Consider the following 57022-nt stretch of genomic DNA (forward strand, 5'->3'; position numbering starts at 1 on the left):
TGTCTTCTGGTAACTTTCAGTTTCACAGTGAGAGAAATTATTCATGGGATAATCATCTGAACAAATCCCTGCATGTATCACAGAACTGGGCTAAACCAGAGTTTGTGTTACATACAGTACATAACTAGCAGGGTATTCTCATTCCAGGAGGCTTTACGTGGGTGTTTAATTTATTTTACTGTTACGAAAGATACTGACAAAATCTTATTTTGAAAATTAGCTTTTCATTCCTAAGGAATTATATATAGACAGGAGATTTCAAACACATACACCACGCTTTTAAAGTATACAATGCTGTACTGTGGCTCCTGTTTGAAAAGAACAGACTGCAATCATTTAAAGTTCCTTTTAATCACCACGACCAGCTAAATCCAGCAACTAGCAATTATTCAACTTAATGCCTGAGTCACACTCCTATGCATACAATAGCTATAAGCATATAGCTAATTCATTGTGCATTCATTAAGAAGTATTATTATTTTTACCTATCTTAACAATGGCCATTGATCCAAGTAAACCATGTTGTGTATTTTAATTACTATAGCTATTTAAAAAATTCTCTCTCAATCTCTCTCTCTCTCTCTCTCTCTCTGTATATACTATAGAGAGGAGGTTTCTGCTGATCTTCTCATGTGTGCTATTCATGTCTAAAAGTGATCTGTATTTACCTATGTATAGATTGCTACAGCCACCAGTATCACTGACAGCTAAATGTATTCACTCTAAATATTTTGACGGTGCAACCCATATCTACAATGTAGTCCTGGCCTCTATTTACCCTACATGGAATTCATTTGTCCTAGCCTAGAGGACAGAGTCAAGGAGTGTTTGTTGGGCACATTTATCCATCTTGCTCAGGTCAATTGTAGTAAACTCTTTCAGCAATAAAGGACGATTTGGGTGTGCACTGTATGCTATACAGTAAAACCAGTGAGCCATTTCAACACTAATCTAAGCACAGTTGTTCATATGTGAGACTATAGATAAGTAGTATGGATCACGTTTGTAGGAATACGGTATCTCTTCGTACGCTAACCAGTCTTGTTGAATATTCCTACAGCTGATTTAATAGGATGTGAGGTTGCGTGCTTCTTAATGACTCACTTGGTTGTCCCTCGGTTCATTAAAAGCACATTATCATTTCAGGGATGATCCTTCAATCCCACGCTCTCTGGACTAGCACACACTTCTGAGCGCTGGGCTAGATAAAGTCCAAATTAAGCTTATGAAGCAATCATGTTCCTCAGTTAGACACACAATACATAGTTCTAAAAGAACTCGAGCATTCAGACAACTGTGTATCAAAGTGGAAAAACAATTCAGGTCAGTTCAGATGAAAACTCTAGCGGAGGCCACTTGCTTGTTGAAAGGAAGGGAAAAAGTTCAATGCATTGGTACAACTCACTCTCACAATCTTCACTGTGACTGTGAGTTAATCTTTTTATGTATGATAATGCAGCTTTATATCTGCATTGTGCCGGAGGACAACCCCATGATCAGTGAACTATGCCCTGGTAACCCTAGTCTGAGCTTGTGACTGTCTCTAAGGGCAGGATATATGCCACGCATCTTTTTGCTGTCACTATCGCTTTTTAATACTTTGTATTAACTTGATATCTTTACCCTTTCCTCGTGCCTCTTAATTTGCCTGCAGGACTGAGGTAATATTTGACTGTCGCCCCCTGTCGAGGATCATATGATGCTCTTGTGTTGCTTTGTAATGTTTTGCACATGGCCACAGGGCGGGGGTCCAAACTTTCAGTTGAATGGTGTTTTTGTTTGACACAGATCTTCCAGAGGAGAACAAGCGTGCACACGGCTGCTTCAAACAAGGCTGTCAAGATGTCCCCAGGAGGCCCCGAGCCAGCACACCCCACCAGGCAGCTGCTGCCTGCCAGGCGCCCATCTACAAATAATCTACTGGGGGAGGAGGTGTCAGTCTCTTCTGCTGTGAGCTATAGTCTATATCCAATCCTGGATAAGAAAAGGGAAGGATCCAGTCCCTTCCTATCAGAACTAAAGAGTACTAACACTAATACTATTACTAAATCTAATGGTAATGCTAATCCAATACTAATACTAATGCTAATGCTTATACCAATAATAATGCTAATGCTAAAACATAATACTAATACTAATCCTATGATAATAACACTAATGCAAACACAATAGTGCTATTGATAACATCTATAAAAATGATAGTGTCCATATTACCTTATTTTACACTGTCAAAGTGGATTTGAATGAGTTGCATAATTTTACCACTGCTATATTAACTCCACAATATTGTCACTGAGATTATGTATGTGTTATATTAATTTGCTCTGTTGTGCAAAGCTAGCAGTATTTATGGTACCGTTGAGTTCCATTAATGCATTAATTTCAGTTTCGTGTACAACTATTGTTCTGTTGTTGTTGTGACACAATACAAATTTGAGACAAGTGTAGGCTGAGTTTGCATTTAAGCTTTCATTCTGTTTCATAATCAGTACTTGAGTTTCTAGAAGCCCACTTCAGTGCCATGCATGATGAAGATGAGTGGCATGCTTTTAAAGAATATTATATTTCACAAGGGATCATATTCTATCATTCGACTTCTTTTGTTTTTATTATAAAACAACTACCAGGATGTGACAGTGCATAGATCAGGTGACACATCAAGCTTCATTAGGAATGATTGCGATAGCTACAGGGTCTGTCAGGAATTTTCAGTGTTTTGATCACATCATGTCTTTACCCCTGGTTCATCTCAATTTCCTGTAAAAAAAAAAAACTGGCCTGACCATCTTGTAAATAACATCATGTAAAAAAACTCATGAAATAAAAACACGTTTTTGGTCTTACTTTACATAAAATGAAAATTGCTTATAGACAACTTCTTGATCAAGATAGGTCTACCGGAATTAATTTATGTAAACAGCATTGGGATACTGTCCATGCTGCCAAGTCAAAACAACATCTCACACCGCTGGCTGCCAACATGCATTATGTAAACTCTGAGGTGACAAGGCAGATTCAGAGAGGTGCCCATTGGTGACCACGGCTGTCGTGGCCAACTTGGCATATCCAAGCACAGACACTGCAGAGTGGATCTAATAAGTGACTCCTTTACTTTTGCTACAGGAAGAGACTCTGTCTTCTCATGAACACGCAGACCTGCTCATTTGATGGGAGATTGCAAATATCCATCCATCATTCCATTATCCAAACCGCTTATCCTGCTATCAGGGTCACGGGGATGCTGGAGCCTATCCCAGCAGTCATTGGGCAGCAGGCGGGGAGACACCCTGTTCAGGCTGCCAGGCCATCACAGGGCCAACACACACACACACACACACACACACACACACACACACACACACACACACACACACACACATTCACACCTTGAGACAATTTAGTACGGCCGATTCACCTGACCCACATCTTTGGACTGTGGAGGAAACCGGAGCACCCAGCGGAAACCCATGCAGACACCGGGAGAACATGCAAACTCCACACAGACTGCAAATATGTCAGCTTGAATTGCCTCATGCCACTCACTATTGGTTGTTTATGATGTGGCTGATTAAGGAACATAGATGTTTACCATTGGTAGGACACAGTGTTCTACCTAGTGCGATAGTCTTGCATTTACTGACATGAAATATAACATGAAAGTTGGCGGTGGAATTTTACTGCACGAGTTATTCGTGGATTTTTAGCACCAGCGCTGGCACCATGTTAAGCCTCAGGTCCAATAGTGTCTTGCACCGTCATCACTGGTACTTCAAAGCTACGACTGTCAGAAAACATCAGCATTCATCTTCAACCTGTCAAGTAAGTCATGAGAAAAACTACAGTGTGGGTATATATTTTATTGTCATTTGGCCTAGAATGACAATCTACCTCCTACAACCATCTTAATGATAGATAGACAGACAGACAGACAGACAGACAGATAGACAGATAGATAGATAGATAGATAAGATAAAGTCAGTTGTTATAAGGTATATATTGCATGTGTGAGTTTCATAAATAGGGACGACTGAACTGTATCAGATTCAGAAAGTTTTACAACTTTCTCCATGACGTAAGAGGGTCATAAGGAGTAGTGAGGGAAAAGAACATGAAGAGAAGTCACTTTCCGCAAAGATCAGATTTTGTTTAATGGCCCAGTCGGGGGGAAAACATGTTAGTGCATAACACCCGAGGGGACGTATCCTACGCAACCATTTCATTTTTATAAGGCATAGATAACAGACACGGGGTAAAATTAGCTTTTTGACTTACCAAACACATGTTGGTTACAACTTTGAGTAATGTTCAATCCTGTTCACCCTATTTGCTTTCCACTGAGTGCATTGCATATGGCATTGTTTCTACTGTTTGCAGTTTACATATGCCCCCCCACACACACACACACACAAACAAACACCCCCCACTCCCCAATACAGACATAAATTAACTAAAAAAAACAGAAGCCACCCGGTAAATTATGATCAGAGAACAGCGCTTGAACAGCGGGTACAGAGCCCTCTCAAGTCACCTCCGTGGGAGCTGCAGCGCCGCTGGTCCAGGGAAGCCCCACCTCCACTACCACCTTTTATGTTAATTTCAACGTGATCCTGCGGCGTGTTGACGAGCGGCGCTGCTCTCTCATTCTATGGGTTCGCCGACAACTGGCAGCCCGCTCCTTGACCGCCCTCACGTCGCCGAGGCTTCGCCAGAACCGCATGGAAAGCCAACGAGGGGAGACGGAGGGAGGCAGGTACGATGTGACGGATCCGACGGATCGTGTCGGCTTTGAACACGCGCTGGTCCGACCGGACATTTGGAAGCGAGCGAAGACCGGAGAGTAGAAACTCACCTTGCATCCAGCCATGGGAGGTCAGATCACAAGAAATACCTTTTACGGTAAGGACCATATTTGACATTTGGATTGTTTTTCTTTTTCTTGGGGGGGGGGCAATTATGATGATGGGATTATGGTGAACACAATGACATTTACGGCGCGTGCGGACTACCTTAGAATAATGATAGGAAATTAAAAAAAACGCTCACTAATGTGAACTGTTACAGCGTGTAGCGTTTAAACTATCAACGGCGATCTTCTCTCTCTCTCTTATTTCCCTCGTTTATTTTGTTTGGGACTATCCTATTAGCAGCACTTAATAGTGTAAAGATCCTATTCCGCTCTCCTCTCTACAAAGCTTACATTTACACCATGCTTACTTGGCAAAGGCAAGGTAGGGTAATTAATAAGTGAATATGAATTGTCCTATTAATTTTGATGATCTCTCCTGAGATAACAACCTGGGAAAAATGTATTTAAGATTCAAAAACCTAAAATTTGAACTCGTGTTATGGATTAACTACATTCGTGAAGTCTTGTTTGTTAAGTTGGTTAGCACTAGTGGTCAGGAATTAAGATATTCAAATGAAAGTCAATAAGACTGGTACTACTACTTTACTGAATGCACTGAACCCAACTCAATAGCAAAATCACACAACTGTTAGCGGTTTATGCATGCAAGTGCAAAATGTAGGCCTTTCTATCATCTCAGTTCAATGTGTGTCCTTGTAATTGTAGTACGATCATAACAGAACAGTACATTTAAAGTGCACAGTAATGTGCTGGGAACCTTGAAAAGTCACAAGCTACATTAACGGCTATTGGAAGTGCTAACCCCTCATCGCATGAGGGCCCCTACTGAGGCCTCTTAGTAAGACCAGGCGTGAGGATGAAACACAGAGGAGTTAGAGAGGTGGCCAGGTGACACTGGCCAGGGCCTGTCTTTGTCTTGTCAGTGTTTGTCCTCTCCATTTAATGACAGCGGTGGCAGTCACAATGTGTGCGGTGGTGCGCTAAGTAATTTTATACTTCCTTAACCTGCCCATCTGACGTTTGTTGCAGTAGCTCTCTTTGTCATGGCAGGGCTCTGCTCAATGTCGAGCTTTGACACTCCGTCAGGTTGCACAACTCTGCAGGAATATAGCCAGCTACTGTGTCGCCCGCCAGCAGCCGAGATGCTAACCTGTAGTGCGGCGGTCATGTAACTCCAATTGTGGTGTTATTACATCTCTACTTATGACTGATTTTGGAAGACATTTGATGTCACAACAGTAACAGGTGATGTCAGTACTGTGAAAAAGATGTAGTGTTTAGATTCCATGTTGAAGCATGCTGGCCGTTGCACTATTCGTCTTCTCATTTTCTTTGTGCCGTTTCAGACCCTGTGTGAAACACTGTATTCGGTCCTCTGCTTGGTCATTGGTTGACTACAATACACCACTGTTGTGTTTTCTTGAAGACATCACGTAAAACATGACATCATGAACACAGTATGGTTGAAGGATTTGTTATGACTTCATCTAAGCCAGTTGTGCATAGAACGTCATTCAACATTGTTCTATGGAGTTGGAGAGCATGTGAATGGTTAAATAACGGGCTGTATTTTTCCTAACCCCAGAACACTTGGCAAAGATCCTCTGAAAGTGTTTTGACAATAGGGAAATGGCACTGCGGAAGTACATGACTGAGATGGCTAATAGAGAATGTCTTTTTTTTTTCTCATCCAGTTTCACCTCATTACATTCTGATGTTCTTACAACCATAGATAGACGTCATGTTCTTGGCACATTATCTTTGTCATAAAACAGACATTGTGGCATTTGCAAAACATTCTGTGGTTTGGTCTTAGGAATATGATGGTTTGGTCTTGGGAATATGATGGTTTGTGACTGACTAATCCAAACCGTCCTGATAGATCTCTCTCTACATTGGAGAGCTCTTGACCCTCCAACAGCATCAATAAGAAGAACGAAAAAATAACTTCACTCACTTGAACACACACACACACACACACACACACACACACACACACACACACACACACATATGCACAGTACCAGTTCAGTGTTCCAAATTGCCAACATTTAAGTGCTTTTCGAGAGGTTTAATTACATCTCAACTTTTCTCCTTTGGTAATCGGTTATTAAAAGGAAGGCTCAGAGATTAGATTTTGATTCACTTTGTGAGTGAGAGGTTAATACAGCATACTCCTGTTTTGACTCTTCCCCTGAACAGCGAAGTACTACCCAAAACAGGATTGTGCTTTGGACTCTGAGTGATTCATTGTTTTTACATTCTGCTGAAGCATACAGGCCATTTTGTCATTTGACCACTTTAAAAAGGTATTTACAGTGAATCAATTTACTTTTTTGTGTACATTTGGTTAAACAGTAAAACAAATGGCAGCCTTGATGCAGACTGAGTTAAGGAAGATGTTAAGAGAAACTTTTAACAAGTATGGCTAGGTACATGAATTGGACCTGGGCCCTTCAGTTAGGGACCACCTACCACTTGTCTTTCTTTTTTTCTGTCGGAATAAAGCGTTCATAATTGCTTGAGCACATCTTCCAAGTCTCAAACAAAAAGCTGGCTCCAAAAAACAAAAAAAAAAAGAAGAAAAAAGTGGACAATATTCCCTTTAGCAGATCAGTTAAGCCAAAGAGTAGCAGTTGACTATTTTCCATTTTGTCACAGAAAATAGGTAAAGGCATGAAAACACATTGTGAGACATTGTCAAACGATTTGAAGTAGGTAACTTTTATTTTGATAGTTCTCCTGAGTAAGTTTTGTCCAGAACTGCATTTTGAGGTTGGGTTATTTTGTCACTCAGTGTTTTTTTCTTAATTCCAATGAGGCATAAAGATTAATCTACTGTTTCTTACAGTATCCATTCTCGTTCAAAAATATAAGCAATGATAAAGGCTCAATCGGTCCAATTAAATGATAGCCTCATCAAGGTTACTGATAATGGATGCTAGAGATCCCGGAGCATGATCGTTATATCTAAGTGCTCCTTTCACCATTTATACATGTAAGGAATCTGATTGGCCACTCCTAACTATATAAGATCCATTATGCTTTACAGCATTTTGGTGGCACGGTGGCACAATGGTTAGCACTGTTGCCTCACAGCAAGAACCTGAGTTCGAACCCTGGGGTTGTCCAATCTTGGGAGGTCATCCCAGGTCATCCCCTGTGTGGAGTTTGCATTTTCTCCCCGTGTCTGCGATGGGTTTTCTACAGCTGCTCCAGTTTCCCCCACCATCAAAAAAACATGGATGTTAGGGTTAATGCTTCTGTCTGTGTCCCTGACCAAGGCAATGGAAAGAAGAACTGGAGTTGGTCTCTGGGTGCTGCACGGCGGCTGCCCCTGCTCCTAGCTACACAGCTAGGATGGATTAAATACAGAGCGTAATTTCCCTACAGGGATTAATAAAGTATCTCAAAAAAAATTTTTTGACTAAGCATTCATGCACTATCAATCACATGTTTTGACTCTATGTTGACGTATGAAAACAGGACCTGAGAAGTACAGTAGCGAATGGCATTCAGACAGTGGCTTATGGGATAGTACACTAACAGGTGCGCTATGCGAGAAGGAATGTAATGGCAGGTCAGATCTTTACATCAGAACTGTATCGTTTAAAACTAAGGCCACTGTGGTACAGAAAATCCTCCATCTTGTAGTCATTGAATAAGTTGTAGGTTTTTGAAATAGTATCTCCATTGAGTTCCCCGTCTCCTGTACCTCAGTGTATTGCTCTGTAACTTGTGTTTAGCTCGCCATCTTAAATATCAACTGGACAAAGCGAAGGATAATTCTTTCATCCATAACCACCTTTGTTCTTCCACCTAGATTCTCTGGCAGGGCCTTTTCCCACCACATCCCACCGGTGCCACCACAAGCCCAAGCGCTGTCCGCCCATTCAACATGGTGGCAGCTTATCCTCCTTCCCACTCCTCTTCCACCCCCATACCAAGGGCTCTCAGATTGTCATGGACATGGCCCAGAGGACCGTCAAGAGACAAGCCAGCTTCTGCAATGCCATCACCTTCAGCAACAGACCCATTGCCATGTATGAGCAAGTTCGACTGAAGGTATGCCCAGGGCACTAGGAAATCCCCAAACCATTAGCGTGGGAAGAATAATTAAAATTCCTTCATGCCCGCTCTTTTTACTTTTTCTTTCTGTTTCCACGCTTTCTCTTTCATTATATCTTTCTCTATCTTCCCCTCCCTTTGTTTTGTTTTTTTTCCTCTTTCTCTATCTTCCCCTCCCTTTGTTTTTTTCTTTTTCTCTATCTTCCTCTCCCTTTGTTTTGTTTTTTTTTTCCTCTCTCTCTCTCATTTCACCATACTTTTATGTTGACCAAAACAACAGTTTGGAATGAGTTTCCACTTTACCTATCAGGTCATCTAGGTCTTGACAAGTGAGAAAGAAGGGCAAGCATTGCCATGTGAGGAATACTGTTATCTTGCACAGTAAATGCATGCAATGTAAATAGAGGCTCCAAATAAGACAAAAATAGCAAATCTGTGGATGATAAACAAACCAGGTTGCACAATCTAAGTTGTTGTCTACTAGAAAAATGTTGTCAGCATAGGGTCTACACCAGTGCTTTTCAAACCAGTCCTCAGAGAACTACAGCACTACTGGTTTTCTGCTCTGCCAGGAACTAAACCTGATCCAACTGCCCATTTCCCATCATCTTTGCTGGGAAATCATGTGACATGGCGAGGACGACTGATTCACATTCTCAGCAAGCTGTATACAAGTAACATGACTTCAAAATATTGTGCAGTGCAAAATTTAGTTTTGCACAACAGCGACAGCATCCACAGTGATAGTGGTTTAATTTAGGATGAAGGTTAGGTAGTGGTTGCCATACAGTGGTTTGGCTGTCTTAGTCTAAACATCTGGTGTCCAATGGAGACTCTCACGTCAGCCTCGGAGTAGGAACACATAACAACATTCACGCCTCACGTGTCTGGTGACACCACAGATACATCACTTTTCGTTTCACTCAGAATCAAGTGATTGATGTTTTTGTTCAAGACACTACATTTTGTATGACATGTAATTTTTGGGCGGCACAGTGGCACAGTGGTTAGCATGGTCACCTCACTGCAAGAAGGTCCTGGGTTCAAGCCCCGGGGTAGTCCAACCTTGAGGGTCGTCCCGGGTTGTCCTCTGTGTGCAGTTTGCATGTTCTCCCTGTGTCTGCGTGGGTTTCCTCCGGGTGCTCCGGTTTCCTCCCACAGGCCAAAGACATGTGGGTCAGGTGAATCAGCCATACTAAATTGCCCCTAGGTGTGAATGTATGAGTGTGCATGTCAGCCCTGTGTGATGGCCTGGCAGCCTGTCCAGGGTGTCTCCCCGCCTGCTGGCCAATGACTGCTGGGATAGGCTCCAGCATCCCCGTGACCCTGAGAGTAGGATAAGTGGTTCGGATAATGGATGGACGGATGTTAATCTTTAGTGCATGCATGTTTGTATTTCATCAGCAACAATTGTTTTAGAATGTTTAAAACTCAGTTTTTGCTGGTTGGGGTCTTTAATGAGGCTTACCTGTTATGCTGGGTTTCAGGAATATCTGACACCAAGGGCTATCATTACTAACTACCTGGTATTAAGAGACAACTACCAATGTGTTTTTCATGTTTTTTTGTTTTTTTTCTTAAATTCTCCAGATCACTAAAAAACAGTGCTGCTGGAGTGGTGCCCTGCGCCTCGGGTTTACATCCAAGGACCCCTCCAGGATCAATCCAGACAACCTGCCCAAGTATGCCTGCCCTGACCTGGTCTCTCAGAGTGGGTTCTGGGCCAAGGCCTTGCCCGAGGAGCTCTCCAACGAGGGTAATGTCATCTCTTTCTGGGTGGACAAGAAAGGACGAGTCTTCTACCGAATCAATGACTCTAGTCCCATGCTGTTCTTTAGCGGGGTTCATGTTTCTGAGCCCCTCTGGGCTCTAATAGATGTCTACGGCCTCACTCGAGGGGTCCAGCTATTAGGTGAGTCCCACATTCGTCATACACCAGGTTTTATTTTATTATGCTTTAGGGGATTCTGTCTGACAAATGTTGATTCTACTAACAGTAATTGGCCTTGGGTTTATTTTTTTTATTCATTTTTTTAGGTTTGTTGAATTGGGTAATTTTACTTAAAGGCTTTTCAGTTGGAAATGTTCTGTATCTGATGAATTGGAAGTGTTGAGGATTAAAAGGTGCCGTTACATACAGCAAGTCTAGTTTTACCGCAATCCACCAAAATAGCCCAATGGAAAAAAAGATTGTGGGAGATTTGAGAGACTGTGTAGTTAACCCAGTCATTGTTATCAAAGGAAGTTCCCTAAAGGGGAATTTAAAAATGCCTGAAATCTTTTCTTAGGAGTTCACCATCCATTTTGATGAGCCATGAAATCCAAGAAATAACTTTAATGAAGAACAGAGTTGCTGCCTATTAAGGGTGAACGTCAACTGTACTACAACGTGTTTGAAGTGGTTTAAGATTTAAAAACAAAATTCTTTCAACCAAATCATAGCTGACAAGTGAAATTGTACCAAAAGTTTGGACTGTAAACAGTCCAAAATTGAAAAATTAAGAAATTAGAGGTATTATGTATACCTCAGCACTTCAGTCAATATCAAGCTATTTCCAAGAATTATATTCCCCTGCTTCAAGGAATGGGAGCTGTCATTGCCTTTAATATAAATAGAAGAGGCTCCCATATTGTGATGATAGTGCCATTAAACCTCATTTCTTGTGGCGCTAGCCGACAGCGGGCAGTGTGCTATCTCGCGAGGGGCCGTTTGGTATCCAGCGCCAGAGTGCAACTATCTGGAGTTCAGTGGCCCTGCCGTGGCGAGTCGTGATGCCACACAGCACATGGCTCTTGTTCCTCGACAGACAAGAGGGATGATGTCAGTTAATGACACGTCTGGGGCCATTTTCCCAGACAAGCAAACCAATGGAATGTGTCACCCCTCGGATCTGTCGCTGTTTTCATCTTCTGGCCTTGCAGCCATTTGCAGGGCATAAACATTGGGGATCAGTCCACTGCAGGTCATCAAGAGAAATTAATAGGTTTGATTGAACCAAGTGCCACATTCAGAAGGAATACTGGGGTGATGCCGACACACTGCCTTGCGTAATGCTTTTTGTTGCTTTAAGTGAGAATGTAAATCTGAAAGTGACTTCATGCTACATAAAAACTGTTAAGTGACCGCGTAGCCTTTTTTTTTTTTTTTGCTGTGGGTCACGGGATGCCTGCCCTTCATTCATGCTATAGTTTTGCCTGGTTTTTCCCACGCTGATCTGCACATTGCCTCTACTCCTGATGGCCTACAACTTTAGAAGAGGAGCCTTTGCCCTCAATCGGCTGAAGGGTCACTTCACTATCAGCTTTCTACTATAGCCTGAGAGCGTCACCAGTCAAGAGCATGGTATATCTCAAAGGCCCAGTACTGTCTCAGCAGTTGGCCACAGTTCAACAAACACTTAGTCTCTGAAATATGGGTGGACACATCAAAGCTTGGCACAGTAAACTTGCACATGTGCTTATTTTCCTTTAAAAGCAAAGCACATTTTTATACTTAATGATGCTTACAATAGGGTCTGACGTTCATGCTACACCAGCTGATAAATTCAGTCGAGTTTCACCTGTTGTGGACAAAGCTGTTTATCACATAATCGGTCCAGGTGGGGATTTGAGATCTGCAGCAGTTGTTAGCTCTACAGGGGATAACTGAAGCTACTGTGAACAAACAACTCTTTGGAGTGTTGCATCTGGGCTACATTAGATGACCCTGATTTGGCTTTTGAGATAAACTTGCAAAACAAATTGACATCTTGGAGGAAAATATGTTGTGGTAAACTAGTGGACTGACTTACCAAAGAAATATGTACCATTGGCCTAATGGGAAATTGTTGTTTTTTTATTATTATTATTATTATTATTATTACAATCAGGTCAGGTATAGATGGTAATTATTTAGTTGTCCCTTCCTTTGAAACTCTGCACTACGGTTCGGATGTTAGTCAGCCATGCTGGACACCATTACACAGCCAATATAGAATAACACTATTCTTTACCCGGGGAATGTGGACTCTCTGTCTCTCTGAGTCATGTGGTTCAAGATAAACGGTAGCATCTCATCACTTTCGATGCTCTAATCCAGTCTGTGAAGCGCTGCCTTGTCTTTGATATTTGATTGACTGGTTTTGAAAGTGATTCTAATCACATCACCACACAGTATAACCGTCAGTTGCATTGAGCACCCATGCCTCTCTTTCAGTCCGTCACATTCGTCCGTTTCAAGTACAGTTCCTTATTCAAGATCATTTTGATAGACAAAACACATTTCTACCATCAATATTTGAAAATAGCATATATTTTTTTTCCCAAACCTCCTACAAAAATGCTTGACATATCAAAGATGAAAGGTCTTCATCGAACAGCATTGATATTTTCTGAAAGGGTCAGCCAGATAAGATGCTATTTTGTTTTGTTTGTCAGGCAGATAATGTACCTGACTCCACAGGACTTTCATACTGCAGTGTCTATTTCATATTTTCTTGCCTTACAGTACATACTGTATCATCAAAGGCACTGGCTCATTTCTAAAAATACTTAACTCTCTCTGGGTCGTGCTGTTTTTTTTCAACTGTGCAGCAGCAAGCCGTTTCCTCGCATCGGCTTATTCATGATGTCTGCTGGGCTCCTCGTGAGCAGTACCGTTCCCTAAGACCATATCCAAGGGAAAATTCAGTAGCCAGCCGCCCATGCAAACAGTCAAAGGTGATTCGGAGACCAGCAAGACTGCTTGAAAGCTGAGATTGTGTTGCATAACAGAGGAGGCTAAATTAATCTGCTGGAATCAAACTGTAGCCCCGGGGTCATCCAAACCAACAATGCTGCCTATGCAATTTAAGAAAGATCTGTTACATCACTACACTCTTACTACTCACGCAGCTATCAATACAGGATGAGGAGCCTCGCTTGGGCGGTGTATAGAATAGATTGCGCTGTCATGCATTTGTGGCATTACATGAGGAAACACCAGCCCTTTGAAAAGCTGACAAAAGGTGTCTTTTTAATAGTGCATTGCACATGATGTTCTTCCCACAGAATGGCGGTTACCAAGAAGTGATCTGTTCATCATGGAGCACGGCTCGAGTGTTTGTTCAGGTCCCGAAAGATGTATTATACTCAATACTAAATCTTTTAGAGAGAAAAATAAATAACTTTGCAGGACAGAATGCGTGCTTTTCTGACCCATAAGTAAAAATTCCATTTTAATGGTTAAGCAGTGGCCCATAAAGACTTTATCTGTTGTCCTCATCTGACTTAAATTTGTTGAAAGGATGTTGAAAGGATGTCACAAGGAGAGGTCTTGAGTGTTTCTACATCTCCGTTTTCCTGATGAATTATCCCAGTTTGCTAGAAAAGCCCCAGAATGCGTCCGGGTAGCATGGCGGTCTATTCTGTTGCCTACCAACACGGTGATCCCAGTTCAAATCCCTGTGTTACCTACGGCTTGGTCGGGTATCCCTACAGACACAATTGGCCGTGTTTGTGGGTGGGAAGCCAGATGTGGTTATGTGTCCTGGTCGCTGCACTAGCACCTCCTCTGGTCGGTCGAGGAGCGTGTTCGGGGGGGAGGGGGAACTGGTAATACTGTGATGCTCCCACGTGCTACATCTCCCTGGCGAAACTCCTCACTGTCAGGTGAAAAGAAGCGGCTGGCAACTCCACATGTATCGGAGGAGGCATGTGGTAGTCTGCAGCCCTCCCCGGATGGGCAGAGGAGGTGGAGCAGCAACCAGGACGGCTTGGAAGAGTGGGGTAATTGGATGGGTACAACTGGGGAGAAAAGGGGAGGAAAAAATTCAAAAAAAAAGAAAAAAAGACAAGCCCCAGAAATTAGGTCAAAACTTAACACGACATACCTTTGTTTCTATCTTCAGTTCCCAGAAACAAAACACGTTTGGGAATCATGGCCCATTCCCTCTCTACATTCCTATAAGTAATGGAAAATCACAGAGCGCTCCTTCCACATGTAGAGTTTATGGCTATTGTGGTAACAGAATGTGTTTGTTTATTGGGCAATCCTCGAGAAACCACACAGCATCCAGCATTTCATACAGGTATGATGGATTTCGTCCAAGGTAGATATGCACTGAAAATAGAAAGCATCTTTTGATGGATGTGAGGCACTCTGCTGGGAGTTTGTTTACTTGGGGTAGATGAGTCACTTAATCATTGACAGAGTGCTGGTGATCTGTGGGGCCTGGCGTCAGCTACCATCATCTACAACCTGTCCCTCCACAGTCATTTGGAGGAAAATCCAAAATGGCTGCCAGGTTGTCAAGAACTGTGTACCTCCCATGTGATTAAGAAGAGGCTGTTACCATCAATCATTTGCATGTGAATTGCATGGCTGGAGTATTCATTAGGCTTGTAAAGCATCACGATTGAGAAAACCATCTGTCGCACGTTGCTGATGTTAATTAATATGCTTGGAAGCCATGACTAACTTTGCTACAAGAGAGAATAACTTTGCTACAAGAAGAGAAAAGAGCCATCATAAAGATATTGCAATTTTCACTGAAGAACAGTTTAGATAGTAGACCTAGATTTATTAACTTGTTATTCCTAGTGCAGATTTATCACAGTTTATCATTTGATAATTATTTATTTCAAAGCATAATGCTCTCATCTGCTTTCATATTTAAAGTTATGAAAATGGTTTTAAACTTGTTTGGAGTTCAAGATGCCTTTGGCTCTTTTTTTTTTTTTTTTGCCAACAAATGGAGAGATCTTTGAAAATACTGTAGGATCTCTGCTGAACAAACATGTTCAACAACAGTGGTTTGGGCTTGATTGTGAAGTATTTTCCTACCTTTGTGTCTATTTCTGTCTGTGCTCCCACAGGCTGCATTCACACACAGCCATACACATACACAGACACATACACTCACATGCAAGACACAGAGACTACATTTATTGTTTCACTTGTCATCATAGATGCTATCTGGATTTATGCATGGTGTGGACCTGTAGATAGAAATGGTTTCCCGTCAGGGCAGATCAGATAGGAGTAATCTGGCATCACTAGCCAAAAAGGCATATAACTCAAAGCACGGTTAGGGTCAGCCTGGTTATTACATCTAAGGGGAATGCAGGTGAAAATGGCTCTGCAGTCATTTGAAAAGACCTCAAAACAGCCCAAAGTATGACATTTAAATAGCAATGCAAGAAAAATGTAGACTGTTTCAGATACCAAATATTTAACTTACTCACATTTACTTACACCTTATTGGCTGAATTGAAAGGTCAAACTGTTTTATACCAAAATGTATATTTTTGCATGAAATTATTCATATTGTTGAGTTTGATACATAGGGCTGTGTTCCCGTTGTATTGGCTCTTGGGTTTCATTATAAATGAGGGAGCAGAAACATTGCTCTGTTGCTCAATTTGATTAATGAAGACATTTATTGGTCTGAAGGCTCTAACTACTCTAAAGTAAACTATTCAATACAAATGCATCTAATTACTTGTCTGGTGGTTAAAACCATGTCTTCTAGATAAATGAACTGAAAATTCCGCATTGTAATAACAATGTGCAAAGTCAAGCTGTCAAAAGTATGTCTCAAGGCAAAGAGCAGACAGAGGAAGAATGGCATGAAAAGCATAAGGAGATGCTGAATGTCTCCATATTGTAAACATTTAGCAAAAATTATTTTGCCAGAATTAGCCTAAAAACATTGATCACTCCGTATGTCTGTCTCTCCCTGTCTCTCTCCTTTTCAATCACTGATCCACTCACCCTTTTTTCTTCCTTCCATAGTCGACTAACATTCTTCGTCTGGATCTGCTGATCACACTAATAAATCATCCCAAAGTGCATCCTGTTTTACGTGATTGGACATTTAGACCTGATTAAAGTTGCATTAAGCTTTTACAAGACTACAGACCCTGTTCCAAATTCCCCAATTTTGGGAAAATTACTGAAGCCTACAATATGTTTTGAGTAAGTTCAGATCAAGAAGTCCATTTAAAATTATCGCAGTGCCCTTTTTGGGTAAAAATCTTAAAGTTAGAGCTGATTGTGTGTATTTATGCATGCGTGCATATTTTCAGGAATATACTTCATACATTTTGTTTAGGAGTCTAAAATTATGACTTTCTACTTACCCGTAGCTCAAAGAAATTGTTTTTTCAGATGTATTCACAATCAGCTTTTTGTAACCATGATACCCTTTGCAGCATTATGTCAGTGCAGGGCAACGATTTCATTTCCCCAAAATTAAAGAATAAATCATTCTTATTGGAGTACATTTCAGAGAGGTTATGACATATATAGATGATTATATGCTGTGCATAATTTGCCATTTATGATATTATGGGAAAGCCCTATCTTCAGTTCATTACTCATTTGTGCCTTTGCTAAATCCCTGAAGTAAAGCAATTTGTGCACTCGGACCCATATCAGACAGATGGTCACAATAGGATGTGGGTACTGGTAAAGACTTAAATGTCAGAAGACATTTAAGTTTTTGGGCCTAACATATGCTGATATGCACACAGGGGGTGTTATGGTCTTTGAATTTGACATAGTAATGTTTCAAATGACTTCACTGCTTGGAATTTGTTTGATTTGCTGAACCAAAATAAATGCCGCTGGATGGACTGTTGTGCCTCAGCTGTGATTTAATCGGCCCAGATGGAATCAAACAGATTTGCAGAGAAATCAAAATAGAAATTATAATGGAGCCTGTCAGGTTTAGATCTAGGAGCTTGGGTGTACTGGGGGAAGCCTTCAGAGAGGAGACTAATCACTTTCAGATGGTCAGACTCTAATATCAATAGACTTGTGTGTGTGTGTGTATGTGTGTGTGCGTATGTGTGTGTACATGCGCGTGTGTGTGTGCCCATCCCTCCTTGATCCTCGACAAAGAAATGACACTGTAATTGGAGAAATGTGTTTGAGATCAGGTCGAAACACCAGGGACATCAGTCTACTTGTGCAGATGAAAATATTCAAGACTATTTTGATGTTACACCTTGGCTATGCATATACATTCCAGCATTAACTGATAAAATGGACACAAGGTGTAAAACTGCTTGTCACAAGAGCAGAAGTAATATATCACTGCAAACACAGGGACCCCTCAAAGAGCATTTTGTTTTCAAGATAACTGGTTTGAGAAGTGGGGGTGGGTGGGTGGTTGGGGCACTAAAATGGGGGGGGTCTTGGGGTCCTCCCCCAGGAAAGTTTGATTTGAATCCCATTTTCTGCATTTCTACAGATATTTAGGGACTACAGTAACCTGTCATTAAAAAAAAAACTGACAAGAGTCTATGTGACAGCTAAGCACGAGTTTTGAATATATCACCTAGCCCTTTATACAACACATATAATTCATTCATTCATCTTCAACCGCTTCTCCGGGGTAGGGTCGCGGTGGCAGCAAGCGAAGTAGGGCACTCCAGATGTCCCTCTCCCAAACAACGCCCTCCAGCTCCTCCTGGGGGATCCCAAGGCATTTCCAGGCCAGATTGGACATGTAGTCCCTCCAGCGAGTTCTGGGTCTACCCCGGGGTCTCCTCCCAGTTGGCCATGCCCGGTAAACCTCCAAAGGAAGGTGCCCAGGAGGTATCCTAATCAGATGCCCGAACCACCTCAACCGGCTCCTTTCGACGCAAAGGAGCGGCGGCTCTACTCCGAGCTCCTCACCCTATCTCTAAGGCTGAGCCCAGACACCCTACGCAGGAAACTCATTTCAGCCGCTTGTATCGGCGATCTCACCGTCTCGGTCACTACCCAAAGCTCATGACCATAGGTGAGGGTTGGAACGAAGATTGACTGGTAAATTGAGAGCTTTGCCTTCCGGTTCACCTCCCTCTTCACCATAACGGTCCGGTACAACGTTCGCATTACTGCTGATTCGGCACCAATCCGCCTGTCCATCACCCGCTCCATCCTACTCTCACTCGTGAACAAGACCCCGCGTTACTTGAATTCCTTCGATTGGGACAACAACTCATCCCAACACATATAACCTACAACAACACATTTAACCTACCTGCAACTCAGTGCTGCTTCTCCCTGCCTCACCCTCCCTGTCTTCCATAGTCTCTACCTCATCTCTGATATGAAAGCAGATGACACAAACAAGGTATTGTGGAGTTAGAAAACAACGAGACAGGAGACGCGAGAGTAGACGTAGTCGAGGTAGTTTACTAGCTCCAACTTAGCATGTCATACATTCGACAACGACACTGAACTGTGAACCGGAAGCGGAAGATCATTATCTGACCCCTCGCCTCTTCCCTTAAAGGTACACCGTCTTCTTAGGTGACTGTCTCTCGTTATATAGATGTGGGTCACCACAGTATAGAACAATGCCGATGGGAAAGCAGGTGATCATGTTGGTTATTAGTTTATTTTTAATTCAACCATGTTCACGTCTTATCATGTTCACGCCTTTCTCTCATTATCAACACCCAAAACCCCCTAACCCTTTAAACAGCACATATAACTTACCTGCAACTCGGTGCTGCTTCTCCCTGCCTCGCCCTCCCTGTCCTCCATAGGCACCTCCAGCTCATCTGATCTGATATGAAAGCAGAGTCGTTATCATACTGAGCCCGTGGTGTGCCAGTCTAAAACGTTAAAGTAAGGCATCAGCGAGAGAGGCGCTGCTTTTCATACATTGTTGGCAGATACTTCCTGCGTTTAAGGTGGACTCGTTTTCAAGTGACATGGGTTAATAGAAAAATCATGCTGTTTTACAAATACCTTAAATGTCGTAGCGTTGCAGGGTAGCTAGCTAGGCAGATGGAGGAAGAACGGCGAAGAGAGATGTTGCGGTTTGATAGCTCAACGGAGCCCAGATTTAGTCCCTTGCCGCAGCAACAGCTAACCCGAGGTTGAGGTGTCCCTGGTAAAAACAATTAAACAGGATGGCTAATCCGCTGGCTCTCTCTGGATTTGAACTCGCCACAGCACAGTCTGCCGTCCTCTCTCTCTCCTCAAGTCTCAATCATTCCCCGCGAAAAATATAACAATTTACACGCCCCCCTTTTTACCCGCCCCGAACAACTTCTTTGCACAATGATCCACTACGGTGGACACCTCCCTCAATAAAATCACTGACAAGCAACACACATAGCAAGAAATTATACCCAGCGTTACAACATTTCGTTTGTCAAATAGCTTTTCCCCCCTTAGGAAATAGGTGACGGGCTGGCGACTATTTCGCTCGCCAGCCAACGTTAGTAATAATAACAACGTTACCTAGCAAGAGTGTGTCGACGTTGGCCAGGTCAACATCTACAGGTATAAACAGAAAATATTGTCTCGCCACAATATTATTCTCCTGGGCTAAATTACTCAATAGCCTTCCAATCGACCAACTCACATTTCCTTTCTTTTCATCCACTCTCTAAAGAAATACATCAAATTTAACTGCTGCTGATCGGTGTTTCATGAACTGCCGCCAGTGAAAACTTTTCTAGTACGCATGCGGCTCCGGTGAAGTACCGGAAGTAAACAAGTCGCCATTACTGCGGCGGCATCGCCCTGCCGTTCACGCGCGTGTGAATGCAAAATGTCATATGAAGTATACAGTTTTCTGTTTTTACCCCTACTTTTTATGTAACATTACTCATGACGGCAATGTCTAGGAGTTCGGGAAGGACCTGTGCAGTTCTTAGCTGCTAAAACAGTAGAGGCAAACTTTAACTTTGGGTGGAAAAAAACTGAATACTGTCGCGGGACTGGGTTTAGATGTTCTTATATTAAGTAGTTGGAGGCTGGGAATTATGGTGCGACAACACAGTCTCTGGCGTTAATTAGCCGGGCTAGGCTACGGGTTTAGCAACCCACCTTGCACTGCTCCTGCAGTCTGCAGACGATGACGGACGCTGGCTAGCCTGGCTGGGATGGTCTCACTCTGCAGACACTCGCACTGTCACTGGCTGCACACTCTGATCTCTCTCAGGGGGCTGGTAATCACTCTTACTGGTTCTATTATGGTCGTCGCTGGTTAGTCACTGTCTAGCGTCAGCTCAGTCGAGGTGTAGGAGTCAGGAATGTTACGTCTGATCGCTAACACGTTATGCTAAGCTAAAACTGTGTGACAGTCTGTAAACCACTATAACAACTAACTCACGCTGTGCTGTGCAATGGATAACAATAGGCAGCACGCACGCATTCCTAAGTCTCTTCTCATTGGCTAACAGGGTCTCGCGTTACTTTAGTCAGACTGTCTGTCTGTCAGGGAGCTGTCCCGCAACACTACCCCCCCTTTAGATTGTTGAGTCCCTTCAACATAAAGATAAAATAACTCTGGGAACTAGAGTCGGAATTACACCCGGGACAAAACACCCGGCACACAACTAGGCCCGGAACTAAGGGTGTCAAAATAAACTGGTTGGGTGGTCACTATTAAAGTAGGACTCCTGTGACTAGCCTAGTAACCCCCTAAGTCAACTAGTCACGTCCGTCAAGATCAGTCTCGAACAGAGTCCCGGAGCCAGGCAGGCGGCCGGACTGGTCTGCCCCGTCTAGTGGTGGGGAGGGGCAGGGGCTCAGCAACGTCTGCTTCGGGTCCCTCTGGGTCAGGGGCGGAAGACTGCCCGCCTGGAACACGGGCTGCGGCCTCTCGGCGTCGAGTAGTGGTCGGCTCCCCTGGAGAACTGCTGGCAGCCAAGGGCGGAGACAAGGAGGGAGACACCTGGGCGCTCGTGGGGCTTTCATGGGGCTTTCGTGGGGCTTTCGTGGGGCTTTCATGGGGCTTTCGTGGGGCTTCCGTGGGGGGGCCCGATGTGTCATCTTCCTCATCGGGGAACACGTCTTCCAGACGTAGGTCGAGGTCGTCATCGCTCTCGAACCCCTGATCCTCCCCCAGTCCACCGATATCCTCCTGTCGCTCAATCTCTTTGTCGTCCGCTGCCTCTGTTTCCGGATCCTCGAGGTCTTCTCCTGGTGTACTCGGCAGGTTCTCTCCTGACGCCGGAATCTGCAGCAGTGCGTGCCGCCTCCGCTGAATCCAGATGGGTACTTCCTCGGCGAGGTAGGGCAACAGTCGGTCATGGTGGAGGACTCTCTCCTTCCTGCCCTCTTGGACACGGTACAGGACGTTTCCCATCTTCTCTGTTATGAGTGCCGGGCCTCTCCACCGTGGCTTCAACTTTGGCGATTGGCCCTTCTTTCGCGCGTCGTCCCTGACATACACCAGATCTCCGGGGTGGAATGTGCGTTGACGGGCCCGCAGATCGTGGTCTTTCTTGCTCCGGAGTTGAGATGTATGGAGACGCTCACGTGCCAGTTCGTGGATGTCTAGCATGTTGGCTTCCAGGTCAGCAACATATTCGGCTGGGGGACTACGATGGGCGTTGGCCTCCTGCACCCGTAGAGTGAGTCCTTGGGGCTGGTGGACTTCACGGCCAAGCATCATCCGGTTCGGCGTATACCCTGTAAGGGCATGGGGTGAGCTGCGGTATGCGCTGGCGAGGAGGTGGAGGTTCTTGTCCCACTCACGCTGGTTTTTCTCTACGTAGCAGCGGATCATTTGGAGAAGCGTCCGATTAAACCTCTCAACTTGGCCATTCGACGCAGGATGGTAAGGAGTCGTTCTGGTTTTGGCTATTTGGAGAAGCTCACAGAGGTCACGGAACAGGCTGCTTTCAAAGTTGCGTCCCTGATCTGTGTGGATTTCTAGGGGCGACCCGAACCGGGAGATGAACTCCTGTAGAAGCTTCGTCGCAGTCACTTCCGCGGTTTGTTCAGGGATAGCTGCGACCTCCACCCACCGGGTGAACTGGTCCACCATGACAAGGACGTACTTGTTCCCGGATGCCGAGATAGGGAACGGCCCGACGACATCTATGTGGACCCTGTCCATGGGAGCACCGGCCTGGAACAGTTGCATCTGAGCTCTGCCGACCCTCCCGGAAGACTTGCAGGCTTGGCACTGTGGGCACCGGCGGACAAATTGTTGGACGCTGTCCGCCAGTCCCACCCAGAAGAACTCCCGCTTGACTCGGTGGCACGTCTTTTCTCTTCCCAGGTGGCCTGACTGCGGAGGGCAGTGGCAAGAACGCAGGACTTCTTGTTGGAGGGCTGCTGGAACTATCAGGCGGTAGACAGGGACTTGGCCGGTTCCCTCATCCCAGCGGTAATAGAGAACGTCTCCACGGCGTTCCACATGGTCCCAGCACAACCAGAGCTTGCGCACGGCCGGACCCTCCAGGGCTACTTCATCTTGAGACGGTAGCTGGCCTCCATCCTTCCAGGCGTGAAGCTTCCTCAGCAAAGGGTCACTGCGCTGGTACTCTGCCAGCTCCTTCTCGGTATACTGGGGCAGCCAGTTAACAGTGGGTGGCGATGACTGGATCCCAGTGTTTGAGTTCTCGTCCACTGGTGGCTCGGCAGTGTCCACCGGGTTCTGGTCGGGTGTCGAAGGTCTTGACGCCGGATCCGTAGTCGCCGGGGTCCTCGTCGTCCTACGGATCGCCAGGGGGACCACGTCGTCGACATCCTCGTCGAACCTTGCCCATCTCTGGTGTTCACGTCGGCAGTACGGGCAGCCTTGGCAGGGCAGTGAGTCGGGGCTTTCTCCTGCCCGGTAGCAGTCACAAGTTGGCGCTGGCGCCCTTGAAAGTGCATCCGCGTTGCCATGCTTGACTCCTGCTCGATGCTCTATTTTGAAGTGGAACTGGCTAAGCTCCTCAATCCACCTTGCTAGCTGGCCTTCGGGACTTTTAAAGCGGAAGAGCCAGGTCAGGCTGTTGTGATCAGTTCTCAAGGTGAAGTGCCGTCCGAGCAGGTAGTGCCGGAACTGTCTGGCGAACCGGACTACGGCCAGCAACTCCCGGCGAGTTACGCAGTACCGTTGTTGGACTTTTTGGAGGTGGGCGCTGGCATAGGAGACAACCCTTTCCTCCCCCTCTTGGACCTGCGAGAGCACCGCGCCTATACAGGTGTTTGAGGCGTCAGTGTCGAGGATGAACTCGCCATCTTTGGTGGGGTAGGCTAGCACCGGAGTGGATGTGAGTCTCTTCTTCATCTCCTCGAACGCCTCCTGCTGGCGATCGGTCCAGTGGAACTCTGTTCCTTTACTCTGAAGCTCGTACAGCGGGTTGCAGATGAGAGAGAAGTTGCGGACGAAGCGTCGGTAGTAGTTGCACAGCCCAAGAAAGGCCTGGAGCTCCGTGATGTTGGAGGGTGGACTCCAGTCTTCCACTGCCTTCACCAGCTCGGGGTTGGGAGCGATCCCCTGTCCGCTCACTATGTGGCCCAGGAAAAGCACTTCGCTGCGCAGGAGATGACACTTTGAGGGCTTGAGCTTGAGCCCGCTGGCTTGGACCCGCTCAAGGACGATGGCCAGGTTCTTCAACCCATCTTCAACACTGCGGCCAATGACGATGACGTCATCTAGGTACACGAGGAGGCTCTTCCACTGCAACCCGCGCAGGACAACCTCCATGGCCCTCTGGAAGGTGCCTGGCGCGTTGCAGAGTCCGAAAGGCATTCGGGCGTACTCGTACAGGCCATAGCGAGTAATGAAGGCCGTCTTGCATCGGTCAGCAGGATGGACTCCAATTTGCCAGTATCCACTCTGCATGTCTAACGTGGAGAACACGGTTGCGTCGGGCGTACTCGTACAGGCCATAGCGACTAATGAAGGCCGTCTTGCATCGGTCAGCAGGATGGACTCCAATTTGCCAGTATCCACTCTGCATGTCTAACGTGGCGAACACGGTTGCGCCTTCCAGGGTGTCCAGACACTCTTCAATCCTTGGAAGCGGGTACGCGTCCTTCAGCGTCAGTTCATTGAGTCTTCGGTAGTCGATACACCATCGAACACCTCCATCTTTCTTCCTCACCCGGACCACAGGTGAAGCCCACTCAGACGTCGATGGCGTTATCACTCCAGCCTTCAGCATTTCCTGGAGGTGCTGTTCCTCCTCTTGCTGGAACCCCAGCGGTGTGCGGCGGGTTGCCTGGCGTACTGGGCGTCCCTCTCCGGTGTCGATGCGGTGCTGGACAGCATCAAAACAGCCCAGGTCGTCGTTTGCTGCTGCAAAGACCTCCTTGTGCTTGACCAGAAGCTGCAGTAGGGCTCTCTGCTGCCCCTCTTCGAGCTCCTTACTGGCGGCTGCATACAGGGATGACAGATGGTCTGGTAGATCCAAGGCTGTTGCGGACTCCAGCCGTCGCACTGACACTTGTTCCTTCTCCGCCGGGTTCGTGGGGTTCGGCTCTAGGGACGGGGTTTCCTCTGCCTCAACCAACACGCCCAAGCAAACACCTCTCCTTAGGGTCACTTCGCGGGGCGACAAGTTGCATAGTCGCACAGGGACTCTCTTGGCAACGTCGACTACTACACTGCCTGAAGAGACTCCTTCTGCAAGGCCAGTGGGCTCCAGGGCGGCAGAAATTCCTGGCTTTGGGCCTTCCACTAGACCCCAGACGTCGCGTTCGCTCTCCGCTGGTAAAGTCGAGGGGCACTCCAGCAGTACTCTGGAAACCGTGTACTCTCCTAGCGACCTACCTATGACGACAGTGCCGATCGGTTCTCCATCAACGTGTACTTGTCCTCCGACCGAAACTGTGACTCTGGCGGCTAGCATAAAGTCCAGACCTAGGAGAAAGGGGTCGCGGATGGGTGCGACGTAGACGTCCCAGTCCTTGGTCTTACGGCCCAAGCGGATGGTGACTCTATACTTCGGAGTCTCGGTCATTTCTTTCCCCTCCTCCGCGTTCCTCAGGACGGCAGTCCCCACACTTGGCTGACCAGCTAGCTCCAGCTGACGGAAGGTGTCTTCAGACATGACGGTCGCCTCCGCGCCGGTGTCCACAACGCACTTGAGTTCCAGTTTGTTGACCGTGATGGGCACTACCAGACTAGGACCATCTCCTGCTGCTCGGTTTATGCGGGGTGCTGGCTGGCTATCGGCCTTTTCCTTGACGTGAGGGCTCGGTGAGCGGGAGGTGCAGTCTCGTTTGAAGTGGCCCTGGCCTCCACACTGGTAACAGGAGCCTCTAGGGGTGGCGCCCGGACTCGGTGATTGGTAACGCCGCTGCCCATTAGTGCTGCTCGCCGGCCGCTCTAGAGTTCTGCCCCGTTCCTCCTTCTTCTGTTCGGCTGTGTCGGATGTCAGCTGCGGGGGGGCCGGTTTCCAGGAACGCCGCATTTCCTGCAGCAGCGCCGCTACCTCGGCTTTCAACTCCTTGATGTCAGCATTTAGGTCGGACTGCGTCGCGCCGGTGGCCGTCGATGTCGGGTTTGGCGCTCCCCCTTTACGCTCATCATCCCATGACACTCGGCGAATCCGCCCCTTAGCTTCGCTCTCCCTTCCAAGCGTTGCTCGATAGTCGTATTCTCGGGCTTCTTCCTTCTTGAGGGCGTCTGCCAGGGTCTTAGGTTCGGAGCCCAGGACTTCGTAGGCGATGTTTTGGTTGCGCAGGCCTCGCAGGAACGCCTCGGCCGCGAACTCCTCCTGCAGTCCGACGTCGACCCCTGGATAGGCTAGCGTAACCAGCTTCCGTACTTCCTCTCCAAATTCAGACAGGCTAGTCTCCTTCCCCTGCCGAACCTCGCTCAGTTTACGGCGGGCAGTACTTTCGGGTATTTCTCGTCCGAAACGGCGCCGTAGCTGCTCCACCAGCTTGTCGTAGTCCTCGCGGATAGGAGTCGGTTGCGCCATAACGAATGACATAGCGCCTTCTCGCAGTCGCAGGTAGAGCATGTCCAGGCAGACTTCCTTGCTCCAATTCCGCTTCCGGGCCATCCTCTCAAACGGGCCAATAAAGGAGTCCCAGTCGCCCTTCCCATCGTAGGTAGCTAGCAACTTCACTTCACTTTCGTGTCCTACTTCTCTCCTGTAGCTACTACTCCGGTCCCGACCGTTCCCTACCACTGGACTATTTGTTATGACGGATGGCGGCCCTCCGGTACCACCAGTAGGCGGCGCCGCGTCACCCCGGCTGGGCGTGCTCAGGAAATGGTGACTCCCTTCCGGAAATGCGTTCCGGGCTCTGGCGCTCCTACCACCCCGCTCCGCTGGAGTACTGGTGACAAGGGGTTTGGGATGGTGACTTCTGTTGCGGCCATCCGCTACTGGGCCGACATTCTCCATTCCCGGGGGCAAAACATATTCACGGGGTCTCACATCCGGTCCGTCTGGACGGGGGACCAGTGGAGTAGTTAACTCCATGTCCTGCACCTCCAATGTTGTAATGCTATGACTGGCTCCATGGCCACTATCAAAGCCCTCCTGATAGCCATTGAATGGCTGCGGGGAACTAGGGAGCGGGTGGAGTCCCGTGCTCAATTGCTGCACAGCGGGAGGTTGGGAATGTGGCACAACTCGCCCGACAAGTACCCCTTTAAGCATGCACTTCACCTCCTCCATTGATTGTTCCTGCTTTTCTTGGTTAAGGAGGGACCGCTCAAACATTTGGGCTAGACGACACATCTGCTTTTCCATTTCGCTTTCCACAGCGCTATCCTCTCCCCCCTCTACAGCACCGTGCTCCACGTGCTCGATCTCCTCAGTAGGTTCCAACATCATCTAGATCACATGCAACGATGGCCTTGATAAAGTGCTACTGCACGTAATTAGCCGGTTGCTAGTTAGCAAGGACGCTAACGTAAATAGCAATAGCACCGCTATTCTGTATGGAGACAGAATGCAATCCAATTTCACCACTTCTGAACACCACTTGTCGCGGGACTGGGTTTAGATGTTCTTATATTAAGTAGTTGGAGGCTGGGAAGTATGGTGCGACAACACAGTCTCTGGCGTTAATTAGCCGGGCTAGGCTACGGGTTTAGCAACCCACCTTGCACTGCTCCTGCAGTCTGCAGACGATGACGGACGCTGGCTAGCCTGGCTGGGATGGTCTCACTCTGCAGACACTCGCACTGTCACTGGCTGCACACTCTGATCTCTCTCAGGGGGCTGGTAATCACTCTTACTGGTTCTATTATGGTCGTCGCTGGTTAGTCACTGTCTAGCGTCAGCTCAGTCGAGGTGTAGGAGTCAGGAATGTTACGTCTGATCGCTAACACGTTATGCTAAGCTAACACTGTGTGACAGTCTGTAAACCACTATAACAGGGGTCAGGAACCTTTTTGACTGGGAGAGCCATAAAAGCCAAATATTTCTAAATATATTCCATTGAGAGCCATATAGTATTTTTAACGTATAATAAATTAAATATGTCTTACTTTTAATGCAACTTCTGGTGCTGCATGGTTTTGCTGATGGCCTTGTAGTCTGGTTCATACGTGGTGAGGTTGAGCTTCATGCAGGCGTTGAGGCTTCCATCAGTTAAACGTGAGCGTAGGTTGGTCTTAATGTTGCTCATATGCGAGAATGACTGCTCACATGCATATGTAGAGCCAAACATGGTCAATACGGCAATACTCACACGCTGCATTGTGTGGTATGTCACAGGAAGCTCGTTCCAAGTTTTAAGAATCAGCTGGTCTTCAGGTTGAAGATTTTTCATTTCTGTCCACTTGTGTTCCCTCGCCAGCTCTGCTCGCTGTCGCGCAAGACTTTCCAACTCTCCATTAAGTGACTTGAACTTACTCATCCACATGTCCGATGCCTTCAGGTCAGCAACTTCCAGCTCAAAGTCTCCGATAGAGACCCCGGGGATGCATGTCAGGTCGATTTTGTCCACTGCACACTCATGTGGATGAGTGATGAACTTGAAAAGACCAGCGCGCGCACGAAATTCTCCAAAACGTGCTTTGAATGACTGCAGGAGATTGGACGTAAAGCCAGCTAGCTGCTGGAGATCCAGATGTTGAGTGGAGTCACTTGCTAAGCATGCATCTCTAAATTGTTGCAGTCTTTCAAAGTGCAGAAGACGACCTGTTTCAATGTCCCTGAGAAAGACTTCCAGCTTGCTTTCAAATGCAAACACTGCTTGTTGAAGGGATGAGATTGTATTTCCAATACCTTGCATTTTCACATTGAGCTGGTTCAGATGGCCAGTTATGTCCACGAGACAGTGAAACTGCAGGAGCCAGTCAGTGTTGTCTAGCTCAGGATGCTTGACGCCTTTCATTTCAAGAAAAGTCCGGATTTCACTCAGGCAAGCTGCAAAACGGCTGAGCACCTTCCCCCTTGACAACCAACGCACGTTGCTGTGTAAAAGCAGACCGGGATAATGATTCCCAACTTCTTCTAACAGAGCTTTAAACTGCCGATCATTTAAAGCTCGGGCAACAATAAAGTTGACCACTCGAATGACCAGAGACATCACCTCACCAAGCTCCTGGCCACACGTCTGAGCGCAAAGCGCCTCCTGGTGCAGGATGCAATGAAAACTTAGGATGGCTCTCTTTTCATGTTCACGGAGAAGCGCTACAAATCCTTTGTTCTTCCCCAACATACAGGGTGCACCATCAGTACAGACAGAAATAAGTTTATCCATCGGTAGTTTTTTTTCTTTAGCAAACTCCATGAAAGACGTGAATAAATCCTCTCCTCTTGTTGTCCCTTTCATTGGCAAAACAGCCAAGCTTTCCTCACGCAGTGTGTCACCTGCAGCATACCTGGCAATGATACTGCACTGAGATAGATGGCTAACGTCTGTTGACTCATCTAACGCGAGAGAAAAGTATGTCCCGGCGTTTATGTCCTTAATTTGTGTTTCCTCGACTTGATTTGCCATCATGATGCTACGATCGTGCACAGTTCTTGCTGACAGGGGCATGTCTTTTATTCGTTTGATTATCTCGTCTTTATTTGGGAAGTCATCAAACAGTTCATTGGCCACATCAAGCATGAGTGTTTTGGCATACTCGCCATCTGTGAATGACTTTCCATTCCTTACTATTGCCAAAGCCCCCGCAAAGCTAGTGGAATTCCCGTCACCTTGCTTGGTCCACACACGTAGTTGCTGCTGACTCGTCTGCACTCTCCGCTGTAGCTCCTCGCATGCCCTTTTCCTGCTGTCCCCCGCTGGATATTTCCATGCAAATGAAGCATGGTGCGTATCGAAGTGCCGCTTTATATTTGACCGTTTCATCGATGCAATTTTATCATTGCATATTAGACATATCGCAGATCCTGCTCTCTCCACAAATGCAAATTCCTCTGTCCACGCAGCCTGGAATGCACGGTAATCATCGTCTTTTTTTCTTTTCGCCATCTTTTCCGTTACAAGGGTTGAAGCGGATAAACTAGTTGGCTATCTGATAAAATTAATTTCTTCACCTTTACAATGACCCGGACATGCTCGCGAGCCATTGGTTCCCGATCCGACCCACGGGTGACCCGTGACCCGTGAAATTTATCTTCAAAACGAATTTCTGTTTACTTTAAAATGACACAGTATTATTAAGAAATATCACAAGTATTTTAAAATCAGTTCCAAACTGATTTTTTTTTCAACTCAAAATTGTCTGGGAGCCATATGCCGTCACCGGAAGAGCCATATATGGCTCGCGAGCCATAGGTTCCCGACCGCTGCACTATAACAACTAACTCACGCTGTGCTGTGCAATGGATAACAATAGGCAGCACGCACGCATTCCTAAGTCTCTTCTCATTGGCTAACAGGGTCTCGCGTTACTTTAGTCAGACTGTCTGTCTGTCAGGGAGCTGTCCCGCAACACTACTAAAATTAATCCTTTATCACAGAAGGTGAATGAGTTCATGTGGACACAACGTTTAGCGGGAGAAACGTTTCATCACTCATCCACGGAGAGATTTGCTTACCTGGATTACTGAGCATGCATTAAGACACATTACTTTACATGGCCTTTACTTCATGAAGTGTCCCTGTTTGAGACCTTACTGTACGTATATATTCCCTGGGCGCGCAGAGGACCAATCATTCACCAGAAGTGGATAAAGATTATTAACAGAAAGATCTTTGTTCCCAAGAACAACAGCACGGTAGATTTTGGTTAACAGTAGTCAATCTATTCATCTCACAGTGACTAGCATGCCGCTGCCTAGCCTAACATGGTGAAACAATTAACGTTGGCTAAATTAAGACTGCTTAGCTAGCTAACGTAAGTGGGCCAATGAGACGTCCAGGAGCTGCGGTGGTTGTACCGAATAAATTAACCCATTCATTGTACTAATTGTGGCAATATTGTGAAATATAACTTCAGTTGCTCCAACCAGGGCAACCAAATGACAACAATGTAAACATCATTCGGTCGGCATCACAAACAGAACACGTACAATGGTGTCCGGCAGCCCCATGTGTAGTCCTGAGTGGTTTTTCGCTTTCTTTTTTTCAACCATGGAAAACTTGACTGTTATTTGGCAAGCAGTCAATAATTTCTACACTCTATGCCAAAGTTTGTCATCAGCTGAGCTAATTTAGAAAATCGTCGAACATTATTTCTTTACTCGTGGCCCCAAAATAGACTGGTTCTAGGCACACACTTTTTCAGTCCACACCATCCCTCTCAGGCCTTGGGTCACAGCATCTTTCACCTCGTGAAGTAGCGCTGCTGTATGACTGCAGCACTTCCCTCCGTGCAGACACAGTTAACACCTACAACTTTGCTATTCTTCCTCTGCAGAGTTAATTCAACATTATGAGAGTTATTAATAGACTGTGAGTATTGGACAGGTCCTTTTCGAATTATGTGTTCATCATCTGGTAGAGTGTGCAATATTTGGCCAACCCATCCAGAGCTCAGGTAATTTTGACCCCCTATGAGTGACCTGTAGTTGGCATTTTAATTAAATAATGTCCCTGTAAAACAACATGAATTTGTATTTTTAAAATTTTACTAATGTAACTGGTCTGTAATGATTGAATACAACTCTTGATTGATTATGCCAGCTAGCTAGTACAGCAGTATATTGCACAGCACTTCATCACTTGAAATGTGGCGGATGGTCAGGCGGTCCATTTTTTCTCCATCTATTCTCTGTTTCTGACTATTGTTGTAACCAATGTCTAACTAATATGTAAAATTTAAATAATGTTAAGATCACCATCCATGTAAGGTACCTTCATCAGTAATTGGGGACCACTGCCATCAGTAACTGGGGGCCACTTGTTTTGCTCATTCAGTGAGCAATTTTTCAAGTGTGCATAAAATGTTCTATAGAACTACATAGGCAGGCTGTCTGTGTCCGCTACTTGTCCGTGGCGATTTTTTTGGACTGTAGCAGGGCCTTACAATCAGCAGCTCAATTTACATTTTCAGCCAGATAAAGATGGCCAGCCAAACAGTACTGTTGTAAGCAATTTGTTTGCGGTTAGAAAAAAAGTAATAAAGATTTTGAAAGTGTTTGTGTGTGTGTGTGTGGGGGGGGGGCAAAAACGGGATTTAGAAATTATGTTCCAGTGCAGAGAACTCATAACTAAACATTTTTTATATGGGTGGCACCGTGGCCCAGTGGTTAGCGCTGTTGCCTCACAGCAAGAAGGTCCTGGGTTCGAACCACAGGCCATCCCAGGTCCTTTCTGTGTGGAGTTTGCATGTTCTCCCCATGTCTGAGTGGGTTTCCTCCGGGTGCTCCGGTTTCTTCCCACTATCAAAAACACATGCATGTTAGGGTTAATACTCCTGCCTGTGCCCCTGACCAAGGCACTGGAAAGAAGAACTGGAGTTGGTCCCCAGGTGCTGCAGCTGCCCACTACTCCTATACAATAGGATGGGTTAAATGCAAAGAACAAATTCATTGTAAGAATACAGTTTGTTGTAAGAATACAATGAGAAAATAACGTGGCTTTCTTTTTCTTCTTCTTTCTTAATCAAGTTCAGGAAAGGCTTAAAAATGACCTTGAAGACATTGTACCCTTGTGGCATCCCCAAAGTGCCGAGCATGCCATTCCCCGCTGCCATTTGCTCTGTCCCTTTTTTCCCCACCATGGCGATCCAAAACTCAGAAACATCTGGCACCGAGCCAAAGACTCTGGCTTGGTTTCTCAAAAGCGCCACATATGTGGCTCCTGTTGCATTTGGCATCTCAGATACTCAGAAGTTCATTCAAATTCATGGACTTCCTCTGCATATCAGTGTCGTAGTAGCACCCCTCCTGGTTCAACATCGAGATGTACATCCCCGTACCACTATCTTCACTGGGATATCACTCCTTAAAAGCTCATCAATTTGGATTCTCCCTGGAGCCCTTTCTGTTTTTCCCCTTGATAAGCAAAAGCCCCTCTGTCTCCTTTTTGGGACAGATAGAACCCCCCTCCCCAATCAACCAATCCACCCCCCTTCCCCAACCTCCTTTCTCATGACAGATGACTTCACTCACTCTGGACAGAGCTTTGGATAGGCCCCCTAGGCATGCATACTTAGGGCAAATCCCTCAACAGCCTCACACATACACACACACAAACAGGCACTCATATACGCAGGCGTGTACACAACGGGTAGAGCTGACCTTGTGTAGAGGTTGCAGCTACACTGAAATCCCCCAAAAGTCTCCTAATCCTGTTCCAGCGGCCAAGGCATAAACTGAACCCTCCCTGGCTATTCAGCTCCATTGTGTCTATTCAATTCCACTGTTGTCCAAGACTAAAAAAGGCATAGGAAACTTGAAAAATCCCCTAAAAAAAAAAGTCTGAATGATCCAGATTAAATTCCCCTTTGTAAGGTGAACATTAATACACCAAAATATTCCTCCGTGATCCAGCTAAAGATAGTCCAAAGTGAAGTTTGAAGGCACTGAAACTGGATTTCATCTACGATGTTTAGAGCAGGGTAAGGTTGTTTGTTTTGGCACAGCAATACTGACAAAGCCCTCACAATCATGCGTTAAACATATTTGCAGGATTCGTTTGCAGAGTGAAACAAGATGCCTCTTTCTTTTTTTCAACTCTGTCCTTGACAATAACCGCTACTACAGGTTAACATTCCAGCAACTGGTTTAACAAGACTGAATTAAGACTCTCTGGCTGTCTTGGTTTCACCTTCCACGAGGATGTTCAGTAAGTTTGGCAAAAGTGTTGCATTTTCCCCTCCAAATGTATTTCGCAGGTGTTTTTAACCTTCTCTCTGGCTAGAAATGGTTCCCTAGTGTTGAACAAGGGGGGCGAACGAGTCCTTTGTTTGCTTTGATTTTTCTCACAGCTGACATGTTAGTAAAGAGTCTGAGCTATAGGAGGTCAGCCACTGACCATTTAAAACAGTGCCAGTCTCATTTAAATGGTACTTTATACCAAAGACTGAGCTGCTGGAGCTGCTATAAGACACAAAGACTGTTTGATTTTTGCAAGGACAATTTGGGCCACATACATCCATATTGTTTTCTCTCATGGCTGAACGAGTGATTATAATTTTCTCTTGCTATTCAGTTCAAGGACTTTTAACATTACATTTTCAAAGTAGGATATAATCACCATTATGTTTAATACACCCTGTTTTAAAACTGCTGGGGCACTGCCAAATGAAGCAGTAAAAAGGCGGATTCAAAGAAACAGGTCACATTGAATGTCCATGAATACAAGGCTTACTCTTCTGGCACAATAGCGTCAAGTGATCTGCAGAGGACAAAAGATGCAAGCCTGCACCTGTCTGTGTTTGACTGACATGCAAATGAGTGAGCCAGTGAGACATGGGGCACCATGTCTGAGAGGAACTATCTCTAAACCTACAGCTACCCCAGCAGAATCACTCTTACTGTCAGCTATGCTTATACCCTGAATCAGTACAAAATGGACTGTCCGTCGGTGTGTGCAGTCTGCTTTGGAATAATGACAAACAAGAGTTAGAAATTATTTGGGTGTTTTGTTAGCGGTGGTCTATTTGCAGGAGAAGGCTTAAAGAAATGGGTGTAGCTATGTAGCATGTGATTTGTACATTACTCCTCTGCATGCAAACATATCCTGAATACATGTGCTCACACACACACACACACACACACACACACACACACACACACACACACACACACACACACACACACACACACACACACACACACACACACACACACACACACACAGAATACAGAAAGTAAACAAACTATATTCTATTTTACAGTTCAGTATCATGACAATGCTTTGATTTCAGGATTTGGGGATATTTAATCATAACATACCTTGCAAGCAGAGCCATATTTGTTGCAAGTATTCATTTGCAGTATTTCTCCACTGGAGTTATATTTACAAGGGCAATGAATAGAAGTCACCTTTCATTATCAATTATTCTCTGATTGCTTTCTGGCAATAGAAACTGTGATTTGCATTAGGGTGTTGTGATAAGAATACAAATGATGTCTTGGGTCAATAATTGTCAACTGACTTTGGCTTTAAGATGATAAGGAGGCTAATAATAATGGCCTTATGGTTTGTTGTGGACGTTCTTGTATTAGGAAGTAGTTAAGGTCAAGTATTTTATCAGTGACTGGCTGGAGATGTGCTGTCTTTGTGTGATAAAGAAGAGACAGTGAGGCTTTTTGCCCTTTCTTTCTCTGCTAACTGTCCACACCTCCCTCTCATAATTGTATTTATCCATCATTCTCCCATTCTCTTTCACACTCTCCCTCCATCTATTACCCAGAGAGAAGGCCATTGGGTGAGGGCAATGCCAATCTAGCAATCATGTTAGCCATCCTCACCCCCTACCCACACCACTCTCCACTACCACCACCACACACACACACACACACACACACACACACACACACACACACACACACACACACACACACACACAGTTCTCAAATGTCCAATCAGGCTAATTTTAGCCCATGTTCTGAGAGACGGGTTAAATTTGGCAGCCTTTCCCAAAGTGAGCTATGATGCAGAACCATTTGTACTTGCCATGTGCTTGAATAGACTTTTTTTTCATAAATGAACCTATTGTTTAGCTTCTCTTTCACAGATAGGAAAATTAGCATGAGGAAGGTTATTTTCGAAAGTGCTAACACACACTGAGAAAAAACATTTTTAAAATGCTTATTCTTTTCATTTTCCATTTTTAGCACTTGGGTAGAGTTGAAAATGGCATTGGGTTGGGGTAGAGTACTGAAATAGTAGTAGAAATGTAGTAGAAATTGATGGTACTCAGTTTAGTATTTTGAAACCTGATTATTATTCTTGCACTTTGGTTCATGACAAAGAGTGATGGTATGCTGGCTTCATTAGAATATGACCTTTTACAAGAAATCCAAACTCGGGATTTAATAGCTCATAAAAAATTGCCTTGCATTTTATGCTCCGGGTCCTTAATTACAATAGCATTCCATGAAGACTACAAGGTGCAGATAAGAATGTGTGGCACATTATCACAGAGAACCATGCTATGCTAAGTTAGTCCCTAATTGGAGTGGTATCCTGTACAGTCCAAGGGCTTGTGTGTGGTACAGCTGTAATGGGTTTGATTCTGGCACTGGGTACAACTGGAGTGCTTTGTGCACAGCTGAGCTTTATGGTCTTTGCAGTGGCTAATGCTGAACTGCTGATTTCTGCAATGTTACATAAAGCTATTATGTCTCTTTTATTGTGATGCAGCCATTGGCCTCTAGCAATGTCCCCACTTAAAGTCATGTGTTTCCAGACACATTAACATGGCTGCATTTGTTTGGATCTTGATTTTTTTTTTATCACAAAGTGAATGTAGCATATTCCCGAGAATGTATTAAAAATAAGGGTAGCCTATAATTTTGATTATATGTGACTTTCTAGTGTGATGCATAGTCACTTCTCGGTATAAAATATGGATGTAAAAGAAAAACCCAGTAGATTGCCTGTGAATGCATATGAATACATGAGTAGTTTCTTACCAATAACCTTTATTTATGTTGTATTTATATAATGTTTGTGTTACTTTTAATGTGGCTAGTGTGAATTGCTCAGCAAATTAGATTAATTATATGTGTATTTTTACTCACTGATTCTGTGACATCTTGTGCCACTGGGATTTGAAACTGTTGACGGTGTACGATGTGTTCAGCTTTTCCTTTCATAATACAGCAAACAAGGGATTATGTAATATTTCTGTGTCTTCGTGTTCCTTCCCAGACAGTGAGATGGTCCCTCTGGACTGCCTGTGTCCTCGTTCTTTTACCACCTCCCACCGAGCCTCCATTCAGCGAAACGGCGATGACCCTCGCCTTTCCATCAGCCTCTGTGACCTTAGCCTCCAGCAGCAGCAGCTGCAGCAGCAGCAGAATGGACTGCAGGAGGAAGATGATGAGGAAGATGATCGGTTACAGTCTCTGAGCTCCAGCACCTTCTCCTGCCACGTACCCCAAAACTCTCAAAACTTCCAGCAATGCTCCCTGCTGCCCGCCCTGTTGGACACTGATCTGCACTTCCACTCGGTGCACGGTGTTCACGTCACGACGCTGGATGAGCAGACCGTGGCGCGGCTGGAGCAGCGTAGTGAGGAGAGGACCCTGGTGTTTATCAGCCGCCCGCTGCGCTGCTCAGAGACAGTCTTTGTGAAGGTGGCCAAGGAAGGTGCCTCACGGTTCGGGTCCCTCTCCTATGGCGTGACATCGTGCGACCCAGCAACCCTGAGACCTAGTGACCTACCCTGCAATCCGGAGTCCCTGGTCGATCGCAAGGAATTCTGGGCGGTGTGTCGGGTGGCAGCGCCACTACAGTGTGGGGACATCTTGGGCTTTGCCGTGAACGCGGAAGGGGAGATGACAGTGAGTCACAATGGCGTCAGTGCAGGGATGCGGCTGTGCGTGGATAACTCCAGACCCCTCTGGATGTTCTATGGTCTACATGGCTCCATCACACAACTCAGGATCTTAGGTAAGTTCACTTAAGTTGCTTTCCAAAAAATGGACCAAAAGAAAGAATTTAAAAAAAACATTGCGCCAAAAACATTATTAAAGCTGAAATCCATGATTTCCCTGATCTGTCCCTCACTCTGGCCGCGAGAACTACGAACAAGGAGTACCAGCCATTGTCAGTTGGGTGCCTTCAGCTCAGCAATAATAATTCCCACCACTGTAAAAACAACATCATCGGATTAAAGCTAACACAGGCAATCTAATGTATTACAAACTACATCAAGCTATATGGAAACACTATTCTATTAATATTGGTTGTAAAATTGGTAGAAAAACTGTCCACATCTTCATTACGCTTGAGTAGGAATGTGTTTGCCACGACACGAGTGTTAGTCCTGCCTGGTCAAAAATTTCCCCAGTGGTATATGGAGAGTCTCCAACCATAGTTAAGATGCCACTTGGTACGATGTAACCTACCTTTATGTTCCATACGGATAAAATAACTATTAATGGAAAACACTCCCAGATTTCAGCTTTAGCATGGGTAAAACGTCACGTTTTCAAAGTTTTCCCAAGTTTTTGCAAGATTTCTTTTTGAAAGATGTGTTGGTAGTAGTAGTGCTGAAGTATTTATTTTCTTGTAGATTCTAGATATCTCAGTTGTTGTAACTTTTTCCAGTCAGAGGTAAATGGTGCTGGTTATGATCCGTGAATGACCCATGGAGGCTGGATTCCAGCTTAGCCGAGTCATAAAATAGTTTCCCTTTTCCATGGTTTCTGTGCTGCGCTCAGAGCTTTTATCAACTCATATACATCTCTACCGGCATTCACATTCCCTACCCACAGTTTGCATATGACTATTTGCATTATACCTTCAGTTCAAAATGACTTTTGTCCACTCAATTATCATTTGATTGGCAGAAATGTCATGCTATTTTACTATAAGATCATTTGAAGTTATCAGTTCAGGAACTAGGGTGCTGTAGTTGTGTGATTCAGGACCGTCAACATTAAAATTACCAGAAAAAAATGACATCTCAAAGGCTATGTAGCATCCGACAGGAAGAAAAACATCTCAGGAACTGTTGGATGTGGAAAACTGATGACAAGCAACGGTGCTGGCAGTGGTTTCAAGTCATTCTTCAGTACCCACGTTTTCCAGATTTCGGCTGTTTTTGATACAAAAGTATGTAGTCATACTTGTTGTATTGTTGCACATCAGTAAAAAGTACGAATTGCTTCTCCATAGTAGGCATGTTGTGATGATAAGGTTAAGGTAAAAACATTTTTTTTAACAAAACAGCAAAAAAAAAACAACCCTAAGATTAAAACAAATTATTGTGTTAGATGAAATTGCACTTTTTTGGGGGGGGGTTTACCCCTTTTTCTCACAATTGTACTTGGCCAATTACCCCACTCTTACGAGTTGTCCTGGTCGCTGCTCCACCTCTTCTGCCGATCCGGGGAGGGCTGCAGACTACCACATGCCTCCTCCATTACATGTGGAGTCACCAGCGGCTTTGACCAGGACACATACTCACATCCGGCTTCCCACCCACAGACACGGCCAATTGTGTCTGTAGGGATGCCCGACCAAGCTGGAAGCAACAAAGGGATGTGAACGGCAATCCCCATGCTGGTAGGCAACGGAATAGACCACCATGCCACCTGGATGTCCGAAACTGCACATTTAATAATGTCAAAGAGGAGACCTTTTAGACACCTGTAAATCAACCGGTGCATGAGAGAAGAGCATTGGTCAACAAGGTAGAACAAAAAACTCCGGCACACTGTCCTCTATACTTGCAGTCAGAGATCTTTAATAACTAATAACAATGTTTCGAAAGTAATAGTAATAGTAGTAGAACATCGTTTCGGTACACAGACCTTCATCAGGTTATTTTACCAAACTAAAGGAGAAACCATCTTAAATAGGTTGGTGACATCACTCATTGACTCATTAGAAAGTCAAGTCAAGTCAACTTTATTTGTATAGCCCAATATCACAAATTACAAATTTGCCTCAAGGGGCTTTATAACAATGCAACTTCCTGTCTTTAGACCAACGCATTGGATAAGGAAAAACTCCCTAAAAACACCTCCCTAGAAACTCACCTGGGGGGGGGGGGCGTCTGGGTAGGTTAGCAGTCTATTCTGTTGTCTACCAACACGGGGGTCGCTGGTTCGAGCAAGCCAGAGGTAATATGGAGACATATTACCTCTGGCTTGCTCGGGTGTCCCTACAGACACAATATATTTTTTTAGGGAGTTGTTCCTTATCCAATGAAAGGGTCTAAGGACAAGATGTTGTGTTGCTGTTAAGCCCACTGAGGCAAATTCGTAATTTGTGATATTGGGCTATGCAAATAAAATTGACTTGACTTGAAAATTGGCCGTGTCTGCAGGTGGGAAGCCGGATGTGGGTATGTGTCCTGGTCACTGCACTAGCGCCTCCTCTGGTCGAGCGGGGCGTCTGTCCCACGCGCTACGCCCCCTGGTGAAACCCCTCACTGTCGGGTGAAAAGAAGCGGCTGGCGACTCCACATGTATTGGAGGAGGCATGTGGTAGTCTGCAGCCCTTCCAGATACGCGGAGGGGGTGGAGCAGTGACCGAGACAGCTCAGAAGAGTAGAATAATTGGTCGGATACAATTGGGGAGAAAATCCAAAAAAAATAAAATTTGTGTATTTATCTCAGGGTTCAAAACAAAATTTGTCTCAAAAAGACCACAAAACAAATTGGCGTAATTAGGCCCCAATTTTATTTATCTGCATTTAATAATATTAAAGTACATTTTTCCCCAAAGGAAAGTTCCACCTTTTAAAGCCCTAACTCAACTAAAGGCTCATTTTCCTGTTTGCTTTTACCATTTGTGGCATCAGAAAATGTGAAACATTGGGCCTGGATAAACAGATTGTAACAATTTCTGTTTGGATGTGAAATGGGGAATGTCAAAAATAAATAAATACGCTAAAATGCAAAACCGGGATCACTGACACCACCAAGTTTCTTTTGAGCAACCGCATCAACATAGTGTAGATTTTATAACTGAGATTGGAGTCAATATGAACCTTTCCATTAGGACATCCAAAGGCCACACACAGCAAGTAAAGAAGTAAATAAGCAAATGACACTGTGATTAATTTCGTGTGGATTAAATTCTTCACTTTAAACTCTGCACTTCAGTACTTCAAAACAGAGTGCGAGAGGGTTTCGGGTGGCGTTGCGGTCTGTTCCACTGCCTACCAACACAGGGATCGCCAGTTCGAGTCCACCTGTTACCTCCGGCTTGGTCAGATGTCCCAACAGACACATTGGCCACGTCTGCAGGTGGTAAGCTGGATGTGGGTGTGTGTCCTGGTCACTGCACTAGCGCCTCCTCTGATCAGTCAGGGCGCCTGTTCAGAGAGGAGGGGAAACTGGGGGAATAGTGTGATCCTCCCACGCGTTATGTCCCCCTGGCAAAACTCCTCACTGTCAGATGAAAATAAGCGACTGGCGACTCCACATGTATTGGAGGAGACGTGGTAGTCTGCAGCCCTCCCCAGATTGTAAGAGGGGGTGGAGCAGTGACTGGGACGGCTCGGAAGAGTGGGGTAATTGGCCGGATACAACTGAGGAGAAAAAGAAGGGGGAAAAAAAGCGAATCATGCAATGACAACTGGGGGGTCAACTTTTTCTCCAGGGCGTAAAGGGAACCCAGGACAGCTCAGGTGTATGCTTCAGTGAACTGAGTCTTACAATCCTTACAGTATCTTGCTTGTTTAACATAATGTCTGCAGTCTGTGGATGATGATATATCAAATCTATTACACCAGCTCACGGGGCATGTACCACACAACAACTTTTGTAGTCACGGATCGTAAATTATTCTACAGCAAAATTAAATAAATATCTGGTATGATGGCAAGGGGTGTAATGATCCTTTGATCTGGATCGATGTATCGATTCAATGATCAACGATCCAGTATCATCGATGCAAAGTGAAAACATCGATCCATATCATCATCCTTAAGATACACCTAGGATGTGAAAATTTTAAAGCTCATATCCCTAAACCACTGAGCACACAGATGGAACCTTGTAAATCCAAGGTTCCATCCATGCAGGGCTCTTTAAGTTAACTGATAAAATACATTTGTAATTAAACATGAGAAATGTGGCACTTCATAGTGAACAATAGGAGGTCTATTTTTATTCTTTTTAATAAAAAAATAGATTGTTTTTCATTTAAATACCTGGAAGAGCTCAGTATTAAAAATTGTCAAATCATATTTTAGTTACTTTTTGTGAATTTATATAAATGTAACTAATTGTGTTAAATGGGTATATGGTATATTGCCTCATATCGATTGCAGGCCCCTGAATTGAATTGAATGGAAATCTTATCGTGGCAGTCTTTGTGATATCAGCAAATATTATATCATTGTCCAAGGAATCAATATAATATAGTATCATGATGAAACTTGTGATTTACACCCCTAATTATGGCATACATCTTTAAGTGCAGTCTCCTTTGTAACTCATCTCTTTGCTACTAGGTTCTGCGTGCTCACTGTTCTCTGAGCTCCTCCTGCCTGCTGACTGTCATTCTGACCTCCCTCTGCTTCCATATTACAACAGCACATAAATGTAAAACTCCCCATCATCCATACTATCGTGCTCAGTTTTAAGCCTACATGACAACCTCAGAAAATACAGGCTGCATTAACATCTCTAAGTCCTAATTCTTACAAGTTTCAACTTGCTCTTTTTTTAAGCGCCAAATAGTGCTGCAAAGCTCCTTTCCTCTTGCTCATGTTGACTCTGTGAATGAAATGTAATCTGAGTTCAATAGTCATACATTTGAACATAAACAATTATTGCCTTCAGCACACATGGATTTTAATATTGTTCAATTAATCAACCAGGTAAAACTCCTGCATTCCAGAGTGAAAACAAAGAGGGTGCCTATTATAAAAGCTAATATCAAAAAGGCAAACAACTAACTAAACTACCACAGCCACACAAAAGACTGAAATAATAAACTCTATATTGATGTCAATATCTCTACAACAACTAATCCTCCATTGTCCTCCACTATCAGCTATCTAACATAAGTTAGCTAATGTTAGTGTTGAGCTGGGATGCACAATCTTCTTGTTGCGTATGGAGGATAAGCAAAGCTTAACTCGGTTTTCTCTTCAGCCTTTAGCGTTAGGCATATTTATTTAGGAAAATACAGGTCTTAGCTCTCTACTACTTACAACACACACTGTCGCACACTTAAAACACACAGTCGCACACAGAGAACGTGGCGACGTCACATCTGAATGTACCGTAATACAATGAGTAAGGGCGACATCAAATAACAACACTTAACACCCGCACTCGCTCTTAGCTCATTGGATTACCTGGAAAACAAAACAACAACAAAAACTAAGGCTTCTTCTTTACCTTGACAATGAGAACACACTCTTTGCACTTCTAAGTGCCAAACATGTCTTGAGCAAATCTCTTTAGCTTTAGCTTGGTGGCTGGCTTTGTCATTACATCAGCGATCATTTGCTCAGTAGGACAGTATTCCAAGATTACCTTTCCATTATGTTTTTCTCTTGTATACACACAGTGATCAGCGGGATTCTGTACAAAACCATTTTCACTCAAACATGTATGTAACATAGCATTCCAGTTTCTGCCTGACTGCTTTAGACCATAGAGAGACTTGTGCAACTTGCATACTAGCTTTTCACACGTTTCTGACTTTTTCTCATAACCTTCTCGTTGCTCTATATAGATTTCACAGTCAATTGGTGCATGCAAATAAGCTGTCTTAACGTTCATCTGGTGTAAGACTAGGTTCTTCTGCGCTGCCTTCTGCATGACCACTCTTACACTTGTCATATCAGCTGTGGGTGAGAATGTCTCCTCGTAGTCAGTTCCTGGTTTCTGACTGTAGCTTTTTGCTACGAATCTCACCTTGTACTTATCAGATCCATCAATGTCACACTTGAGTGTGTAGACCCATCTACACCCCACTGCCTGTTTACCTGGTGGCAACTGGGTGAGGCTGAAGGTCTCGTTCTCCTCCAGTGATCGCATCTCTTCATTCATGGCATTTTTCCACTGCCTTGATTTGGTTGACGCCATGGCGTCCTGGTAGGTTTGAGGAATGTGCATACTGCTCTATAACAAGAGTCCACGCATGTTTACAGTTTGTCCTCTGTATCCTCAGTCTCAGATTCCTGTAGGTGAGCTGGTCTCCTCTTGGTTCGCAGTGGGTTCCTTCTGATTACAGTCTCGGTGACTTTGCCCGGCTGTGTGCGTTCAGTCTGTTCAGGTAAAGTCCTAGAAACTCCACTCTGAACACCCTGACCTGGTACATTTTCCACATTTTCATCAACATTTTCTTCACTGTCATTGACCCTGGGATGTACTTTCCTATCACCATATTCTATGTATGACTCGGGTGTTTGTTTCCTTTTCTTTGGCTGTATTGGTTGTGAACTTCACCAACCTGTGCTTTTGAACCCTCTCTGTGTCTGGATAGTACACTAGATAAGCTGGGCTGTTTTTATTGTAGCCAATGAAAACACCTTGCTCACACCTAGAGTCTAGCTTCCCTTTCTCTTGCTTGTAAGCAAAACACATTGATCCAAATTTCTGCAGTTTGGATATGTTTGGTTTCTTGCCTGTGAACAGCTCGTATGGCGTTTTCTTTGTGTGCCTGCTGTAGCACCTGTTCCTCACATAAGCTGCTGTTCGCATAGTGTAGTTCCATAGCTTATCTGGTAACTCGCTTTCTATCAGTAAGCATCTGCTCATATCATAGAGAGTTCGCCAATCTCTCTCTGCTGTGCCATTTTGGTGGGGGGTGAATAGGGTGCAGACGTCTCGTGTCTAATCCTATTCTTGGTTAACAGTGCCTGGAAGTCTCAGCTTGTAAACTCAGTGCCGTTATTGGAACGGATACACTTGACTTCTCTGTAAGGTGCAATGTCTGCTAAGAACCTTTCTGTGGCTTGCACTGTATCACTCTTGGACCTTAGAAAATACACCAACGCGGTACCTGAGTAGTCGTCCGTAAAAGACTGTGCATATCTGTAGCCTTCTATGCTCGGTGTTGGCATGGTACCAGCTAAGTCAGTGTGGACTTGTTCTAAGGGTTTCTTAGCCTTTCTGTCTGGCTCCCTATTTCTCGTCTGGGTGAATTTGCCCTGTGTACACACGTCACATAACTGATCTGGTCTGAGTGCACTTCCTTTTATCTCCATGCCTTTCACTACACCTTGTAACTTTTGTACATCTTCGTAGTTACAATGACCCAAAATTTCATGCCAAGTTTGCATGTCGTGACTCCCTTTACATTGGTCAACACTCTCCTCAATAGTTGGAAAGTAATACAAATTTCCACTCTCGTGGATGTCAAACCTGCTACCGTCCTTGGTAACCATGCGACTGTCCCCCTTTTTGAAAGTGATTGTCGCCCCTCCGTTTGGTGCTCTTGCCACCGAAAAGATGCCATGTGGGTATGAAGGCATATACAGTGTATCCCGTAGCTGTGCTCTGTGCTGTCATCCGGCGCTGTCTAGTAGACATATCATCACCGTTCCTCTTCATTGTGCTATTCCACTGCACTTGGTGCCATTGGCTAACTCCATTGAATGGGTGCCCGGCTCGAATGAGTTGTTGAAGCTTTTAAACTTTCTGATGTCGTTCACGATGTGGGATGTTGCTCCTGCATCCACCATGATGCCTTTCATCTTCACGTTGTCTGGTGGTCTCTCGTTCTTTGTGTGCTTGGCCTTGAAGAGATGGTCTTGGTTGCTTTTGTTCCTCTGCGACCTTTCTGACACCATCTTGTTCCCCCTTTTTCTTGCACAGGGATTCTTGGTGTGTATTATTTTTGCAGTAACTACACCACACTTTTCGAAAACATTTTCTTGCCTTGTTCCCTTTTATTCCACACTTGTAACACGTCACGTTGGCATCATCTTTTCTGTTGCTAGCGTGCATCTTGGTGGGGCCTCGGCCTTGCCTTGCACATGTCTTCATCACATTATCCGTAGATCTTGCCGTGTTCATTTTCTCTTCATAGACCCGTAGTCTTCTTTTCAAGTCTGCAAACGTAACGTTATCTTTGTTTTGTGTTATGTGGACGGCTAGCAGCTAAAAGAGTCTGGTAGCCCGCCTAGTATCATGGCTATGATCAGTCCATCACTCATAGTCTCGCCTGCATCTCTCAGAACCGTAATGAGGTTCTCCGCCCTTATTATGTAGTCGGTACCACTCTCGTTGTCTGCCATGCGTAGCTTGGTCAACGACGTGTATAAATTTGTTATCCGCGGCTTGTTTTTTCCGGAATAATGTTCTTTCAGTATCATCAGAGCCTTCCTGCCATCATCAGCAGCTTCATGTCTTATCAGCGATAGGCTTTTATCATCTCTCAGTCTTATTAGCTCAGCATAGCAATCGGCATTCTTCCTCCTATCTTCAGCTAACTGTTCTTCGCTAGCGCCAGTGGGCTCACGTAAAATAGTCTCTTTTAGCTTTAGAGTATGTAAGCAGCCTATGAATCTTGTTTCCCAAAGTTCACACTTATCTTCAGATCCGTCGAACAAAAGCTGCGGTGCCAAGACTCCTGTTGATCTGCTTGCCATTTTGCTAACGCGTTAATTTTACCGTGGCCTACTAGCTTGCTATACTTTTTCTTTGCTAAGCTAGCTTGTTAGCTTCATTGGCTAACGCATAATACTTCTTCCGAGAATATAAACACAGATTAAGAAACCCTGTGATATAAACACTCATTCATCTCCAAGCTGGTCCACATAGCCTGTAGAAGTTCCGTGTAATACTTCGCGTTACACTTCGTCCGGAATGCTAGCTTGTGTCCAACTCTGCCTGGGCCCATAACCTGTTGAGCTGGGGTGCGCAACCTTCTTGTTGCGTATAGAGGATAAGCAAAGCTTAACTCGGTTTTCTCTTTAGCCTTTAACGTTAGGCATATTTATTTAGGCAAATACAGCAGATCTTAGCTCTCTACTACTGACTCTTACAACGCACACTGTCGCACACAGAGAACGTGGCGACGTCGCATCTGAATGTACCGTAATACAATGAGTAAGGGCGCCATCAAATAACGACACCTAACAGTTAGGTAAGGTAACATTAGTTCACTGAACTGTAACTTAAGGCAAACATTACAAACTAGCTAATGTTAGCATTCATCCGTAGACACTTAACGCAATCTAATTCAGAAATTCTGAAAGTAAGAAAGTAAAGTGTATTAAACTAGCTAGATAGCTTGCTACTTACATTAACCTACAGCATCTCCACTGGCTTGCACTAAGCACGCAAGCATAGACTTTAGTGAGGACGCAAGCTACTGCAATGATGGGAGTGAGGCAGGCAGACAAGACGTTCAGCTAACATCATGGTTAAATGGTATGGTCCACTTTAGGGGTGTCTGAAATCGTATTACAAGTATAGGAAATGTATTGTAATATTTATGATTATAGGTAAGAAGTATAAATAAATGTCTCAGTCCCCCCCCAACCTATTGTTTTTACCTCTTTTGGGAGCGTCCAAGTCTTGATTGGAGGGATTAGGTCCCCCCAATCCCCCTTGTAATTCGAACCATGCTTCAATATTTTATAAAATTGCTTTGATATTTATTAGTTCATTGTAATGTGGTGGTGACATACTATAAAGTTGCTTGTGATCGCTAATGTGAAGGCCCTTGACTTATCTAAAAAGCCTATAGAGCTGGTCATTTGCCCCGCTCCTCCGCTCTAGTACTCTGTCCTAGTTGTTACCAGCCTGTTTGGCTATATTTTGAACAGACTATATATCCATTCATTATTCAAGCCGCTTGTCCGAATTCGGGTCGTGGGGAGCTGGAGCCTATCCCAGCAGTCATTGGGCTGCAGGCGGGGAGACACCCTGGACAGGTTGCCAGACTATCACAGGGCCAACACATTCACACCTAGGGACAATTTAGTATGGCCGAATCACCTGACCTACATGTCTTTGGACTGTGGGAGGAAACCAGAGCACCCAGAGGAAATTCATGCAGACATGGGGAGAACATGCAAACTCCACACAGAGGATGACCTGGGACGACCCCCAAGGTTAGACTACCCCGGGGCTCAAACCCAGGACCTTCTTGTTGTGAGGCGACCGCGCTGACCAATGCGCCACCGTGCTGCCCTCACAGACTATAGGAAAATCTTCGCGTGGTGATTACAGCACCTAAATAGTTCAGGAGTCTTTCCGTTCTTTTTTTTTTCTTGCTGTAATTCATTTCCTGATCAAAACCTTTCAAAGTGAAGGAAAGGGTACTGTAGGTACCCTCCTCTCATCTCATCTCACCTAATCTCATTTTATCTCATCTCCTCTCCTCTCCTTGCATAGTCTGGCAGACCAGGTTATTTCTGTTTTGCGTGGGCCTCCACCAGCCAGCAACATCTTTCTAAAGGGGAGCTGTGATAGCTCCTTACCATGGTTCTCCACATGCATTATTAAAATGTAATTGCATGGAGGTTTCACATGCTCCTTTTTTTCCCGCCCACACTGCATTCCCTTAACATCTCTGATCGTCTCTCTGCACCTCCTCTAGCCCCGTGCATATTCCTCCCCACTCCCCCTCCCCATATTTTTTGAGGGGGGGGGGCGGTACGAACGTTCCTCGAGTCATTACCCACTCCGGCGGCGGGGAGTGTGCTCATGACGTCTATCCTCACCCACTCACTGCAGACACATCCCACGAGTCACCATGGAAACATTTCGCCACCGAGCGAAGTGACAGTTTTTCATCGCTGGCTGTATTCGGGGCTGTGAAATGGAACAGATGGGAGCCGATCGCTCTCACAAAGTCATTGTGTCCGTGTTATCTCATGAACATCTTTGAGGCTAGAATTTTTATATCGTTCGTGCTTTCTTTCAGAATTAGCGATGACCTACTTTCATCCATTGCTGCATAACAACCCTGTCTGGGCATGTGGATATTTGCTTCTGTATGTGATTGACTGCAATCACGAATCATGAATCTCTCAGATGCCAATATACTGTTGAACAAAGTGGAAGAGATCTCATCATTTGATAAGCACGTTTTGAAAACCACCATACACTTTCCAGATCAGTTATGGTTCTCAGAGACAGTAGACTCCGTTTACTGGGTGCAAACCCCATCACAATAGGCATTCTTGATCCAGCTGGGGCTGAACAATCGCAGGGGTGAATTCACATAATAACAGTGGGTGAGATCAACGCCATATGGAAAAAAAAACAACCAGGAATATACATTATGGGTTTATGCTGGCTCTTATTTTAAAGGACCCGGTGGATCGCTAATGGTTGAACTGCCACAAAAGTCACGTTAACTAGGTAAAGGTTGGAAAATGTTTGCAGCAATGTACTGTATATGTTACTGAATGCATGTTCATGACTGCATGCAAACTAAAAAAAAAAATTAAATAATGAATGTGATCCAATAAATGTCATATAATAATAATAATAAAAATAATGATAATGATAATAATACACACCTGTTTAGTTTTGTGTTTCAATAGTTCGTCTTTAAATTATAGGGAGGAAAACCAAGGAACTAGCATGAAAGCAAATAATACTGATTGTAGGGGAAGCAAAGTTGTGTCAAAATCTGGTTTGATACAAACTAACAGCTCTAAATCATTTGACACATGGAAGATTGTTTGTGCCAGGATACTGGCTGGCCCGGCAGTCCAGCAATATTTCTGTCATGGGCAACTGAAGGACAATGTGTAAACAACAATGCTTTGTGCCTGCCAGACACACTAGGTCACAATTTGTCTGTGGCTTTGTAACTAGTCGGACATTGTCCTGGAAAATGAGATGTGCTGCCAGTTTGAGAGATGGTGCCAAATGAAAAGCCAAGGCTGATGGTTGTACGTGAGGTAATAAGGCTGGATGGTGTAGGACAGGCAGCAACTGCTCTCTGTGAAACTGTTATTCCATGCCCAGAGGGTTCCTGGGTGGAAGAAGAAAGGAGGCAGGGGGGCCTCCGCTGGGTCCCTTGTGACTGCACCACTTCACAGGCTCCTGACTTACTCACTGACGCCCACACATGTACCATGGACTTGCAGATCATCTGCAGGGGGATGGAAGTTTTTGTGTGTGTGTGTGTGTGTGTGTGTGTGTGTGTGTGTGTGTGTGTGTGTGTGTGTGTGTGTGTGTGTGTGTGTGTGTGTGTGTGTGTGTGTGTGTGTGTGTACTGTATGTGAGACAGAGAGATGGATAGAGAGGGAGAAATGAAGCGAGATGCAATCCGGCATCTACTTTTTTTTCCATTTGCTAATTATCACATTGCTCTGACTAACCTTTCAGAAATGCAAACTTACAATTCTCCATATACAAGTATGGTGTCAGACTCTCCTCAAACCTTGGTTTACACCTTACATCCATTGTAGGATATTTTTTCTGTTGGTTTGCACAAAGCAAGTCAAAAGTTAAAAAAAAAACATCTGTGACTTGGTTGTGTCCTTTGTATACCCAGGCTCATCTCTGCACCCAGACATCCGAGGGCTATCGGTCCCCAACTCTCCATCCTGTTCACCGAACAGCTCCACACTGCTGTGCGGTGGCATCTCAGAGCCCAACCTTAACACATCTCTGAACATCAACCTCAACTCCAGCCTCAACACCAGCAACCAGACAGCCTTCAGCTCATCCACGGGTATGTCCGGTTATCTTGCTGTGCCCTTTCCTTCATTTTGCTCTTTAAGCAAACAAAAATGGCCTGGCATCACACCATCTTCCATTTCTTGGTGTTTATGTCTCTCTCAACAATGGCACACCCTTCAGTTCTCTCTTTTTTCTCTCTATCTTTCACTCACCCACTATTTGTCTCTCCCTCTCTCTGTCTCTCTTTCTCTCTGTCTCTTTCTCTCTTACTCAAACATCTCTAACATATGTTTTCATGTCATCCCAGGTACAACCCCTAGCTCCCCGTTCTCCAGCCACCCTGAGTCCCCTAATTTCCCATCATGCTCAGGCTCATGGAGTGACGAGTGCACCATTTGCTACGAGAATGTGGTCGACACGGTGCTTTATGCCTGTGGACACATGTGTCTCTGCTATGCCTGTGGCCTCAAACTCAAGAAGATGTCCAACGCTTGCTGCCCTATCTGCAGGAGAACAATCAAAGACATCATAAAGACCTACCGGAGCACGTAGACTGGACAAAGACTGCAGACAGTATCACATCATAAAGACCTACCGGAGCATGTAGACTGGACAAAGACTGCAGACAGTATCACATCCATGATTTGGCTCAGAAGGTTTTCAAGACATCAGAAAGTGTTGCAGCACATAGGGTTGGTCTTACTGTGGCTGTGATGGTCCAGCTACGTTTTCAACAGACATTGTACAGCAGCTCAGCTTGTTTGTGTTTGAAATCTGGCTCAGGTACCCTACGATAGGACAATGAAGAACATTACACATGCATTTGCATATCAAATGCTCAGTCTGGGACACGTGACCGTGGATCTCACTCAGTATGGACCCCTCTTCAGAGATGCACTTTGGCCTACTCCTCCACTTGTCCAGCTATAGTCTGTGGTCTCAGCATCTGTTGAAGAGGAGGTGTAATGTGAAGAGGCATCTGTTTTACTCACTGCAGAACAATAACCCTCCATCCTGCCAGTGATAACATCACTGCCTGGCAGTTTCAACGAAGTGAAGCTGTCCAGAGCTGAGGAGGAAGCATGGAGGGGAACTTTGTGGTTTCATCAGCTGCTCACTCACCACTTGTCAGAAAACTGCGGGTAGAAATTATTACAGAGGAGACAATCTTTCTGTGAGTCAAGTGAGAATTACCACAAAATAATTACCAGAGGCTACCTAAATAGGCCATCTGTTACAAGAAGCTAGTCAGGATTGAAAAGGAAGAATAAAGAGGAAGACTTGATGTTGCTTATAAGGCTCAGTAAAGGGAAAATATTGGGCACCAGAAATGGGTTGGGGTAAAACACCGTGGAGCATCTCTAAAATGTGCCCTTATAATAATATACAGCAGAATACCTGCCCCTAAAAGTGATGGTCTGTTTTATGTAATAAATGAAAGGTATTTTGTAGAATGCCCAATCACTACATACGTGTTCCTCTTAGAGTAACATACAGCAGAACTCAGTTGCTTCAGAAATTATTTAAAAAGATATAATATATCTATATATTTTTTAATTATTTTTGTAAAATACCCAGTCACTCCATACCGCTTTGCCTCTGTGCCCTTGAATCAGATAGGAGAGACTACGTGGAGGGGAAAATGTGTGAACGCTCTTGCCATAGAAGGTCACACAGTGAACAAGGATGTAAATCAATGAAGAAGAGAGAGAGAGAGAGAGAGAGAGGAGATGGAGAGGAAGGGTTGCTGTATGTCCCATATGTGTTCTGTGAGAGAGACAAGATGTAGCTGAAGAAAGGGGCACCTTGGCTGTGTGTCTGCACAGTATTCACTGCAAAGATACAGCTTGCTCTCACACACATGCACGCACGCACGCACGCACGCACGCACGCACGCACGCACGCACGCACACACACACACACACACACACACACACAAATATCAAAACTCTGTCCTGGGGCTTGTAAAATCTGGGAGTTTGCTGCATATCCAACTTCCTGGCAGTCGCCCTGCCATCGCTGTCTGTTGAGTATGATTAGGGATGAGGCAATTGGAAAAAAAACATCATACTGTATGACTGTAAGTGTGCGGGGTGACATTCATAAAAATGGCCGATTTTGAAAAAAAGCGCACATACTGATGATGGATCAGTCTTTTTTGTCGCTTTAACATGCTCACAAAAGGGTTGAAATATCCCTGTGTGTCAGCTATTGATGGATTTGCTCACCTGTCAGATGACTATATGGACATTTGTATTTCAGTGAAAATCAATGATGTATGAAATACAACTTGTTTGTCTCCTATCGAAGAGAAAACACTCGATAAAGAGCAGTATTTCTTTTTTTCCCAGTGTTTACAAGAGGAAAAATAACTATTCACACATGCACAGTGGGTGACAAGGATGTAGCTTGTTATTGTTGGACAGTATGTGAGGTAAATGTTTGCATATCAGTTGCATAGTGCTGCTTTCTGTCTTTGAAGCAAACGCTAACGCAAACTCCAAGGACGCTCACTTATCTCATGCATCATGCAGTGTTCCGACTGGTAAAAACAAAAGCCTTTTTTTTCCTGAAACATTATTCAGGAGTCGGTAAGATATTGAGTGGTCAGCCCCCCCCCCCCCCACGGTGTCCATACGTCTCATCTCTACCGCTCACAAAGAAAAATTACGAGTCATTCCGTGCAACAATCATGTTATGATGGTATCTCACATATCTTTGGTGCCTTCAAGAGAGGAGCCTGGAGGTCGTTGGTCGATTACAGCACTGTGGCGACCAATCGTGTGCTAGGAGGAACACTCAGGTTCACATTAATCCTGAGTCGCTCTTTTGATTTTATTGTCTGTGATCTCAGAGGCCACAACCACACAACCCAAGTTCCAGTGCACAAAACCCTCGCGTTTGACTTCAAAGTCAACATTTTGGTGTGCTTAATATCAGTTGATGAAGCTATTCAGTGCTGATGATAAACTGTTGAAATACCCCTTTATCACCTCCATCACTCCAATGCATAATACTGGAAATTTGTTGTGCTTGAAAAATGCTTAACTTCTACTTTTCTACGAGTTTGTTTTCTGACCAAATATGACCCTTTGGAAATGAAATGCATTCAAACATTTTGACCGAAAAAGATTATAATGATGTGTAAAAAAAAATTGTTGTACATTATGAGATCTATTTATTTTGTCCACTCTTGTGTATTATCACTATTTTTTTTGTTTTGTTTTATACCATTTGTATCGTGTCTGAAAAATATTTTGCTTATTTCATTGCCACTGAGGTGAAAACTTTACAAAACGTTATTCCCCTGTAATGCACTGTTTGTTTGTTTTCGCTGACCTACACGTTACATTAATATGGGATTATAACAAGTAAAGTTGGTATTGCCTGCCTAATTTAAACATGTGTTTGTATACAAGTAAGAGTTTTTTCCCTTCTTTTTCCCTTCTTTTGCACATCTGAGCACCAGATCTTGCCATTTGTGTTGTATTGGTGCTGACATGACATATGTATATATATATATATATATATATATATATGTCATTATAGGCATAGTCCTGACCACCTATGCTATAACCTCTCATATGTGTTCAGATCCTTCTATCCCCCCCCCCCAAATAAAAGCAGCACGTAGAAAAAGACTATCTCCTCATTCAAACACTGGCCTCCTTATGCTTGGAAATTGTTGTTTTGTGCTCATTGTGTGCAAGAGATGAACACCGCTTTTAATGGCTTGTCAAGATGTGCATAAACCAGTGGTATTGATTTCTTATTTTGTATCATCCAAAGCCAACACCCCCCCCCCTTTGGTGATGACACAATAAAGCGAATAGCCAAGTCAAACCTGACCATTTTTGTCATGACTGCTGTGCCTGTTCATTTTTTCTATTTTTTTTTTAAGTAGCAAATTGTGGACAACCTGAATAAGGACAGCATCAATATCACGACCGTGTCCATCTATTGTGTAGCTGCTTGCAAACTAGTCCACTTGTTTATGCCATTATTCAGAAGAAATGGCATCCGGGCAATAATCAAAGAAAAAATAAAAATAAAAATGGATGCCTCCCTCTCAACAGGAATCATTCTCCACAGCAATATTATTTTCTTGTCTAACATCCCAGCCTATGCATAACAAAGGCAAGGGCTTTTAGTAAACAGCTATAACTCACCGAGGGACTGTTTAGAGCCGAGGTATGTAGACCTGGCCGGGCTGATCATCAGTCATTTACTACCCCGCAGGCCTGCCTCTTAACGCGGGGCTCTCCAGTGCGCGCCAGTACAGCCGGTGACGTGTGGATGGGAAACAGGCAGGCGGTGGGGGCCATTGGTTATGGTCGTGTGTTCTCGGAGGTGAGTATGTGTGTGTGTGTGTGTGTGGGGGGGGGGGGGGTAGTATCTCTGTTGTCTGTATACGCGCGCGCGCACACACACACTTTCCACTCGGCCCTCTCGGTGAACCTGGCTGCCTTTCCTTCCTTTCACCGACTTAAGGGGCTTTTGTCATACTGCTTCGAGCGGCGAGGTGCTGCCTATGGGCGGTTGCTCAGTTAAATATATACACGGCGCTTGAAGTGGAAAAAAAAACAAGTGCCAGTACTCCCCTTAATTCACATGTTGGCTTGTGTATCTGCCGGCATCAGTAAATCATTATTACATCCTGAATTTCTACGCAGACTAGCCGCCGACAGAGAAAAGCGTGCAGGCGAGAATGGGAACAGGTGAGCTTGAGCGGTGGTGCCCCCCAGTGCCCCCTGGGTAAGGCAGTTTATTTAGGGCTATTATGACTCACCTGGAGAACCTGATATGGAGAGGGCAGAAAAGAGTACCGGCAGCTCGCGAGAAGCACCGGTGCGCAAGAAAAAGTCACGGTACACTAAAGAGTAATATGTAGCAGTGCCGGTTCTGCATACCGGTGAGTACTGGCCCAGTTCGAGCACTGACTATACGTGGTCTAATGAGGTATTGGATTTGTATTCAGGAGAGTCACGCCGCTTATTGATTTTCAGCGCACCGGCCCGGAAATGGGTTGATGAGACTTTAGCTGTGCGCCCGTTGTCGCCGTTAAAGATTTGAGACAGTGTGTGTGTGTGTGTGTGTGTGTGTGGGGGGGGGGGGTGTCTCGCACACATTACCATGCCCACCGATGGAAGTTAGAGACGCTGTGCTCAAAGCTGTTGAACTGCTGAGCGAGGCTGCCTCCTAGAGGGAAAAAGAGTTGTAACACCGTGGCAGCTCCAGGCAAGTTATTGTTTTATTGTGTCAGCTATGTAAATGAACCTGCCCGTGGTTGTGGAATAATTGTCTGTTAAATCCATATTACTGATGAGACTTAACATTTGTTTTCAGCAGCATATACAATGTTAACACAATAGAATCTCACAAGTCAAAAATTTGTTGTAAACCTACAGACGAGTGACAAGTTAAAGGGAAAACCTGAATGCTTGACCCCTCCAGTGAGGGGGTCCGGGGTCTCTCTAGAGGGAAGGGTCACTGTAAATCAATACAAAGTTATTCTAAGTGATCACCTTTATCCTATGATGAAACACATCTATCCTGATGGGAGTGGTCTCTTACTGGATGACAATGTCCCCATCCGCAGGGCACGAGGGGTCACTGAATGGTTTGAAGGGATGTAAATCATATGCTATGGCCTTCACGGTCACCAGTTCTCAATCCAATTGAACACTTATGGGAGATTTTGGACTGACGTGTTAGACAGCACTCTCCACCACCATAATCAAAACACCAAATGAGGGAATATATTTTGGAAAAATGGTGTTTATCCCTCCAGTAGAGTTCAGAGACTGGTAGAATCTATGACAAGGAGCACTGAAGATGTTCTGGAGGCTCGTGGTGGCCCAACGCCTTACTAACACACTTTATGTTGTTTTTTTCATTTAATTTGCAATCCGTCTGTGCATAACAAAACTATAGAACCTGCTCATTTGACTTTGACCTTTCAGGTGGTATGGAAAACTATTACTGTCCTTACTTGCAAGGGATAAGGTCTCAGACAGCATGCTGAAAAATATTTCTGGAGAACACGGCTATACTACAATGAAATATTTACACAAACCTCTTGGTTTGTTTAATTTTAACCATACATCGGTTTTCAACTTGTGGCCAACGTGCCAACTCCTTTTTAAGGAGGGCTCAATTTTTGGCACAATCAGATTTCTGTAGTTTAGCTGCAAAACTTGTCTTCCCCCCCCCCCCTCCTCCCTTCTTTCTGTAATTTAGGGTTTTGTGCGGAAATAAATTCAATAAAATTTAAATTGAGTAATTTATGTAAGCAGAAAATACTGTAGCGGGCGTCCAGGTAGCGTAGCGGTCTGTTCCGTTGCCTACCAACAGCACCTCTTCTGGTCGGTCACGTTTCCACAGGAAGGAGATAGTCGTAGCACCAGCTTCCTTCAAACTCGTGTCGGCTGCTCTCCCTATTTTACACGCTGAAGCCTCGCATGGATTGCATTACCTTCAGGCCGCGAAGGAGACGTAGGGAGAATGCTTTCGGTTGCTTGGCTGCAGGCGCCCGGATGGGCCATAGGGGTCGCTGGAGAACGACGAGTCCCCAAACACTACACCGATCTACGCTCACTATCCCTCGTGTAAGGGTGGCCTAATGAACGCCTTACCCCGTGGACGCTCTGGCCGTGACCGGTTACGGCGAGTCTGGGATACGAACCTCCCAGCCACATGACGAGCGGACTGCAAGAACGGCGGTGTATTCCGCTCGGCCGTCAGAGCTGCCCATAACTGAATTTAACCCATTGAAAATATCTGCATAATTATAATACAGAAACTGAACAACAAGGTTTGGTACTTTGGGATGAT

The 57022-nt window shown here is 44.8% G+C and overlaps 1 protein-coding gene across 1 annotated transcript; it reads left to right on the plus strand.

Annotated features, from left to right (window-relative positions):
- The first annotated feature begins 4733 nt into the window (after positions 1-4733).
- Positions 4734-50740, plus strand: neurl1ab (neuralized E3 ubiquitin protein ligase 1Ab). Its single transcript, XM_056292161.1, has 6 exons — positions 4734-4896; positions 8691-8932; positions 10526-10847; positions 36825-37568; positions 50061-50240; positions 50496-50740. The coding sequence occupies exons 1-6, from the start codon at positions 4863-4865 to the stop codon at positions 50738-50740; spliced, it is 1767 nt and encodes a 588-aa protein (XP_056148136.1). The 5' UTR covers positions 4734-4862.
- Positions 50741-57022: the final 6282 nt, after the last annotated feature.

The sequence above is a fragment of the Lampris incognitus genome, chromosome 13 (genome assembly GCF_029633865.1).
Source record: "Lampris incognitus isolate fLamInc1 chromosome 13, fLamInc1.hap2, whole genome shotgun sequence".
Taxonomy (NCBI): domain Eukaryota; kingdom Metazoa; phylum Chordata; class Actinopteri; order Lampriformes; family Lampridae; genus Lampris; species Lampris incognitus.

Bases quoted from the DNA above. Each gene is read 5' to 3' on its own strand.
- neurl1ab (XM_056292161.1), top strand. From the start codon at position 4,863: ATGGGAGGTCAGATCACAAGAAATACCTTTTACG. The intron at 10,848-36,824 runs GTGAGTCCCACA...GTTCCTTCCCAG, and splicing joins TCGAGGGGTCCAGCTATTAG to ACAGTGAGATGGTCCCTCTG. The intron at 37,569-50,060 runs GTAAGTTCACTT...TTGTATACCCAG, and splicing joins CACACAACTCAGGATCTTAG to GCTCATCTCTGCACCCAGAC.